This window comes from Chroicocephalus ridibundus, chromosome 1 (genome assembly GCF_963924245.1).
Source record: "Chroicocephalus ridibundus chromosome 1, bChrRid1.1, whole genome shotgun sequence".
NCBI classification, from domain to species: Eukaryota; Metazoa; Chordata; class Aves; order Charadriiformes; family Laridae; genus Chroicocephalus; species Chroicocephalus ridibundus.
The window spans coordinates 208,289,294-208,361,382 of NC_086284.1; the positions used below are offsets into that span (position 1 = coordinate 208,289,294).

At 38.5% G+C, this 72,089-nt stretch overlaps 1 protein-coding gene across 1 annotated transcript; it reads left to right on the forward strand.

Annotated features, from left to right (window-relative positions):
• Nucleotides 1–8,778: 8,778 nt before the first annotated feature.
• GNAI1 (G protein subunit alpha i1) lies at nt 8,779–47,025 on the forward strand. The gene is made up of 9 exons (XM_063323533.1): nt 8,779–9,356; nt 28,905–28,947; nt 29,028–29,169; nt 33,828–33,985; nt 35,758–35,886; nt 42,212–42,341; nt 43,627–43,780; nt 44,697–44,912; nt 45,014–47,025. Exons 1-8 carry the CDS (start codon nt 9,239–9,241, stop codon nt 44,885–44,887), a joined length of 1,065 nt encoding a protein of 354 aa, XP_063179603.1. The 5' UTR covers nt 8,779–9,238; the 3' UTR covers nt 44,888–44,912; nt 45,014–47,025.
• Nucleotides 47,026–72,089: the final 25,064 nt, after the last annotated feature.

A 72,089-nucleotide genomic window follows, 5' to 3' on the forward strand; every position in this document is an offset into this window, starting at 1 on the left:
CCCCAGCAAGTGGAAACTTGTGAACTGCAGCTATTCATTGACATAATAATTCTTATCCATCAGCAAAGGAGCTGCTAAGAATTGTAATGGTTTCTCTGCTGACAAGTTTCAGTGAGCCCTGCAAGCCTCTGCGTCTTACAGTGGTAAGCAGCACTGCAAGCCCACCAGCCCCAGTCCATAGTCTACTTGCCCCACCACACCCCAGGGAAGGGCAGCTCCTGAGCCACACCATAAAGCACAACCATCATGATGGCATTTAAAACATTGCCACATCTTCCTTTTTTTTTTCCCAAGGCTTTCTATCCTGCAGATAACAACCCATTCTGTGTGCCAGCACCTGCTTGTACCTTCATTAGCGATCAGCTCCTGATCACTCTATTTGAATGTATTACTCTACTCCAGCTGGAGCTCACTGCTCATCTGGACATCACAGCTTGCCTCTGACTTCTCTGCCCCTAGATGAAATACCTTGCTTTCTTTAGAGTGCCCTACATCTTTTTCTGATCACAATTCTTGGTCCTACTAATTTAAGGGATAGTTTGACTTCCTTGTCTCTAATTCCGTTTGCAGCTTTTTTAACCAGCAAAGTACCTCGTGGACCACTTTACGTGGCTGACTTGGATTGCGTGACCTTGTAGTGAGTTTCTGTTAAAGCTCTAATCGTTAGGGCAATGGTCATTCCGCACACAGCATTAGCATTCTGCAGTAACAAACAGTACTCAGTCTTTCCTGTTTAAATTCCTGATAGCTCTTTCTCATCTAAAAACATTTCCTGTTTTTGTTCCTTTAGACAGTTTTATCAATACATAGTTTTCTTAATCTGGGTTCCTCAAATTCTTGCAGAAAAAGGCTCACAACTCAGTTTTATAGTTCTGCTTCAGTTAGGGAAATATCTGGATCTTCCAAACGCCTCTCAGGAGAGACGCTGAAAACAGCTTGGGAATAAAGCCTAGATACAGTAGTCAAAACTCAACATAATGGTACAAACCGCATAGAATAGTTTGCCAGATTATTCAATCAGGTGATTTTGTGACAGATGAGGAAGAATTATTTTTGCATGCTGGAGAGAAGAAGAGATTATTTTGTTAAGCAAGGTTTTTATTTCTAGATTCTTTCACCACTTTCTTCAACACTGTGTAATACAAGTTACAACCAAGTCTTATGGATATTGATGACAGCGTTCTTCTTTCCTTACAGTGGATTTGGGATTTAGTATTAGTAATGTTGACAGTAGTTACCTAATATATATTATCTCTATTGCTAACCATAACATTTTTAAAACAAAATATTACTGAAAATATTTTCTTGGTATTTCACAGATAGATTTTATGCCTGTTTCAACAGTGCAATTTTATAAAAAACATTGTTTGTGTTAATTGATTTTATTCTGTTAACACAATTGATTCTGCAAACTTTATTAATGAACAAATCTTCTGTCAGAATCCTCTTCTGGTCTGTATGATATTTTTTTTTTGGTGAGATTTAAATGGATCAACAGAATGTTCCAAGGCAAAACTTCTTAGTTTTCAAAGGGAAGATTATATTCAAAATGTAATTTATCATACCAGGCACCATTAGACTTAATGTACTATTCAGCTAAACACCATAATGATATTCAATTCACAATGAAAATTAAAAATTAATAACTTTGCAACCATTGATTTTCTCTATTCTACACAGATCTTGAGAAAAGTGAACTAGTCTGTTTAAAAAAAGTAGCAGCCCATTATTACTACAAGCTTTAAGGACACTGAACATGTAAGCAAACAATAGAATGAATAACATTACCCAGGCAACTTGGACTAATTTGATTTTATATAAAAGTGAAGCAAATGCCAAGGCAAACGAAGGAGCACAGAAATACAACAAACTATGGGCTGGGTTTACTGGTTCCTGTTTGGAAGATTAAGGAAGAAGCATTAGAAACTGCTATTTCCTCTAATGAGGCTAATATCTATTTTGCTGTGAGTAATTATTTATTTCATCTAAATCAACAAAATACTACCTACCTTGCCACCACATTAGAGAATATCCTGCATATTCATCCATAGCTCTGTGATGACAGGAAGCATTCTGCTTTTTTTAGGCAATTTAAGGAGAAACTTAAATGAGAAAATTACTCAGTCCACAGAAACACAAAATTTTGAATGGAGACGGAAATGAACTTAGATGTTACTATTTCAAGGCCTAAACTATAAGTTTATCTTTCCTCCCAAATTGTTTAGGATACGGTTTTAAACAAAAAGTTATAATGACTTTCTTCATTTACCCAGTAAAAACAATGGTTTTGCAACACACTAAGTGTCAGCATAACTTATGTAGTTATGTCTAACTACATAAGAATTTTGAAAGATCCCGAGCACCCTGGCTGTAGATCAGGAATACACTTAAACACACGTATAATAAAGCGCTTGAGCAGTTCCAAAAGAGAAATTCTGGCTGTACTGAGGAACAGTAATGGTAAAGTGACAGTAACGGTAACATTTTCATTGACTTCAGCATGCCCAGGATTTGAACTATGAACTTTGTTCTTCCTAGTAAACTACTTAAAACTAAGGTTTGCTGGTTTATTTACATCAACTGGTGTAGCTAAGGAAAAAACCTCACAGTTATTTCAACATTCTGAAGTGGAAAGACCACTGACATAACTCACACATAAACATCGGCAAAAATAAAAAGGACCACTTATTAAAAAATTATTTTTCATTTACATGTAAATATTATGTACCTTTCATTTGCAAGAAAACAAATAATATTTATTGGAAAACATAGTCACGATCTACTCAATTCAATCAATAGACTTTATCTGAAATTTATTTTAAATTTGCAATTATTGAAAAAGTCTCTGAATCTCTGTAAGTAATCAGTTGATATGCTTTGTCACCAAAATGGTTGCTGGATTTGTAGTATGTTTAGGAATTAAAACCTTGTATTAATACATTATAGAATCTGTTTATCACAATAACTAATGTTCATACGGTATTTTTAAATGCAGTAAAACATGCTCATAAGAGCTGCCCTTCAGAGTACACATGAAGACACTACATATGACAGTCAAAAAGTTGTTATATTTTCTGATAGCTACACTGTGCTTATGTGAGAGAAAAACGGAACATTCCTGCACTAATTTTCCTGAATGTCTTGTTTAGTGTAACATCTTACATAGTTGTTTCACTCACTATACTTTTACAGATCTTGAATAAAGATATTTGTCTTAAACTAATATGAAAAGAGACCAACTTATGATGACCCACTAGACTGATGGATATTTTTGCATAAACACTGATGTTTACTTCCTAAAATTCAAAATCGAAACAGTCACTGGAAAAAAGATACACCAAGGCTTTAGTAGTCATTCTGTAATTTTTGCTGATGTGAGAATTGCACGTGAATATATATATTCATGTATATAACTTTCACTCACATGTAATAACATGTACAAACACAACAGTCAGTGGTTCACAGTGCTGTTTCACACTTACTGTGAAAGAATTTCAATTTATCCATACCTACAAAGGAACAAAGAATAATAAAACTGCCCAGACCACATTACAGAGAGGCATATATTTCTTAATATTACATGTTTACTTGATTTTTTGTGGTTTATTTTACATATAATTCATTTCTGCTATGAGCATAGTAAAGGCTTTATGTTCTGAAGTTCTACAGGATTTTGTGCTGGCCACTTAGCACTATGGAAACAGATCTGTATCTGCGTGTGTGTCTCTCTCTCTTACAAATTAATATAATCTTTATTAATAACATGCTCAATTTTTCAATGAGTTGTTCTTTTGTTTATTTATACTATGAAGTCCATATCGTGATTAGTTCATTTGCAGCTCGGGGTTCGAATGCATAGTAGATTATATAGCTTCTTTTGCCATAACTATTCAGAATTAAGTCTAACAAGATAATCTTTCAGAAACATGCAGACAGCACAAGAACAAATCTGCCGTGCTGAACATTTGCTCCTGGCTGTATCATATTCCAGTAGAGGACTTATCTACAGTATTTTGAACACTGAAATCATCAACTTACAGACTTGCACAACTTGTTGGAAACCTGATCTTTTGGAAAGGTTAACATAATATGAATGAAATGTTAAATGCCCCTCTGCCCGATTGCTGAGCCTTCCCCTAGCAAACTACAGGTAGTCCACTTTCAAGGACCTCTAGATTACACTGTATGCATACACAAAGCTGATTCTCCTCCCACATCAGTGTGATTAGCATTGCTTTCATTAAAATTAACAGAATCCTCACTGTATATTTCAGGGCAGCAGTGAGTACTAGGTTGTACATGGCACGCACTGACTTACATGGCATACGTCTCCTCTCCCTCCCAACAGCACCATCCTCACACAATATACACCTTGGAATTTCCTTGGAATCTCCCAAGGCACTGACAATAATTACTTGCATCCATATTAACAAGCACTGTTGGCGTTAATATGCTACCAAGTTACAGCTTAATCAATTCAGTATTATTCAGCTACAGTGTCAGGAAATTTTAAAACTGAACTTGTTTTGTGGTTCAAAAAAAAATTTGTTTTGAACTGAACATACAAAATCTCTTAGTCAGAAAGGCCCTTCACAGAGGTATTGCATGTGACATCTGAGGTCTGCCCTGTCATTAGTGACATTGCTGAACAAGGACATTATCATCGTTAATTAACATCAAAAGTACCCACTATCTATTAATTAATCACACTAATGGGAGGGAGAATCAGCTTTGTGTATGCATTTAGTGTAATCCAGAGGTCCAAAGGCCCTTGAAGACTCAGTAAGGAGGCAGAGGGGCATTTGACATTTAATTCATAGCATGGATTTGTATTTGCCTTGATGTCTATTTTACTGGGTTTTCATCTATTTAAATTTCAAATAGTGTAATATAGCTTCTTGCCCTTAGTAATGATTTAGATACAGTGCCACATGGGACCACAGCATGGCATGGGAGGCCCCTAGTTAATCAGGAAAAAAAGGGGGTTACTAGAACTGTAAAACAGTCAAGAAGCTGGCTAAAGGTAAAACTGCAATATACACACTTTAAAAGTGAAGCACTAGTATGGAACGAGATACCATGCACTGAATCTTGGGAACATTTTGTTTTCTTAGCACAAAAAGAAATTAAATGAATTAGATACAATGTTATTTAGTTTAGGCATTGCATTATAATTATGCATATAGTTACACACTTTATTCAGAAAGTATTTTACCTTGGTCTAGTCACTTTTCCAAAGACAGAAATTCAAATTCTTGCCCACTTTCCTCTATTTCTTTCACAACAATTGTATTCAATTGCTCATATACAACTTTGTGTGCTGTGTCGTTAAAGATGAGAGCAAGTAAGGTGGCTGAATTGGATAATTTAAATTAAAATCTGAAAAACAGAAAAACAGAAGGCAGAAGGCTGATCATTATCTCCAAAACACACTGTATATTCAATACCAAACACAAGAAAGTCTATCTATTAAGCCCATGCAGTAGCTGCTAAAGATAATCTTACAGAAAAATAAGCCCGAGAGCAGGTGATGGGGACTCAAAAGGAGGTCATACCAAACAGCTATTTGTTGTTAAAACAAGCAAAACAATAAAATCTCTTGAAATAATCCTCTCTCAGGAACAAGGCTGCAAAACACACACACAGCTTCTGAGCAATCTCCCAACTTGTCAGATGAAGGGAAAAGCTGCACAATTCTGACTCCAGGAATCAAACAGGCTACCTTGTATAACCACACTGCTGTGAAGCAACTCTGATCAATGCATTAGAGCAAACACATATCTGACATTTTGGAATAAAACTGACAGATGGTGTACTGCCCAAATACAGACTATATTTAACTATTTAACTATAGTTTCTTTTATCATGCAGTAGAATATTTTAGATTATAAGAAAATACTTTAAAACATCATGTACAGATCTATACTAGCTCCAGATATAGATTAAGGCCTCCCCAGCTCTACAACTTAACATCACGTAAGACATTATTTGTTGTAAAGCACTGCTCTGGCAAACTTTGTTCTGAATATTGGGAATTTCCTGGCCACAACAGAGTTAGCACAATCATTCTTCAGCCTTCTTGGGCACTATAAAAAGAGTACACGTTATTCCATGATCCTGAGAGCTTCTATTGATGTGAACTAACTCTAGAATATAGTAATTTATCACCTGGGCCATTACTCCAGTAGAACTAAACAACTGATATTGGTGAACACGTTTGAAAAGATCTTTTATTATTTCAAAGGAGACTGCATAAGGAAATAATATTGGTGAATCTCATGTAACCTGCAATGAGTATTTCTCTTATTCCTGTAAAATTAAAAATCAGTAAGAATTGGATGCAAATTTCAACACAAGTAACATGCACGTCAGAGAAAACATATACAAGCAGATGTTCAGGAGAAGCCCTGGTTTTGGTGATGTTATCCATGTACAAAATGATACACCTTATGCACAGGTTTGCAATAGGAAAAAGGTAGTAGAAAAGTCCCTAATTATGAAATAAAGTGTTTTTAAGATAAATAGGACTAAAAAGATAATCTGTTTATATTCGAGACCAGCTAAATGTGTAAAAAAGCAGATACTATACAGTTCTGTTTTCCTGCTACAGGATAATAAAAAGAAAAGGAACTCAGGCCTATTTCACCCTTTATACCCATGGGCATAGTGACATCATTAAAAGGGCAAGAAGGGAAGAGACAGAACCATGGCAGACATTCTTAATCAAAAGCATAAAAATGGGTGTGCTAGACACATGAGTAAATGAAACAAAATCCATGCAAAGTTGGAATGTCCTACTTGTAGTATCTCCATCCTTATAACATCTCCCTCTCTCATTATCACATATTTCCATTGACCATAATCTCTGTTTACTTCTTATTCCTTAATCTGCATGCTTTCACTTGCCAATATCCAAACCATGAGTTGTTTCTCTCAGAAATTATTTTTCATCCTTTATTTCTAAACCAGAAAACTATCCCTAAGCTTATTAATTTTCCTCTCCCCTCACTCCGTTCTTTCCTGAGCAGCAGTCTACATCAGTACCTCTGCCACTTTGTCACAGAAGATGCCAGGAACCCTGAAACAAGACGAGGTTCCCACATGTGAGATGAATTGTTTTGTAAAAACTCTTATCCCATGGCACCAGCGTGGAAGTCTGCACAAAAGGACACGAAACGAACTGCGTACAAGAGCAATTCAGGCGGGCGAATGGCTGGTGGCAGAGAAGTGAGTCACACCTCTCAGCTGCCCAGCCGTTCTCCATGGTGGGATCACAATGAAGATGGACAGAAAAATGTCTCAGAGGTCTTATGAAGCATCAAGAGTTAATGTTGTTCTGGGTTTATTTAAGAAAGGATTTTCTACCATACTTTTCTAGGGTTGAGTGCATGCTTACCAAGCAGAAAACGTTAAATTATTTTAAGTCGCAGTTTAACTGAGCGTTATCATCTACTTCATTTTACATCATTACTTATGGCTTATTCAGCATCAGCATTTAAGGACCCCTGTAAAGAATAAAATCCAACACATCCAACAAAATTGAACATTTGATACACTTTTCCATCAAGTATTACAGAAAAAACCCTTTTAATTTACCAAGTAGAGCAATAGTTGAGCCTGACTTAAAGTCTTTGTACTCTAATGCTAAAATACCTCCTGCACTGTAAAATTCTGCTCTTTTCAAGCTCATTCTGTGGACAGAAATTCTTGAGATCTTGTAGAAACAAAAAAATCCTAAGGACTCAATGGGGAAGATGAACCCAAATTTAAAAGATTTGCCTCATAGACTCTGGTGTCTTATGAGATGTTTTGACTGAAACTTGTCCTGAGATTCACGAAGTTTTATTTCACATGCAGGCTCTTTTATTTAAGAAACTCTGGGAAATTGTCTGTGTTTCGAGCTGGCTGTGCTCACAAGATGGGGGGGGATACAAAGTCACACCGAAACTCAGCTGATCCAGCTGATCCTCCAGCTTTGAGGTCGGACCAGCTGATCTCCCGAGGTCCCTTTGAACCCGATTTCTTTCTGTGATCCTATTACGAGGTAATCGGATCTTTCTTTTGCAATCTAAACGGCTCGAGTTGGAGACATCACGCATGGTTTTCTTCGGGGTTTTGTATTAAAGAACAAACCAACCCATGGACAGGATGTGGATACGCAGACAGTCCTACGCTTAAGCCAGGCACATGCAGAGAAAGCTGGCTGAGCGGTTTTGAGCCGTGGGCTGAGATCGCCTGCAGCTGGCACTCTTTTTGTGGGGGCGAAACGCTGCTGAGGTGCGAGCCTCAAGAGCAGAGGGCCCCGCTGCTGCCCCACGCCGCCATCCCGGCCTCCCCCTCCTGAGGGGACGCCTGCCCTGCAGCCCACAAGCACCCACCGCCGGTGGGGGCCGGGCCCTGAGGCCCTTTGGACGCAGCTCGGCCGGGAAGCAAGCACAAGGCAGGCGGGGCGGTGGCTGAGGAGCGCAGCCTCCTCCACCCAGCTGCCGTTCTCCGCCGCGCCCCGCCCCGCCCGAGGAATGGAACCGCCCGCACAGGACCGTTTAAATTCGAGCTCGCAACGGTTTCCCCCGCGCAAGATGGCGTCACGCGGGGGAGGCGCGAGCCGGCGGATGCCGTGTTCTTCCTTTCCCCCCCACGCCCGTTTTTAAACCTTGCTTACGTTTAACCGTTTTAACCCTTTTAACGTTTTGGTTCCGTCGCGTGTCCTGTCCCCCCCACTCCTCCCCCCCATCAACGGCCCAGCGATGCCGCGCGCACGCGCAGTCGCCCCGCCCTCTTCCCCGCCGCCGCCGTGTGGGTGGTGCGCGCGGCTCCGGAGGGGCAGGGGCGGCGCCGCGGGAGCGCGCGGGCGGCGGCAGCGGCAGCCCTTGGGCCGGCGGTGGCCCCTGGTGCGCGGTCTCCCTCCATCCCGCCCTCCTTCAGCAGCCTGCCGCCTTACCCCGGGGACGGTGTCAGGCGAGCGTTTCCCCCGCCGCTCGCCTGTCCGCCCGCCCCCCCGCCTCTTCCCCGTTTTTTTGCTCGCCGCTTGCTTGCGTGTGAGGTAAACCCGGCGTGTGGCGCCTACGCCGCCGTTGCGTTTCAGGTGAGGGAGGGGGGGAAGGAGAAGGAGAGCGGGGAGGCACTCGCTTCCCCCCTCCCTCCTCAGCGCCTCCTCGGCGGCCCCCGGCGCGAAACTCCGCCGCTCCGTCGCTTCTCTTCTCCCGGCGAAGGCAAACGACACCCGCCCCCCGCCAAAATGGGCTGCACGCTGAGCGCCGAGGACAAGGCGGCGGTGGAGAGGAGCAAGATGATCGACAGGAACCTGCGGGAGGATGGCGAGAAGGCGGCCAGGGAGGTCAAGCTGCTCCTCTTAGGTAAGGGCTGCCGTGAGGTGAGGGTCCGCCTGAGGTAATCCCCCCCCTGAGCCCTGAGGGGAAGCGCTGCCCTGGGGCAAGATGTCGCCTCGCCCCCCGTCCCTGAGGTAAAGGCCCCCGTGTGGGCGAGGGCGGGCAGGTGCTCGTCGAGCCACCTCGCAGCTTGTGTGGCGCCCGGGGGTGGCTGAGGAGAGGGCCCGGCTGCTCGGGATGGAGGGCGGTGGTATGCCATCCTCGGATAAGGTGGCGGAGGGGACGCCGCTCTGCTGTAGTGGGGTATGTGCTCTTGGCCCCTCAGGTTTTCGGGGCGAGGGGACGCACAGCAGCCTGTGAGGGCAGGTGGGCGCCTCGGCGCCTTTCGGGCTTCAAGGCAGGGCTCCGGGGAAAGGGCATGGCGCAGTTTGTGCCGGGGCCCTGGCTTAGAGCGGCCCCGAACTTCCATGTGAAGGGGACATCATCTCAAACTTTGGACCTGCATTCTGTGGACCTCTGCTCAGAGGAAGGAAACTTTAGATTGGGGAATGCCTGCTCTTAATGTTTCTTGTAGACCCGAATGTCTCATAAACTGTTGCTGTAAGATTAAAGTGCAGAAAGCATCAAAGGAACAGAAGGCAAAACACCATTTAACTTTTTGCTTTGTTTTATTTTTGTGGAAGTTGCTCACGTTGCTGAAATCTTACAACGGGAAGTACAACCTTGATGGGGGTTCTAAATGTATAATATAGTGACTCACATAATATGTTATCATGTGTTCTTGAGTCTTCTTCACAAGCACTTGAAAGCTAGCTTTTTTTGTGTATTTTAAGTGAAATGCTTGTGAGTAAATATAAGTGAAATAACATTATTTTTTAAAATTACTATACCAGAAAAAAGGAAGCAGGGATTTTAATCAGAAATACATTTGTGCAGGAATAAAACTACCGTACAACTGGTGGACAGCTGAATGCTGCAAGATTTGCATTGTATTAATGTTTTAGGGAGTTTTGCAGTATATGCTGTATTGCTAAACCAGAGCGGATCCTTCTAATCCGGAGTTAAAAAGCTGTCGATCTGCAGTTTTCCTTGTGCTGCCCTTCCCCTCCCAGAGCTACAGTTTCAGACAAACTTTAATCGACTGCCCAATTTCTCACCCTCCTCGAAACTGATTTTGCTAGATTGTGAACAGAGCACTGTAGATGAGCAAACATTGTAGTAGACCTCTTAAATAACTTGTTTCTGTTGTTAAATTCTAAAATAGCTCCAGAAAGGTATAGGAAACTGAAGCACTTTCATATGTAGATACAGAGATGAAACAAAACTAGTATGGGAAAAGCAAATGTCCTAAAATGTGTTTAAAGATTTAAAATTTTGCTTGTGAAACAGTTAAAGCTTTTCTTTTTGGTCTGTTTTCCAGAACGTATTAGGTTTCTGGTTGATACTGTCTCTAGTCCTGTACATCTTTGGAATCCTCAGATTGTTGCATGGAAAGGTTATCCTGTATGTGATCAATAGCAATATGGCAGAAGACATTACTGTCTCTTTCCAAGGCAGCAAAGTAATGCTTTATGTGTCTTCTGGCAAGGCATTTAAAATGACTTTTCAGTATTTTCCTGTTCTGTATGGAACTTTAGTACATGTAGTTTGGTAGTCGTCATATCTTTCATCATATTTTGTGGGTATGGATAAAGTCCACATCTATAGAAGGATGCTTTAAACTTGAGAATGAATTTTGTCACTATTTTCAGTTGTTTACTGCTCTTATGTATAAAGTCCTATGCTATGAGTTTTTATTTTTAAATTCTATAAATTTTGTGGGTTTAATACAGAAGAGCTTTTGAGGAAAGTATGTTTTTTTGTGGAAATCTTATGAAATCTTAGAATATGAAACAAATGCTCAAATACATGTGTTTATGATTGTCATAGTGTTCTTCGTAGTAGCTCAGTTGGTTTGATATTTTCCCCCTCCCCTGTTAAAGAGGTGTGAAAACTAGCTGGCTAGCTTCTCTTAGGAACAGTGTTTGAATTATTATTTAAACAGAAATTACCTAAATGTTTACTGAACTCAGAATAAGGTTTTGTATATACATCCATGGGTGCCTTTGTGTATTTCATGTGTCTTGGAATTAACGTTTTTATGTAACTTTTCCTTGCAACTGTGTTAGATGTCTTAAATGTTATGTGAATGCTTTTCTGATGGCAAAACTATTTAAAGTTACTTCCACTAGAGTCACTTTCTGCTCACCGCTTACTTTCCCAATTGCTTGTTCAGCCCATATGTCATAGTTTATCATCTACTTGGTTGTACTCCTACATCTATTTATGGGCTTGTTCAGTTAAAAAGATACTGAAATAAAAGGAAAAGTACAAATTGTGGTCTGCTGCCAGGAAAATGCAATGTGTGAGAAGCATCTAAAGTACCTTGCTTATGTAGAAGAAGAGCGTGTAGCTGTATGCTTACTGACCCAATAAGACAGATTTATTCCAGCCATCTATAAAAAACTGTATTTTTGTGTGGTGAGGGAATCCTACTGAAGCTTGAGCAAGAATGCTCAACTGAGGAAAGATGTGTTTATAATAAAATCAGTCATCAGTCTATTTCTAGCCTTTAATTTATACCGTTATGTGCTTTCCTGAAGTGTTTTTTCTAGAACAGGAAATTGGAGTGATTTAATTAAAAGAGATAGATGTGACATTGCTGTACTTCAACCATGACTTTGTGAACAATATCAGTGATCCATGTTAGATTTATATTTTGTTGTCTTGTCTCTGGGAAGAAGCAGACATATTTAAGCTGTGCAAAATACTACCTGGATAATCTAACTTCTTTCTGCATATCTGTGAATTGGTGCATAATTTTGTACAAATCTGATCGCAGGTCATGCATCAGGTCTTGGAATAAAAATATTGGATTCTAAATGTTATCCATGTATAACAATATTTTAACCTTGTAATTCTATGCACTTCAATGTGCTATTCCAACAGCAGGAGAACCTTCTCTGGAAAATTTCAGAGTACCATCCTCATTATTAGAAGTAACCTGAATTTGAGCATGTAGTTGGTAAGCCAAATGGAAAATGCTTGTTTATACATGAAATTTGGTGATTTTATCTTTTAAAATAATTAAATGAATGGACTTATTTAATTTAAAATTATATTCAATCAATGTGTTACAAAGAAATACTTACATTTCATGGGAACTCGATAAAAAATATAAGTGCAGTCTAGTATATTGTCCAACACAAAAAAATTAATGTAGGAAAGTACTTTTCCTTAAGCACTTTAATATTTGTGTCAAGTTGACAGTTCCTAAACTTCTGTTTCCTAATTGTTTGAAGTAATATTTTGTTTTATTGTATATTTTGTTGTTGTTGTTCCTTAGAGATAAGGTCATATACTTAGTGTGAGCAAGATTTTTGAAAAGCAATGTATGTTTTGTCTGGCTTCCAAGTAGAGAAAGCAGTAGACTAAAGTTGTTTTTCGCTTTCATGGTTCCTCATCTTAAATTTTCGTGTTCAACAAATAAAAACTGCAGTGATGTTTGCAGAATGAATGTAATTTTACTCATGTTGGGAAATAGTGGTTCTGTGTGACCAGTCTGTGTGCTGCATTAATATACATGTGATCCAGATCAGGTGTGGATTTGCAAGTACATTTCTCTTGAATTAGCTAAAGCACATAAGACTGAATTTGTGCCAATTGCAGGAGAACAGGCAGTACCTCATTTAGTAGAAAGCCTTCTGGTATGAGGTTAACTCATCAGGTTTTATGAATACATTCAAACTGGCAGCATGAGTTTATAGGATTAGCGTTTTGTCTTGTGGATTATCACATTCTTCACCTAATATAGCAAATTCAGTGTTCAGGTTCTTAGTATCTTGAATGAAAAAGGCAATGGGTACATCTTAAACATTCTTTAGTAGTGAATCCTGGGATCCAGGAGGTCACAGACCATGTATTTGACAACTGTAGCTGTCTGTCTTCTTTCTGGATAATCATGTCTGTGGATTTCAGTTCAGTGGGTACCTTTATACTCATGATCAACAGAGCCGCTTTTCCATTCCTGAATAGGTCCTTGTGATTCATACTGGAACACTGGCATGTTGCATTCTTAAAGATACCTGTTTTTTAACTTAAAACAGAGTACTGCTCTTAATCTTTTTCATTGCAGTTCTTCCTGTTCCTTAAGGCAGTAACTAGAACAATTCTTTTCAGTTGTTCTTCTAAATCTTCACATCTCTGGCATCTCTTTCTGTCTGCTTTTCTTTTGTTACAGACCTGCATCTAACTGTCTGGTCAGTGAACTGACTCCCATTGCATACTCATCTTTTCAACAGTGTGATCCTCACAGTCCTTGGCAATACTTGCCTTCCTCCAGACCTGACTGCACATTGTATTTGTACTGTTACTTCTCTTGCCTTTCCTCCAGAATATTCTCTTTCTCCACAATTGCAGACAAAAAAGACTTTCTAAGTCTGAATTTATGGGAGCTCTCAAAAAATCCTTTTTCTCACAAACAAGCATTGCACATTTCAGGGATGTTGACGTCATCTTTATAAGTTATGCCAGCCTGGTCTGTAACATTTATGACAAAATATTTCCTTTCTCAACTTCAGTTATAACTAACTATAGATATTTACAAAGTTCACTTCTTATTTAAAAGCTCTTTTGTCATACCTAAAAGAAGTGTTTAATGTTTGGTGTTGTAAGGGTTTTTTTTGTGGGGTTTTTTTTTTTTTTTTTGCTTGTTGGTCTTGTCTGTCTGCCCCGCCATCTCCCCTCACACCCCCTGGCTTTCTGCCTGCTTGCTTAGATTTAGCAGGAGTTCTGAACTAGGAGCTCTCTTGCATTTCAATATGGTACAGTTGGACTCTGGCAATCAGAATGTTATTTATGTGGACTTTTATATCTGACTTTGTAGTTAAGGCAATGAAATCCTCAAGCCTTTGTACTAAATACAACAATAAACAGTAGAACAGTGTCAAAATTACTGGATTCCAATAGTGTAATAATCCCCCTTGCTTTTGTGAAAGGAGGCTCATGGATGTATAGAAAATACAGCCATTTGACCATAGTTTTGTTTGTATAATTGCAGTTTGGGTTCTTTTATGCTTGTCTTTTTCTGTTTGAATGTTGGTGTGATAATTTACAACATCATAATACTGATCTTTAATGTGTGTATAGAGTTCTTTGCTACAATACAAATTATATTCAGTGATTTCAGGTCATCTTTCGCATTATTATTTTAAATCTGCATTTTGGAAGTTTCTTTATAAAATCACCATTTATGATTGTATCATGATTTTAATTCTTTAACATTCTTAAGAAAAAAATTACTTCAGCAATTGTTTTAGAAGGGGCTAAAGAGAAACTGTACATTTTGTCATGATACCAGTAATGGCGACTTTGCTTTTTTGTCTCATGATTAAAAAATGTGGTTATGGATATATAAAAATAACTTTAACTTATCTTTTCCATCAGGCATTATTTTTTTTATTTTTTTTATTTAAAGAGTTAGCAAACATTTTAAGCTTAAAAGATGATTTTCCTTCAAGTTATCTTTTAAAAACAATATAATGCTCCCCCAAATTAGAGACCAAAAAGCTCTCACATTCACTCCCAGCATCAGTGGTGGCTCAAGACTACACATAAATTCTGTAATACACTGGCTAATTAGTTTCTTCCTACTTTTTTTGGCAGCACAGTTTATGGTGTCATCATTGTGCTCATATGACAGTTTACTTCAGTCCTATAGGTTATATTACTGAAGTGTATTTAAGCTAACCTCCTTTGTGAAGTTATTTTTAACTCACTTCAGAACTAAAGTTTACAGTATAGCTCCTTACATAGCTGTGTGTTGGCACAACTTGAACTTGGGCTTTGTGCTATAAAGAGTTAGGCTGTGCTGGTTTATATAACCATATTGCCAAAGTGGATTGTTGTTTTGCTGCCACGTTTTACCCGTTAGTTGTTTTGGTCCTCTGAGAAGGAAGACTGGAGTAGTTGGCACATCCTAAAGTTTGGTTAAATATTCTGAAACCAAGTCATGGGTCTGGCTTCAGAGGGCGTGAAATTCTGAAGTCAGTTTTGCTGCTAAGCTTGGTGGATGTCTGCAGTGTTTCCTGTAATATGCAAATCTAGCAAACATCAAGGTAGAAAACTGGAAGTAGAAAAAAGATACTCAAGATGTTAAGTGTGACATTTTTTTGCCATGGAAATGTTGAAATAAAGATATGAATTAACTTGATAATTACCCATTAAAAGTTTTTTTCCAATAAGTGTGTAGGAGAACCTGTACTGATGAAAATTTGCTGTTCTGAGGTTGAATCTTAGTCATTGTCTGGTTTTACTGAGGTCAGCGGTTCTATTTATTGCCCTTGTTTGCTCAGTGTCCTACTGTTACCTCAGGCTTTGTGTAAATTACTGTTTTATTATTATGCAAATGAAGCTTAGTTGGCTTCACCTGAGAGATTCTGTATCCAAAAAGTATTTAAATTGGTAAGGTATATAGAGAGCAGTTGGAAAAATCAGTACTGTGAACCTGTGAGAGCAAGAAGTTTTGAGCGCACTATTCAAACAAATGCAGTTTTTGAAATGGCTCAACTTAGTGACGTTTCTGAGTGGAAGGATAATTAAGACACTGAAATTTATTAGACAGTTAAGGCAAAGATAAACTCTTTGCTTAGATGCTTTTGTGTACTAGAAATGTATGCTTTTGCAATAGAAGATTTGAACTCTTCTCAATGCTAAACATATTTTGTTCTCCTTGTCTCCTGTTAGGAGCAGACAAGACAACAATTAGATTTCTTAATGAGAATCAAGGTGGGAAACAAAGGAATATTATGATGTCATAGACTAATTATCCATATTTGCAACTGCTTGTAACACTTTCACAGTGTAGCTGTAAGACGTATTAGAGTTGGGGATTTGGAAGACGTTTCCCATTATCGTGGCCTTACCCTTGGTATTTGCATAGCTGTGGAGCCAGCTTCAAAATCTCTAGAATTACCTAGAGCTTAAATATGTAACAGGAGGGAGAGTTTATGCTGTCCCAGCAAAATGGCCTAAAAATCACCTACTGTCACAGATACCCATATACATTATTCTTGGATTTGAAAGTATGTTATCTGTTCAGATCAAGTTTTGACTTTGTTTCATTTTTGTCTAATTGATGACTGTCCCCTTCCTTGAAAACCACACTTCTGTGTCATTTTTAAATAATTCTGTTGAGATTATTCTTTCAGGATCTCAACTGATGGGGATAATTAACATAGAGCATTTAAGAACCAATTCTTTAAAGAAGAGATTTGTTGTTACGCATATGATAGGTATATAAATCGCTTTCTTTTCCTGTCTTTGGTAATTGAAAGGTCATTGAAGCTCTGAACAACACAATTTCTTGTCTGTTTAGGTATCAACTTAATAAATCAAGTAGCAGTGTTGACATCTGTGTATTTATATTTAGAGATGCATGTGAACTGCAATATTATATGTACCTATATAAATTGATACTGAAATTAGAAAATACTTTTCATAAAGCTACTTATTTAAAGGAATCAAGACCATTTGAATATACAGTGCTTCAATTTATGAAATAAACTGTACCTCATTGCTTTTTCATATATGCTTTTTAGAAATGTAGTATTGCATTTGAAGTGCATAATGTACTTAGCAAAGGTACCTGATTAAATCTTTAGTGAAATACAACAGTATCTAGGCAACCAGAATGGACAGGAAGTCTTCATAATCTTTGCTCTAAACAGATTGCTTTTAAAGGAAAAAAATCAATGTACTGTAATGAAAATTCCTGTTGAAGCTGTGAGGCAGGTTTATAATTCTCAATATCCTGTAGAATTTAATATGGTCTGTTTCTTGAAATGAAAATACTGTTAGAATCAAATGGCTACCTGTATCCCATCTTCCCTTTGCTAAGTTGATGATATAATTTCTTGCATACAACTATTTGTTGTTTTTCACAAGGTTGAAGCTGTTGTAGTTGTTTGGCTCAGAATATGAGTTGTTACCCATCACGATCATAAGGGTGTTCTGAATCTCTGTGTCCTTTTTTAGTAGTTTCCAGTAAAACTCAAGAGGTTCTTGCCTACTTTGTAAATCCACATTGGAATGCTGCAAATAAGCAATGCATGCTGTCTGATACTGTAGTGACATAAGCAGTTGAGCCGTTCTAGAAGCTCTGTGTTGCTAAAAAGAAGGATGCTGTTGCAGCATCTGGCTGAATGGTTTTGCCCCCTCTGTCGCACTTTTAAATGCTTAATTCAGTTTTGTGCTGGTTTAATCGTCAAGTTGGCTGTCCTGTTTGGACTTAGTTTGCCTCTAGAGTGGTCAGTTTTACTGGAATTTCATAATGGTCTGGTGAGGACCTGAATAAAAGCATGATGAGGAGCAGAGATATATGCCCTATGCAAATGGAGTACTGGAGATGCATAGCAGGAGGTGGAGGGGAACACGGGGTGCAGAAAAGGATTCTTTCTGCGTTTCTGTGTCACAGTTTGCTTTAGATTCGTCTTAGGAAAAATGTGAAATTATGTTCACCTGTGAGATCCGGTGACATGTCAAACTGTATTCAAAACCCACTTATTTTGAAACCTCATTGCTGGAATAGGAGATAGTACCAGTCTTTCTCAAGGAGTGTGTTGATTATGGCACTTGATCGAAAATCAAGGTAGGAGTTTGTTTTCATTCCAAGTCCAAGGAGTCTCAAACCTATGTTTCCTTATTCTTCTGAATGCTCTTCTAACTTACAGGTCGTAGGCTTGACTAGGAAGAATCTTATTCTACCTAGCGCTTTGTGAACAATGGAAGATGGTAGTGGACAAGAAGCGTAACTGCCAACTCAAGTGTCCAAACAGTAGAAAGGAGAGTGGAGACAGTCTCCAGTTAAAACAGTGAAGTTGTACTAATATTATAAACAGAATACAGTGTTAATGTAGTATTGGAATGCAATTTTAGAACCTGCTATGACTGGAGATGAATGTCTTGCCATAGCAAAATTTGGAGTGAACATGACAATTGCCTTGAGTATTTATAGATTTTATTTCATTAAATGTTATTTTGAATGCTCATTGATTTCAGAATCTGCCAGTAATGTACTGTACAAGGGTGGACTAAAAATAAGCTGCTAAGTCTCATTTAAGTGTCGTCTGTATCTTTATGCATTAAATATTTCTTGAAGCGTTTTGAAAGTGGATTTCTCAACTGCATGCAGGTTCAATTACTGATCCTTAGTAAATCCAGTAAACTCTTAACAAAACCATTATATGCTTTCTAATGCACTTAAAGACATTGACAGGGATTCCTTCTAATACGCTTTAGTGCCTCAGTGTTTGCTAGCAAAGGCTGTCATTTAATTCCTAGGTGAGAGACAACTTAGGTTGTTTTCTCTGTCTACTGTTCTGGAACACAGGGCCTTGTGGGGTTAGATTAGATCAGGCTTTGACAACATACTTGTTTGAGGCCTAACAAGCTGCTATTTCTGTAGGTATCTTATTCCTTGCTTCTGGGCTTGTTAGGTGCAACTGCCTGTTGGAATGGGTTGAAACTTTTATATACTTCAAACCTTACTCAGTTTAATTTGAGACTAGTTAAATAGAAAGTCTGTTTAAACAACAACAACAAAAAAGCCAAATCTTTGTTTTAATACTGTTAATCACAAATAATGTTCTCCTTGTAGGTAGCTTTGCGTGGGAAAATGCATGTGCATGTAACCAGAATATGGTTGAGTATACACATGAATTTTCTTTCCTGGTTCAAATACAAATAAGACTTCTGAAAATGTTTGTTTTTGAAAAAGGTCATTCTGGATAGCTAGGTCCTTTTCATTTAACATTTCAATTCATGTCACTTTGTAAGTCATTATAATTTTTGGTGGAGTTGGAGACCTTTTTGTAGTAAACTGTCAATGTGCTTATTTTTCTTATTTCTGTGGATCTTACTTCTCAAGCTACAAGATGAAAAACACTCTTAAGTTAGGCATGGATGAAGACTGAGAATTTATGTGAACTAAAGTTTATTGCACTACCTTTACAATAATGGGCTGACTTTTAGTATAACTACATTTACCCTGGTATAAACTTTGACAGTACCCACGTATCTCATTTGGAAATAATGCCTTGTTACATGACAAGTAGAGCTTTGAATAAAATCAGTTGAGATTAACATAAGAGATCTTTTTCCTGTTTTGATATGAATGCATGTACCTTGCTGTCTGGTTTTGCTGACTCTTTGTACGGTTACATAGTAATATGCGGTAGCAGGGTCGGTTGGATCTGTCACAGTTGTAGATAATACAACATCAGTGCTGGTCTGAATTGCAAGTGGAGGCGAAAATATGTTGTGAATTCCAAGTTCTTTTGTTGTATCTCTCCACCAGAATAACCTGCATACAGTATGCCTCTGTTGCAGTGGGTAATTTTTTGTAAGGTATCTTTGATTGTGATTAATCATATTCTGCTTAGTAGAAGTTCTCTCTGGTATCTCAGTCACTGAACCTACCATTTTTGCACACTGTGTTTATAGCTCAGTGAACAGTAAAAGGACATCTCAGCCAACCACACTGTCAAGAAAAATGTCAGGGTACTCTGGATTTCTAGAGGTTTATTTATATATTTGGAGGTCTGGATGAGGCGTGCTGTCCTCTGTTGGCAGAAGTTGACAGTAGCTGTCTTGGTAAGCATTGTAACATCAAAGGAGGTGGTTCTTTTTGTTGGAGCACTCAGCATTTATCTCGTGTAGTGTGGTCATATACAATATCTACTCAAACTCATGTTCTAGGAGGTCTTTAATCAGGTTGTTTCATACCTTGGTTTCAAATTATGTTGCGGTTGTTCCTGAGATTACTACTATATGTGGAAGAAGATAACCACTTTGACTTCAATTTTTTTTTTAAGTAGCAAATTTAAATCTTATTTTAAATTTGAAGAGAAGATCAGTTATTTGCTATTAGTGAAGATCCATTAGAAACACTAACAAGTTTCTGGACTTTGAATTTTGAGGAGATTCCCAAATATTTCATAGGATAGTAGTGTGGAGGCTGGCCTTTGATACCTTTAAGTAGTCAACTGATAATCTTATCAAGCTACTGTCAGCATTGACATTTTAGATAAACCTGGAGCCACAAATGTTTTAACCAGTGGTGGTGTGGCATTTAGTTGTCAGGTAGCAAGCATGGTTACTATGTGGTGTGCATCCATTCCCTTATTTAATTTCAGGCATAAGTAAGAGGTTTATTTCTAAACCTTTGAGTCTCAGCTTGTCATGGTCCTGCTGGGTTTGGCACGTCACAGAAGGGAAGCTACGCCTGTGTCTTAATTGAAGAAAATGATTCAGATTTTGAAGTGCAATGGCACTGTCCCTCTGTAAGGCATTGATACCGTTTTTTAAGAGATCTCTTGTATCTTTTCAACAGATACATCTTTTAAAAGTAGATTCAATTTCAAGGTACCATATTTGCTTTTGAATGTTTCACAGAGTTTTCGTAAATCTGACACTTAGGATTGTACTGGTGCCTTCCGCTATAGTGGGACTCCCAGTCCACAATATGGTTATGGTATAAGTGATGCACATAATGATAAAAGGGTTCCTACTATGTAACAGTAGCTGTACAGCCAGTAATTTAAAACAGTTGAGGACTATAAACATAAGAACAGTTTTGAAGAGCTAGATATAATTTGTATTCAAAAGCTGCATGCATTCAAGTGTATTGTACATAACAAGTTTCTGCTGAGGTGTCTGCTTATAACATGCGTCAAATTCTACGCAAAAACATGCTTTCATAAATTCTTTGTCATAAAAAGATATTAAGCGCTAATGGAAAATTTGAAATAGCTGGAAACTCAATTCATACTTCTAAAGATAAAGATGTGAATAGAAGTGACCTTAAGTTTTGCAAAATGGAGTATGTGCTCATTTCACCATAAGCTTTATTTTTTTAGAATTTATTGTGTTCCAGAGGTTGTATTGCATATAAACTCATACTTTTTCTTTGTTCAATACTAAACTAATTAATACAGTCTTTATCTCTTGCTTATGTGTTTACTATAGTAATAGCCTAGGTATCTAAGAAACTTAAAGCACTTTATTGGCGGTCTAGACCTGAATAAACACACAGGATGCTAATGTGACTTAATATGCGATTGCTTCTTGAGGTAGCGTTTTATAACAACAATGGTTTTCTTAAATGATGTTTTATATATAATTGACTGTTTGGTTGTGTACTGTTGATTTCAAACATCTCCTAAGAGCAATACTAAAGACCTAGGAAAGAAAGAATTAGTTGTAATTAATTCTTGATTTGTTAGGGAATTTACAAAAGTGACAGTGTCATATAGGTTTAAATAGTGCTGCTTCTGTAGAACTAAGCCAGCATGCAACTACTGAAACCTTGAGAATTATCTCAGATCTTTTATCTGAGTCAGTGTCACAATTTTAGAATCTGTCACTCCTGTGGTTTCAACCAGTGGTGTAATCTGGGTTTCACGCTCTATTACTACATGGCTAATTTACTGAAATATTTTCTGCCAGATATTATTCACACAGCTTCTTACTTAACTCACTCAAGGTTTCCTGGCATGTTCAAATTCCAGTAGCTATGGAAATTCCAAGACTAATGCCACCCTATAAGTAATGAGTACTGTCAACCTTTGGTTGGGAAAGGAAAAAGGAACATAAACTGTCAGTGGCAGCAGCAGCCCCAAAATTAGAAGAATACAAGATGGTGGTGGATAAGAAGTGTAGCTGCTAGGTGACCTTAGAAAGAGGGAGTGGAGATGCAAGACAGAAAGTAAATTTTGCAGATGTAGCAGTGTGGGTGCTGGTGTCAGAGAATGTTTCATTTAGTGGTCAGCCTGTCTAGTGGATTTGTGGCAACAAGTTTCCACTGTTTGTGGGTTTCTTGTACTAGCATTGATGTATTTTGAATATAGTAACAATGATTAATATCTTGAATTCTAATTTTAAGTCTCATGTCTGGTAATGTGTCATGAGGAGATAAATTTAAGAGATTATATTTCCAAGCTGTCTGCTTGCCACGTACTTCTCTAAAAGATTACTGGTCCCATACAGAAACAGTAGTAATCACTGGGCATTTAGCTTGTGCAATGACCAGTGGCATCTGAGGAACAAGCACCATTCATCTCGTGCCTTCCACTGTGAAACACTAATATCTGACAGAAGACTGGAGAGTTGTGGGGAGAGGACTTTTTTAATTTTAAATTTCATGGTGCAAGTCTCCTGTTTTACAGTCTGAAAAGCTGACAAGCATCCATTGGAAGTTCTATATTTATTACTCTTGTCTGTACTTGAACTCTTCTCTGGCAATATGCAAGACTATTCTACTTGTTTGCGGGTTCTGTTCCTTTGTCTGACTGACTTCGTGATTCAAAGCCAGCTCTGTTCTACTCTTCAGTTTTTATCTAACTCTTCATCTAGAGTTTTTTTCCCAAAATTTAGTCTACAATTTTTTCTGTGTTATTATTGCAAGGAATATATTTCTGCTATTAGGAATTACTGTACTTGTCAGTTGGTTTCCTCCAAAGAGGGATACTATCAACTTTGCAAGTTTGCATTGCTTTTTATTTTTGTATTTGATTAGTTTCTTCATTAAGCAATTAGCAAATGCTTCACAAGTTAGAAATGTTACTATTAAGATCTCAGTACTTAAAAACAGTAGTTTCTGTACTTGGGTGCATAAAACGTTTGTTCCAGAAATTTGTAGTTCTGGAATGCTTGCTATGTGGCAGTGTGTGGGATAATAAATCATGAGACACTATGACTAGTTTACAGTAACATTTTTGCTGACCTGTTATTTCTAATTAGATTATAAAATACTGATTTAAATTTGTTTTAAGCAGAGACCTACTCCATTTGGAAAGTAAAATAATATTGAATCTATCTAAAGTGATGTTTGCTACAATTTCATAGTAGTGAGTCATAGAACATAGAACCGTTTAGGTTGGAAAAGACCCTTAAGATCGTTGAGTCCAACTGAGTCTATCTTTTTAATGTTTTGTTAGTAAGCTCTTATGTAACTGTCCACATTACAGCTTGGAGAATCAAATACTGCTTTAGCTGTTTCTTAAATCTGTTTGAGCTTTGCTAGCCCTACTCAGTTCCTTCAGAGTGCTATATGTGAGGTTGATCTGTTAAATGTTTTTTTGTTGTTGGGTTTTTTGTTTTTTAATTTTTAAGACACTTGAACATGAAGATGCTTTGATTTTTCCCTCTATTTACAAAGTTGAAAGTTGGCTTTGAAAGAAAAATTATAATACAAATTTAGTCCCTCTTATTTAGCCGAGCTTCAGATTAACTGTGCCATGGGTGGGGCAGCAGGGTTATTCGTAGGCCTTGGTTTAGGTGCTAGGTATGAATTCACTGAGTGCTGTCATAACTCATGCTGGATCCAGGTAAACAACAGCTTTGGATAGCACCAATGCTATCTGTGGCAGTATTGACAGGTGAAGGTAGAGCCTTGTTACTGAAATTTGAGGCAGAAGACCCTTCAGATTATAGTCACATGGTGTTTCCTGTGTTAAATTGTGCTGATTAAGTTGGACATGCTTGCCTCCACGCTTTGTCAGTTTGCATAATGAAGCATTCTGGCAAGCAGGTGTAATAAGAGTATTAGACTTAGTTGAAGTTACATTCCTACTGAACCATGTGAATAAAAGTTTTAAAATTCTGTGCTTTAAATGGAATTTTCATGGGATGCGTTGCCCTTTTTTTTCTTTTCTTTTTTGTGAGGAGCACACAAAGGACACACAGTGTGCAAGAGAGATGAAAATACTCATGAGTTATTAAAACTTTATTTTGTCAAAGTGATGACCTAACAGTTAGCGTAGACTTTCATTTAAAACTAAGTAAACAAAAAGTCCCCACCATTCTTTCAGATTTGGAACTGATACACTGCTGTTTTTCTAGTCTGAGCAGAACTGTTGTGTCTTTTTATTAATATTTTATATGTTATACATAAATAGTAACTGAGCCAGTAAGACTTTCTGTGCAAATTATTGGCAGTAGTGAAGCTAAAATCAAGTATCACGCTTAAGTAGTAGGTAATAAATAGCATCTTCTACTAGACAATTGAGGAATATGCAATCAAGTCTGTCTAAATTTGGGTAGGGTTTGGTTGTAACAGTACAGCTAGCTCTGACATTTTATATGCAGCTGTCACATGAAATATTTAATACTGCTTGCTCCTGTCTAAAACTTTCTCAAACAGAGGTAGTTCTTATTTTGCTGTGTGGACGCCTTAGTCACACTGAGGTAAAGGAGGAAATTTTACAAATGCATCCATCAAAAAACCTAGCTGAGCTCTGGTTCAGGAGCGCAAAAGTAATGAATCTCCTTTTCAGTATGGGACAGTGAGTAAGGTGTCATTTTCTTACATACTTCACAGAGATTATTAGGCAAGCTGCAGGCATTTTAGCATGCAGTTTAAAAAAAAAAAAATCACAAAGCAAACACAACTGTTTCTATTTTCCGTTAAATAAAACAGGGAAATATATCTTCCAGGAACTCACTGTCGATGTTAGGTACTCTGTAGTAACTGACTTTTGTTTTAATATGTATTATGAGTGCTCGTCGTTATGTTACTGAGAAGACTTTTCTGAGAATTTTAGGTATTTGGTACACGTGAATTCTAACACCACAAAGAAACATGCATATCTGACTTGGGGAAAAAATGAGTAGAAACTGTACTACAAAATAATTAAACTTTAATACTGTGACTACCCCTGATGCGGACCTGCTTGGTTAGTCAAATGTGGCAATTTTTTAACAGAAAGAGCACTTGACAAGGTAATGTAAACTAAATGCTCTACTAATATTTCTTATTATCGCCAAAATTGCTGTTGAATGCAGGGACTTTCTTCAAATTTTTTGAATAAAAGTATTAACCCAAACTAAATTATATTAATTTCAGTAATGAAGCCAATCTTTAAACTTTTGTCACCTATTCATGCTTAAATGCATAATTAGGTATTTACAGATTAAGTGTTAATTTTGTTTATAAATGCTTCAGGTGTCACAATAATAAATGACTTTTATAGTGGTGTGTCTGTTTTCTGTTTATATTAATATACTAGTATTGAACTTCCATGGCAGCTCAGAGTCTGAGAACTATTGCTCATCTAGAAAGAAACTTGCAGTTTTATAAAAAATAAGTCTTTTACTTGGACATCAGCTAAAGATGGCATTAAGCAACCTTAGATTGATGTTGACCGGCCTACTCTATTCCTTAGCTACTTCATTCTGCAGCACACTAGCTCCTGTCAGTGCTAATGCTCATTCTACTGTGTGTTGGAGGGAGGGAGGTCTAGACACATCAGTAGCAGTGCTGGGAGGAGGTGGCACAGCTTTCGGCAACTGGTCTTAAATTGGCTTGAGCTTGTCACGAAGCTACATATTTGGTTTGATGAAAGAACACCCCAAAGGCATCACTACTATACGGTAGTCAAAGTGTAAAAATATTGTTATACTGACATCAAATAATATTTTAAGTTTGAAGAAGCCTCTAGAGGTCATCTAGCTCAACCCTTGTCTGAAAGCCAGGCTAACATCAAATTGGTAAGGTTGCTCAGGGCCTCGTCCAGTTGAATCTTGAAGATCTCCAAAGCTGAGTTTTTGCTTCCTTTATGTGCAGTTGGTTCCAGTGCTTAACCTCTTCCATGGGGATAGGTTCCCTGCTCCGCTTTATACCTCTGTGAACCTGCCTGTGCTGCAGCTTCTTGATTGCCTCACATCTTTTTGTTGTGTATCTCTGAGAAGTTTGCTACTGTCTTCAGTGCTCTTAAGTGGATTTTATGGAGAGGACAACAATTAGACACACACTCCACCTCCCCTCCTCACCTTCCCCCCCTCCCCATAGTCTTTCCAGGATTATAAAGCTGAGTTCTATGTAGCTTTCTGTCATGAGCACCAGCCCCCTAATCAACTAATTGACCTTCTCCTGTTTTTTGTCTAGTTTATCAGTATCTCATTTACTGGGCGCTGAGGAGGTGAACAGTACATAGCACTCAGATACAGCATCATGATTGCTGACTGCTGGGGAATAACAGCTTCTTTTGACTTGTTGGCTGCAGTTTTGCCAGTGCAGCAGTGGTAGCTGTTACCTGGGGTCAACCCAAACACCCACACAGCTTCTTGATCGCTGTCCTCTCCCTTGAGATAAGGAGAAAATAGAAGGAAGGTGAGAAGACTTGTGGATCAAGATAATGACATTTTAATAGGGAAAGCGAAAGCTTGCACACACAGGCAAAGCAAAAAGAAGAATTAATTCCCTACTTCCCATTAGGAGGCAGATGTTTGGCCACTTCCTGGAAAGCGAGGTCTCAGCACGCATTGTTTGGGAAGACAAACACCATAACCTCAAATGTCCACCCTTCCTCCTCCTTTCCGTGACCTTTTAGTGAGCCCAGTATCATGTGGTATGGAATATCCCTTTGGTCAACTTGGGTTAGTTGTCCTGGCTATGTCCCTTCTCAACCTGTCGTCTGCCCCCAGCCTACTCACTAGGGGTGGTGACAGAGTGGAAAAGAGAAAAAGCCTTGATGCTGTGCATGCACTTTTCAGCAATAGCAAAAAGACTAATGTGTTATCAATACTGGTTTAGACACAAATCCAGAGCGCAGCACTGTGTGGGATGCTGTGAAGAATTATAGAATCATAGAATGGTTTGGGTTGGAACGGACCTTAAAGATCATCTAGTTCCAACCCCCCTGCCGTGGGCAGGGACACCTCCCACTAGACCAGGCTGCTCAAAGCCCCATTCAGCCTGGCCTTGAACAGTTCCAGGGAAGGGGCAGCCACAACTCCGTCCCAGCCAGACCCACTGCAGCAGCCTGGTATGTGGTTGACCTTCATTGCCATAAGGGCCCACTACTGACTCTTTAGGTTGTTGATTCCCACAGTTGTTTTCTGCAAGGCCTAACCTGTTAGTCCCAAGTCTGTATTATTGCATGGGTTATTCTGTGCTACTTGCAGGACTTCACATTTGTCTCTCTTCACTGTTGTGAGATTCCTGTGAGGTCAGTCCTCCAGCTTGTTGAGGACCCTCTGAATAGCACCTCTGTTCTGCAGTGTTGTGACCGCTTCCTGGCCTCCCAGGCTGATGTCACCTGCAAATTTGATGTGGTTGCGTTCCATCCTGGCTTTCAGGTCATTGCTGAAGATGTTAAGCTGTATTAGCCCAGTATCATCATCTGAAGATTGCCTCTTCTGGCTGGCTTCCAAATAGATTTTAAACCCCTGACCACAAGCCTTTAAGTCTGGCTGTCTGGGCAGATTTCCAGGCACCTTGAAGTTCATATTTATCCAATTTGGTACAAGGATGCTATGGGAGGTGGCATCAGAAGCCTTATTAGAGTCAAAGTAAACAACATCTATTGGTGTCCTTCATTCACAAAACCATCTGTTTCCTCATGAAAAGTTATCAAGTTAGGCACAGTTTGTACTTTGTAAATCCATGCTGGCAATTCCTAGACACCTTTTCATTCGTGTGCCTGGAAATGACTTCCAGGAGTATTTGCTGTGGAGTTAGTGTGAGGATCGGGGTGAGGGTGACTGTCTGGTAATGCGTCACATTCCCCTTCTTGTCCTTTTTTTGAAGGTGAACACAGCCTTTATCAGTGGCTTCCCATGGTCACAGTGACATCTAAAGAAGAGAGGGCTTTTTTTGTTGTATTGGAATTGGACAACTGGTGATCTCTTTGCATTAGAAACACCTGTAGACCATGTGCAGATTATACTTCCTTCTGCAAAACCATATTGAGGAAGAGGAAATGTGAGAGAGAGAATTCAGCACAAGTCACAGACAAAGCGGGAGTGTGCTGTCTAAAGGGATTAGATCACAGCTCTAAGACTTCCATAAATTTTTCAGAGAAAGAAGCAGACTAAAGAAAGTGGAGATAAAGTAAGCTAAAGTTGAGATAGAAAAAACTGCATCCCCCCCTCCCCTGTCTGCTGACAGACATGCTAATTGGTTTTGTAAGCTTTGTATTTTAACTTAGCTTTTTTTTTTTTCTTCTTAAATTTGTTTAGCATTAAAAATGGTATCAGCATGTCTGGCAAACCTCATGCAGTCTTTTCCAACAAAAAGTAGTCTGACTGGATTGGTTTATTCTTGCAAGGTCCAAAAGTTGGTTACGAGGACTAGAACCCTGAAGAGGTTCATTTGCAACACTGAAGACCATTAATACAGTGTGAGGAACTCGTAAAGGAGGTTTTTGGTTAGGTGTTGAGTAAAAAGGCAGATGCCTTTGAACAACTGATTATCTGTTTGCATTAGAAACCCCAGCAGACTGTGTAAAGATTATGCTTGCTTCTGTAAAAAGAAAAGCAAAGACTTCTTAGAACTGAGTGATTTGTTCTTAAAATATCTTGATTTTGAAAATTTCAGCTGGAGACACATTTTGGTATTAAAAATTAATTTGTAACAACTGTACTTTCAAATATTGAAGGTTTTTATATTGGTTAGGTACTTGAAGGGTAGAAGTTAAATGTATTTTCAAAGATCAATAAAAGTCTACTCTAATAAATTTTCACACATTTATTTTTCAGGAGCTGGTGAATCAGGGAAAAGCACAATTGTCAAACAAATGAAGTAAGTATGGTGAAATACTATGATAGAGAAATATTTTTTTTTTTATTTGAATAGAGAATTTATTTTTTTTCCTTCCGTAGGATTATCCATGAAGCTGGTTATTCAGAAGAAGAATGTAAACAGTACAAAGCTGTTGTCTACAGTAACACCATTCAGTCCATTATTGCTATCATTAGAGCAATGGGGAGGTTGAAGATAGACTTTGGTGACCCAACCAGGGCTGTGAGTATTGAAGTACACACATAGTTATACAGCTGAAATATCCATTCATTTTCAATTTTTGCCTGTTACTATTTCCTGAAAAAATCTCTTGATATCCCAGAATATTCTTTATCGGATACAAAGTTTGATTGAAAACTGAATGTCATTAGTCCTTACATGGCAAAGTGACCTACAGAGCAATCAGCAGTGTGTTGATTCCCAACAACTATTTGGTTTAGATACAATTCTCCAAATTCCATCTGAATTTGGAGAACTAAACATCTGAGTCTTGGGAGTTGTTGAAAAACATTAAACTGTGCAGTCATGTGTCTTTATTTGTAGAGACTTGTGGGCTTTTATATTCTATAAGTCATTTAAGTTAGACATCTTCATGTTCCTTAAAAAACATAGCTTAAATAGGTAGACATCTAGCTACTGTCTGCACTTCTCAATTAGACCATAGGTACAGCAGTGCCTAAAACATATCCGGCCCCTGAGCTTGATCCTGTTTCATACTGGCTTCCAACGTGGAGGACTTTATTTTACTCAAGGGAGAGGCGTGGGCATCCCCCTGCTGCTGGTGTCTAATTTTTTCATGATACCATATGGATTAAGGATTTTTCCCAAGAAATAGGAGACCTTTTCCTAAGTTTTTCTGCACCTTTTCTTTCTTATTTTGTTTAATGTCCTGCATACAAACCTCCGATGAGTCTATTTGTCATTCCACGTGTTGAAGCTGGTCTGCAGAATTGATTCTTTTGGCTTATTGTATTTCCAGTCCTAACCCTATACTCTTACCTGTGGTGACCCTGATTAAGTACATGTGCTCAGGAGCTTAGAGGCTCTGAATCTCTGTAAAATGCTTAGCTTAAGTGTTCTTGCTTGTCCTCTGGTTACAGGAATCTGCTCAATGCTGAAGCTGATCACCAAAGTTGTTAGTCTGAATAGCACTGCATCTTAGCTCAGAATGTGTGCCTTTACTTTCTTTCCATAGAAATCAATGTCAGAATACGGAAAGCTCAATAGTATGTTTTGTGAAGCAGGACCTAGCCACATTATCACTGTCTTGCAGGGAAGATGGAGGAAGGTTTTTTTGCTGTTCTTGTATTGAAATAAGTATGTAAGGTAGTCAGAGGGATATTTTGTCATAGTTATTTCCGTGATGTTAAGATTGAATTGTGGTTTGGGTGGAGAGGAGCATCTTGAAAAATAAGAAATGATATGTAAAGTCTTCATTCATGACAAAGTCTTGTGTTCAAGATCTTGTTGATTGCTTAAAAAGCAATTTATAAATATTAGAGAATATACCTTCAGTGACCTTGTGAAATGCATTATGTATGGTTGTCATAAGGAATACAAATGTTCATAAGATTCCATAAAGTGGGTCATAAAATTGTATCTGAAATCCAAATCTGATTGGCAGTCATGTGAATTATTGGTTAATTTTCATTTTGCTCTTTGATAGTCATTATTTTATGTACATATGTTAATTCTAGCTGAAACCTCTTCAAACATAAACATAACTAGTAAAAGCTTCATTGTCATTGTTTTTTCCTCTCCACATTTATTCTCTTGTTTGCTGTTGTCTTCCCTTAAGACCAAAGTTTTCCAGGGCAGCAACACTATCTCATTGCAGTATTTGTGCAATGGAGTCCTCTCTGGAGTCTGGCAGTTAATGTTGGAAAGAGGCAGATGGTAGACTCATGTTACTAAATACATAGTAAGAGAAAACGGAGGAGGAGTAAATTTAGGTGTTAGCAGCTAAAATGACTAACAAGATTTTGAGGGCTATTTTATATATGATATCAGTGTGAAGTCATCTGAGTTGGTCGACTTCAGAGAGCTGTATAAATGATGAGGCAAACTTTTGTCAGGGATAATCTTAAAATAGCTGTCCATCCCTTTGCACTTACGCAGGTTTGGTGGTCCAAGCTCTTTTTTCAGAGCAACACTGCTATTGGAACATCGGTACTAGATTTTTACCAATTGTAAAGTTAGAAATGGAAAAAGCAATTCAGAGCTTGTGTTATACATCTGTCTCACTTCTTAAAAAAATGTATAGTTACTCCGCAGTTACTATAGTACAGCCTTTTAAATTTTATTCTATTTTGTTGGAACGTTTTTTGGGTTTTGGAAAAAAAAAAAAAGCTCAAAATTTTAATTCCTGAGAAAAACTGTTACATTCAGACTCTTTCTTCAATTTCTGAGGGGAATTTTTGAGGGTTTTATGCTAAATGGAATATGTTTGTTTGGAAAATCATATACTCTTATTTCTGTCATAAGACTAATGGTAACAGCAGTGAGCTGAACTTTCTCTTTTTTAAAGCTTTTGAATCAGGGGAGCACAGATTATACCAGCAGCTTCAGTGATGGTCAGTCTCAAGACTGGTGTATCTTCCTTTGTCCTACAGGATGTTTCAGTACTAAAGTAGAAAGTAAAGTATCTTTTGAGAGACATCTAGTGAATGTGCTTTAAAGGACCATAGAATGTTTTCTGAATATAAGATTTGCTATAATTAGTTAGAGAGATGCTTAAATTAGTTTTTTTTACATTCTCATTTATGAAATCTGGTATAAAAATAGTGACACCTAGAGAGGAAGCTGCCCCACCCCAGTATAATTAAAGCAAAGTATCTAGCATTGGTTAATAATGAAAATAGGACTTGATTGTTGCATGCTACCTCACTTACGGTATCCGTAGTACTTGCCATCCTTAGAAAAGGGAGTATGGGGGTAACAGAGACCACTTTTTATTTTAATGTTTGGGCTTTTTAAAAAGCTGAAATGGATCTTTCCCATCCCTGCCATTTTAGACCATGTAGAGATTAGAGCTATTTGAAATGGAGTAAATCTCGTATGTTTAAAAGTCAGACCATGTTAGGTGTAAAATGACATAATCATTCATGACAAAATTGACTGTCAGTTTCTAAGCTGTTTCTATCATGTGTCTTAATATATTGGCTTTTCTTTAAGATCCGATGCTTTTATGAGATGTAGGTCCTTGGCATTTGCATCTACGAACAATATTCAGCATCAGAAATGTCATTCGAGTTTCTTTTATGCAGGAATGTTGCTCAGACTACAGTCAGTGAGATCGAAGTGTCCAACCCTTGGATCTTTACTACTCTGTTTTTTTAAAATGTAATTATTAGTGCAATCGACCGAATTTTTATTAATTTTCCACAATTTGTCCTGTGCTTGTACAGTAATTGTTATTCTGTTAATTTCTTTGACAAATGTTCATTTTAGATTTGTAGCTATTCTAGCTTTCAAAAGACTTTTTGAACTATATATCAGTTACCTGTTCATATGTATAAATACATATGTTTACATATAGATATACATAAATCTCTTCAAGTTTGTTTTGAGTTGACTGAACTGCAAGCTTTTTGTTTTCAAGCTGTGAATATCGATATTACTCCATCCGTTTGCAAACAATTTTCCTGTTAGCTGTCATAATCTTTCTGTGCTTATCCTGAAAATGTGGATTTTTTTCACAGCTTATTGTTTGAGTAGCAAAGGTGACAGAACCAGATTTTCCTACAAATTCATGTCTGTATCTACACTCACTGTTTTGTGAGACTAACCTTATATGTTGCTTGTGTTAATCCTCTTCTTTCTTGAAATACTTTCTGTTCCAGCTGATGTGCCTAAGTCTCTATTTTCTCCTTCTTCCTTTCCAGTATCATCTGTTCTCTTTTAATTATTGGACAAACAGTGCATGCTGTGGGTAGTAGCTACAAGCCACAAGTATGCTGATTTTTCTGGCTGACATACCTTTGCATTAGATCACATACAGCTAATAACCAAGGTCAGGCAGCTACCCACAGGAGAGTACTAATGTGGATCTCTTTCCTCTGCCCAGCTACTATCCTCTTTTTCCAATGCCTTACAGGGCTAACATTTTTAAGTTTCTTTCCTCAGTCAAAATTGGATGAAGGTAGCCAACTGGTCAAATTCTGTTACAGGATACTGGGAGATCGATATCCTGTGCTCCATTAGCCTCACTTTCAAAGGCAGTCATTATACATAGTCTTAAAATCCAGCATTTGCTGTCTTAAAAATCTTGATGTTTGCTTGATACAGCATTACCAAGAAAACTTGGTCTCTAGAAAAATTAAGGTAATGGATGTTTGTAAGTGATTTATCTGGAAAGGCTTTAAGAAATATTTTTCTATTTCTGGATGCATGATTTGTGAAGAAATGAATATTTGTCACTTTCAAAGAAAGTTGGTTTTTGAAGCTTAAGTGTTTAATATGTTTTCTTCAGTCAATCAACATACATCTGCATTTCTTAAGGTTCTAGTATGCATTGTAACTATTCCATTCAGTTTGTGGTATTTGATAAACAAGTAAGGTTAACTTGAGACTTGAGCACAAAATATGTTACTACTTTGCTTTACAGAAGCTTAGTTCAAATTATAAATAGATCAGAAGAAGCTTTTATCAGCTGATGAGGAATTTGGTTAACTGCTCTTTCTGTTGTTGAAAAATGTGGGAATTAATATCCTATGCAGAAAACTAAGCCCAGTTGTTTTCCTTCACGTTTGTTGGTTTAGTTACATTCATGTTTACCAGGTTAGAAAAGTAGCTCATTTGCTGAATATAGTCCTTAGGTGATAGTACTTCCGTTGTATTTCTCAATGTTTGTCTCTCCACTTTCTGTTTACATCCTAAAGGATGATGCTCGGCAACTCTTTGTGTTAGCTGGAGCAGCAGAAGAAGGATTTATGACTGCAGAGCTTGCTGGAGTTATCAAGAGACTGTGGAAAGACACTGGAGTTCAAGCTTGTTTCAACAGATCTAGAGAATACCAGCTTAATGACTCTGCTGCCTAGTAAGTACTATGTGACAAACAGGACCCTCTTTGTCTTGTACCTAGTACCTAAAGCAATAGAAGTCTCATCTTTTGAAAAATCCTGCTCCCATGTAGGTGGAAAATATAGAAGTATCTGGACAAAGATACTGTCTGTCTACTTGGGTCAAAATGCTGCAACTAACCTTCAGAGTTGGAGAGGAAGAGGTGTGGTATAATTATGAATTTGAGTCATGTTCTGACCTGTTGTTTCGTCCTTTTGAGGAAGACAAAGATTGTTTTAAGATGCTTTAATGCGTTACATAGCAATTTTTTTTTACAAAAACATAACTCAATACCTGTTAGTATCTGAACATGTCCAGGAAACTTGATTACGTGATGTGAATCTGTGTTACCAAGGATACCACTTTCACATTCATAATAGAGTTTCTTCTGTCATTCAACATTGCTGCATTTTCTTTGTTAATTAGTGGTCTCTGTTAGAAATGGGTTGAGCAAAGGGAACAGTCAGGATGTGTTTTCTGTGCTAGGGTGCTTATTAAAGAACTAAAACAGTAAGGATTCAAGGGTGTGAGAAATATGTGATGGCAGCAAGTAGCAATGATTCAGCAAGGAAGAGTCCATTGAGGGAGAGGTAAGATGGTAAAGAATGACATAGTAGTGATACTGGCCTTATAGGGCAAATTTTTAAAGCTGAATTGATTTGTAGTGTTTGAAGTTGGTTTTCACTTTCCTTAAAATAAGGCACTTCTGTTCTTTAGAATAACTACATAAATAAACAACATGCAGGTAAGGTTACTGAGAAGACTATAGCTGGAGTAATGGCATGCTGAATGAATAGAATGTGATCAAATTGTATTGAAATAACATTGATACTCCCAGCATGGTTGTTACTTGTTTACTGAAGTTCTCCTAGGGGTACAGAAGGTGGATGGCAACAAGCTGAGCTCACGATGACAGATCTCTTGACTTAAGAAATAGCACTTGCATAAACTTTCTTCAATACGGAGCACTTCATTTGGAGGATGGTTACTTTCCTCTAATAACCTTCTCTGTTCTATGTTGTTTTAGATACCTCTACCACCAGTTTCATAACAAAAATGTTGTTCTAGCACTACAATCGTATCTTTAAAGTCGCTAATTTCTGGTTAGACTGAAAGAAGAACTTAATGCCTTCCCTATTTACTGTGGGAAAAGCACAAATGAGATTTGTATGGTTTTTAGAAACACTGGGCTTCTTGGCCTGCATTGCAAGAATTTTGGCAATGAAAGTTTACTATTGTAAAAAATATGTACTATTAGAAATTCTCAATAGAAAGTTAATTGTTATTTATTAATCATTTTCTTAAACAAATTAATTCTGGCCAAAACACTGCGTTGTTCTTTTTGTCCGTATTATCAGATCCAGGGTAATTTGGTGCTTTGGTTATAGTTTAACTTGGAGTTCAGTAGGTTACAAAGATGAAGGAGTTCTAGTGCAAATAACGTTGGTATATGTGGAACCATGTTTGAATTTTGCGATTTCAAAAGAAGAATTCTTTGTACTGGAGTTAATTGCATAAGTTTTCTTTCTTCCAGGATGAAATATCTTTGTGTCTCTAAACCTTATTTCAAAAAAACCTCAGAAAATTGAGGGAAATAATGTGTCTTGTCTTTTGTCTCATCTCAGAGAAAGCTATTCTATGAAAGTCAAGCACAATATAATTAATGGACCTAGAACTTCTGTAAGTCTTTGTACTTATCTTGTTACTGTTTTATGAATAACTGAAAGCAGTGTTTATTTTTACCTTCAGTTACTTGAATGACTTGGACAGGATAGCACAAACCAGCTACATTCCAACCCAACAGGACGTTCTCAGGACTAGAGTGAAAACTACAGGAATAGTGGAAACTCACTTTACTTTCAAAGATCTTCATTTTAAGTATGTAAATCATGCTGCATGTTCCTCTGTCTGTTATGGTTTCTGTAAAGTTATAGGAGATGGGCTTTCAATGATGTAATGTAACAAATTTGTCTAATCACAACTTTGATATCTCCCTCCCCTTTTTCTCTGAAAAAAAACCTCACGCTCGGCTCAGTTTTCTGAAGGGATGTGGGAGTTGTTGGAACTCCTCCTATAACTCAGAATAAATATGCAGATATTAAGTAATAAAGGCTTTGGTTTTATTGGAAGCTTTTTGTAAAGATATTTTTTATGTAAATTAAATCTCATTTTCTGCTATATTAAATAACTGCTGTTCTATCAGATTCTTCCCTTTAAATTCCGTTGGAGAGCTGGAGGTTTGTAAATGTTTGCTGTTGTTGTATGAAAGAGTAAATCCATTTTCCTGAAGAACTGAATTCAAATATGTATTGTACTTTAAGGTAGTACTTTATTTAGTCATGAAAGAGTGTGACTTATGTTTCCTGTAATGTGTGTCCAAAGACATTAATGATGAAAGCATAGGATAGTACAAATGTAATAATATTCTACCTCTGACTGATCAGGAAGAATGAGAAGAAAACTCAGTAAAGCTCACATTGCATCTGCATTTAGATTGTTCAGAGATTGTTGTCAGCATGTCTGTCCAATGTATTTGTTTAGTATCTTCATGGAAAATACTTTTTTTGTGTAAATGCATAGCAGGTGTTGTAATATGGATGCTTCAGGGCCATCAGTACTGTGGAAATACGTTTTGTTTCCTTGTTTTAGGGTTTAAGTATACAAAATACCGGTAAATGGGAATGAATCTCTTGCAAACCTAAGAATAGTAGTCCTTAGCCAAGCCTCAGGAGAGATCTTCAGTGTTCTGAGGAGCTATCCATTTTCTCAATCACTTCCTAATGTTTCTTGTTCAGTTACCTGTTGTAATGTGTTTAAATTTTTCTACATTCTCAATGAATACGTAGACAGGTAGCTCTACATCCAGCCTGTACTGATTATTAGGACTGTTATAAGTGCCATATGATTACAGTCCTACAAAGTCCATTATAAGGACCATATGATTATACTTGTATAAAATGTGCAACTTTAAGACAGGCCTTTGGAAGTATTTAGCTGTAATGTTGTACATTTGAACACCTGTACCGCAGGTGTTTAAATTTTAGGTGCCTTAGGCTTAATGAGTTATTGAAAGCGCTTGAAGAAGTATACTCTTACATAACATTGAAAAGAACTTTTGAGATGAACTAAAAGCATAAAAGGTTTGATTATACCAGGGTGAGGGTACATAAACATGACTAACTGCAATATTGTATACTTCAGGGATTTTTTTTTCATTATCTTTTCTTTCCTGTGTGTGTTTAGATTCTTTGAGGTTGAGCCTCATTTCAGCCTTCTCCCTAAAGTGCTTAGCATAGCTTTGATTATTGATTCAATCTAAAATGCAAATAGCAAGTCATCTTCATCCTGTTTCTATAGACTAGTTTGGAAGTTGAGTCTGATTACTTACTACTTTTGTCTTCAAAGAACACCTTATTTTGTTGAAATGTTCTTCTGATAATTTAACAAAATCTTATGGAAATTCAGGTCTTAGTACAAAATTATAAAATGTTAGCATTAGAATTGACAGAAGTATGAAATATCCTATGGGTGCAGCCATCGCTAATTATTTGAGAACTAAGTAGAAGTTGATGGCTGACTTGAATTTATATAGGGTGATCTTGAGAGACTTACCCTGAAAGGTATCTCTGAAGGTAAGGAACAATCCTAAGGAATGCTTTTTTCACTTTAAAATTCTAACACGAGTAATCTTTAAAATGTTTTTAAGATGGCATTATTCCATTGTAGAACATTAAATAGGCAATGAGCATTGTCACTTGCATACCCAAGTAGAAGACCTCGTTAGAGGTTATAATGTTTCTGACAGTTTTTGATCAGAAAGCCAAGGGTCTTTATTTTTCTTCTAATTTGTTTTCTTCTTTATTTCTTTTTACTGTGTTTTTTTTTTTTAAATAAAAATCTAGCAACTCAAACACTTGAAGATTTCTAAGAATATCAGTTCTAATTGAATCTCTTCTAGTGCAATTTACCTAGTCATGTAGCACACTAACATTAAATCGGTAGGGTTTTTTTTGTCTACCTGCCCCCCCTGCCATTTTACAGCCCAGGGAAAACAGGAAAGAGGGGTAATAAAAAAAAATACAGGTTGGTTTTAATAACTCTGTAATATGTGAGACTTTCCAGATGTGTATCTGTCCTAGTCTGAGGAAAACAGAACCATTTTCTTTTCAGTAATTTTACTTTTCAGTTAAGCCTCTTCTAACTCTCTGAAATTAACGGCATATCTTTCAGACAGTGTCCGCTCCTAGCAGATAAGGTCTAATGTTTATAGCGAGTACCAAGGAATGGTATGCAGAGAGGCTCCTGCTTTCTTACACTTATCGTTATAAGGTCAGCTAACTGTGTTATGTACCAAGTTAGAGGGTCACAAGTGGAAGAGTGTAAACGGGTTGCACCTGTGGGGAGGAGTGGACAGGACAGCTGACCCAAAACTGACCAGTGGGGTATTCCATCCTGTCTGTATCATGCTCAGTATAAAAGCTAAGTGATCAAAGGGGTCAGCCTCTTTCTTCAATGGCTGGTGTCCAAGGAGGACGGACTGTCTGTCTCCCTTTGATTCTGATCTCTGGATTCCTGAATCCAGTTCCTGAGTTCAGCTCCCGTCCAGCTCCGTTGGTCAGTCCAGTCTGGGACTTTCCGAGCACCTGCTGCTGACTTGATTGTCATCCTGGGAGCTCCATACTAGTTTTGTATATATTTCTATTATTATTATTATTTATTATTATTTTAAAGTAGTTTAGTTTCTTTTCAACTCATAAGTCTCTCGCTCTTATTTTCTTTCCTCTCCTCTGAAGTGAGATGCTGTCCCTACTCTGAAGGCTAGAGAGGTAAAAGAGAGCACCTGTTTTTCATTTCAGTGGCCAGGACAGTATCATATTTTTGTAAACACCCTGCCTCAAAAAAACATTTGCCAAATTCAGTCTTTTGCAAGGCTGGGGACTGGAGTAAACAACTTGTATAACCTTAAAAAAGAAGTGAAAGCAATCATAATAAATATCTGGTGTCCTTTTATCCCACATCACATTTTCTATGGTACTGGAATCATGTTCTTTGCTGAAATAGTCTGAAAGAAGCATAACGTAGCAAATCTGGCAACACTAGCTTTCAGAAACATTGTGCTAATGAAAGGACCTTGCGTAAGTCCTTACATTTGCACAATTGCAGATAAACCATTCAGAAAGCTATCTGTTTATTATACCTAAGTAACATAGCTTAGGGGAGTGATGACTAGAGAAGTGTCTTTAATGTTTTACATTTACTTCAGTCAAGTAATTTGTCTTAATGTGGCATAGTCGCCTTGTAATCTCATCGGAGAAGTCTACCTTCTTTAAATAATGGAAAGTCATTAAAAAGCATTTGTCTAGATCTTCATTCTTTGTATAAGGGGGATAGATTCAGCTGTTACAAACTTCATTACTTTCAGCACTGCCTTGTATTTCTTTTTAGTTCATTGTAGGCTCTGACTTACCTTGCGTAAGCAAAATATGGTTCTTTTGAGTAGTCGAATCGTGGACGGTACTATGAATTTTAGCACCTGAGGCAAGTGCTTAAAAGATGGGCTTGCACATAAGGCTGTGTGCATGCCCTCACATATTGGAAAGTGGAATCTGTAAATGATTCTTTAAAAACTTTTAAAAATTTGTCTGCAGATTAGAGCAGCTTCTGTGAGTGTTTCAGTCTTTTGGGACTGTGACCTAATAGGCCTCAGTATGACTTGTAAGAGGGCAGATGGAAAGCTTACGTACTTGAAGACCACTCTGTTCAGAATAGCTAATTTTTCTGAAAGATACTTGCAGCCTTACTTTTTTTATTAATTTTGTGTGCCAAATAGGGTTTTTTTTCTGTATGTCTGCACTCATATCATATGGAGAAGAAGCTTCATTACAGAAAACAATCCATTGGGTTCTTATTTCTCGTTGTTTCTTGCGTGTTCACTGTGAAACTGTGGTGCCAAGGCTTCATTCAGCACTAGATTTTAGTATACAAAAAATTCAAAAATGAGTGCATAAATATGGAAATTAAATTTCTCTTATGTTCTAGAAGTTGTCTGTCTTCTGCGTTTTTCCTCCCTTCTCAGGGTATATGCTGGCAACATAGTCTGAATAAGCCAAAATCATACAATGCCTCTTGTGCAGACCTATTTTCTTTACAGATTTCAGCTGTTCTTTGAAAGATTACTTACTACAACAGTTCTTTATTAATACGGAAGTTGTGCCTTGTTTTCTTATGCCTATCAGTTACCATGTTAGTAGTAATACTTTTGCATGGAGCACTGCCATGAGATATTATTGAACTAGGTGAGACCCATGCAGATTCACATTACAGGACTGCCATCAGTATAAAGCATTTAATTTCTCATGTTCCTTAGAAGCTGATGTCCACAAAAAATAAAAGGAGCATTTTTCTTGTTCAGTTTCTCAGTTAATTTTTCTATTTTGTATTCTCTTCTGTCCTATAAAGAATGAGATTTAGTATTGTTCAACCCTACATGCCGCACTTTCTGACAAAACCCCCTCAACATGATAGCCTTATTACTAATATAATTCTGAATGATTTTTAGGCCATGCTGGAATATCTTTACAAGAATTGTAACTATGCATCTTAACAACTGTTATTCTGGTCTGGATTTCTCTTCCTGTTTGTATGACACTTTTGCCTAACTGAGGTTTTCATGATAGAGCTGGCCGTTCTGCTACTTACAACAAAGAGGACGGAGATGTAGGAACTGGTCTGTCCTCTGTTGTTCTTTCTTCTCTCTCTTCCTCCTCCCATTTGAACATTTTTATACATACTGACTTCTAAGCTCTTTTTTGTGACAATATAGAAAAAAGTTAAAATTACTTGTGAAAAGCTCTGAAGACAGAAGTCAGGCCATTTTTAAAAGGTATAATTGCATTTTCGTGTAAGTAGGAGGAAAAAATATGTTTACGTGATAGAACATTGACTGACATAGCGAGGGAAGTAATACGTGACATATTTGCATTGTTTTGAAGCTGTAACTCATTGCAGCAATTTGAGGCAACCAAACCTTTTCTGTGATAAGAAAGGAATAGGTGGGAAAATTCTGTTTTCTCTCTTTTTTTTTTATTTTTTTTATTGGTGTTGGATGTCCATCCCACCCCTCTGCCCCCATGATTCACGGTTCAGATGCTATTTATCTGGCTTGCAAAATACTTGAAGTTCCTAATGATGTCTAATGAAAGCTCTGTCTTTCAGAGTGGCTGTAGCCCATAATAGTAAATGGCCATTTAAAGCGTTGAGATAGCAGAGAAAAGCAAATCCATTCATATCGTGCTAATTTGCTGATCCAGTGCTGTTAAGTTCTGGAATGTGGTCTTTTCCTATTGCTCTATTTCTGCTAAGCTAAGAATTCAAAAGAAACAAAATTCACCTTTATAGCTCAGTTCTCCCACTTACCTGCATTTCAAAAAAAACCCAAACACTTTTATTAGAGGGAAAATGATTATTCTTGTTAGGTAAATGCTTAATTTGTCTTTTAAGAGAACTTTGAAAATAATTTTGTCTCTTAAATATTCTATTTAAACATGGACAGTTGAAAAATAGATCAAGTTGCAGTTTGGTTTAGGAGAGTGAGGATCTAAAACGCACCAGGATTTGGAGATTCCAGATTAAAATTGAAAAAGTGAAAATTAAATTTTATATATTTATATTCAGAATACTAAACAATCATCAAGTCATTTTTACTTGTATCCATCTTCCTTCATATTGCATTATTTCAAAGTATTAAAACAGACACCACTCTGCTCTTAAAGAATCTTAACACTCTTGATCAATACCTTTTATTTTTCTAAACTTTTTATTCATTTGGGCTAAAGGTTGAGTAACAGTTTCATCTCGTTTACAATTAGTAGTTAGCTGTGTATTTTTATTTTTTTATAGATTGCAATTAACTGTTAATGAAATATAGTACAAATTATTTGTAAATAATCAGTTGTGTTTAGCTTTCATCTCACACTTTCTCACGTTTTGTAAAATGTTGTGTAAGAAGACTTTTAAGGCTTTGTGAAAACAGTTTTTTTTAATATCAAGACATTAAATAGTAATAAATGTTGCAGATTTGTATGCCTTCTAAAAAATTTTGTGATCTGGCTTACACAGCTGATGCTTTCAGCTTTTATTGGTTAATATTCAGAAAGCTAAAACTTCCAAAGTTCATTCCCTGCTTTGTACTTCTGTTTTGCAGAATGTTTGATGTTGGAGGCCAAAGATCAGAGCGGAAGAAGTGGATTCATTGTTTTGAGGGTGTTACAGCAATTATTTTTTGTGTGGCGTTAAGTGATTATGACTTGGTCTTGGCTGAAGATGAGGAAATGGCAAGTACCTTAATGTTGAAAACAGGAATAGTTGTTGGGTAGAAACTAAATAACTTTGAAAGCAAAGATATAAATACATCTTTTAGAGTATTACTGCTTTATAAGATGTATGGGTTTTGTGTAAAAGGTCTCAGAGATACGGTGATAGAATTCGTGCTTTCAGGTTTCACAGTATTTCCTCATGTTCTCAGAAGGAATGCTATGAGACAAGTATTCTCTTCAGCTACATTCTTTTATGTAGTAAAGGATGCATAAATTAATGAGGATAGATGGTCAGTAATACACATTTTAGGCTCTTTATGTATGCTAGAAGTATATAATAAGATTGCTTGGCTTACCTGTTCGTACTTTACTGCATGTTTTGTTTTCCCCAGTCTTCAGTTTTTCTTTCTAAATGTGAAATTTTTCTGCAAATGTGTAAAAAAAAAAAAAAAAAAAAAAAAAAAAAAAGGGGGGGGGGGGGCAGAATTTTTTCTCTTCTTCCTCCCTTCCAATCCCTTCCACTCTTTTCTCCTTTTTCAAGGTGTGATTCCTCCCATGTCAGTATGCAGTGCGTGCAGTCTTTTTACTATCTGAGTGCTCTAAAGTGATGCTTATCTATCGTATGTGAATCATTAATTCTGTGCTCTTCCTCATGTTCTGCAACTTCTTATAGTTTGGGGAGGAGAGAGACGTAAAAAAACCCTTTCAAGTCAAATGTAGCCAAAGAAGGTCATAGCTAGCACCCTGCTACTTAAATGAGTGGAGCTTGGCCAAAGTACTTACACACTGGATGGTTTTTCTACAGAGTTGAAAATTAGGGTAAAAGGAAAAAAATCTGCTCATTTGATTCTCTAGTTCTATAGAAATTTTTATTTTTTTTTCTTATGCTGGAATCTCAGCTAGGTGCACAATTTCAGTTTCAGTTTCCAGAAGATCTAATCAATATAAGAAAAATTCAGGTAACTCAGCAGCTCTTATAGAATGTCTGTACTGCAAAATGTTAAAACACACCAAAAATTTTTAAAAAATTAAACAGCCTAAGCTTGCAAATGAGAAAAAAAAGAAAAAAAGAAAAAAAACAACCCAAACACAGTAGTTGCTTATACCCTACTCGTGAAAGTGTTCTTGGTAGTGGTCTTGGCCTCTCTGTGTTTTATTTTCCTGTGGTAAAATGTGATTCTGTATGCTAGAAACTTAGTTTTTCTAACTTATCTGGTTCATTTGTAACTAATCAAAAACATGTATCCTGATTTTACCACTGCAGGCTGATAAAATATAACAAGGTGTTTCTTTCCAATTACAGAATCGGATGCATGAAAGCATGAAATTGTTTGACAGTATCTGCAACAATAAATGGTTTACAGACACGTCTATTATTCTCTTCCTGAACAAGAAAGATCTTTTTGAAGAAAAAATAAAAAGGAGTCCTCTCACTATTTGCTACCCTGAATATGCAGGTATTGGAGGGGGGTGCAGGTGTCAAGTAATTTTTAGTTAAATTCTGTCATTTTTGATGCGCAAATCTGGAGGAGTTTAATAACTCTCAGTATCTAAAGTGTTTAAATGAAATATAGTTTAAGATGGGGGTTTGTTTTTATGGATCACGAATGAAATAGTGCTAAGTCGGATTCGTCTTTTTAATCAGGGAAATAATTCTGGTCCACTGATAGCATTTAAATGTTACTGCTGCAGCAGCTCTTTTCAGCCTAATTTATTTAGCCCATTCTTTTTTTCTGACGTCCTCTTATTTTTGTATTTAGATATAATTTTTTCAGTAGCAGGAATCCCTGAGGATACGTGAGAGTTTACTTGAACAGGGAATGTACATACATGTTAAAGTAGGTGGCTTATTCAGGAAATACATAGAAAAAGAGGATGATTTAATTTAACAAGTCTTAGACTTTTTATGTATCATATTCGTTGTAACTTCAGGCTATTATATTATACAGAAAATAGCACATTGGGAGGTAAAAGCTTAGGAGAAATGTGTATGTCTTTAATTGAGTTTGGGAAAAACCCAAACCCTTTAAAAACATAAAAATGGAAAGTGAATAACTTGAATGAAGGAAACAAAATATCCTAATCGAGGAAACCATGATGGGTCATTAATGACTTTTTCTGTCTGCCACTGAAGGAAATGGAAAGATTTCTTCCTGCAGCTGAAATTTGAGTCCTTAGTTTTTATTCTTAAAAATGTGTCCAAAAAGTTTCCTTCAGGATTTATCTATGGTATCTTAAAGCAGTGGTTGTGGAATTACTCCTCTTCAGGTTTAGGTTAACTATTTCTAAAGAACCACTTCCTTCAAAGATATAGCATGCATCTTAGGCTTTCTCAATTTGAAACCTGCTTACTGAGCAATTTTCTCCTTCTAGGATCAAACACTTACGAAGAAGCAGCTGCTTACATTCAGTGTCAGTTCGAAGATCTGAACAAGAGAAAGGACACAAAGGAAATCTACACTCACTTCACATGTGCCACAGACACAAAAAATGTGCAGTTTGTTTTTGATGCTGTAACTGATGTCATTATTAAAAATAACCTTAAAGACTGTGGCCTCTTCTGAGAAACAGACAAACAGTTGCTAAATGGTAAATTACATGCCTGAAAACAGGACTTAGGCATTTGGAATATGCCAATGCTGTGTAAAACCTACATGGATATACTTAATTCTCTTTTATTTTATTTCTAGGTTTGGAGAATGACTTCGCACAATTCTTATCTGATTCTTTTCAAGGTGAAAGAAATACAAATACATTGTGCTGAATGATAGATCAGTACTGTACTTGCCTGTTTTAACAGCTTTATTTATGTTTGTCTTGTAAATTTAAGTAATTAGTTAACACTGAGATGTCAGTTGATTGTATGTAAACTTATAATTGTAGTAATGTATTTGTATAAACGTTGAACGGAATATTTTAGTAACTTGATGTCGTCTAAAATTTCCATGTTTTATGAAGATACTCTTGGAGGAGACAGACACTTTTTGCCTTTGGATTATTTAAACATCTTGTAAAATTAAATTTTCTTTTCATGTTAAGGGTGCATGCTGCCTATTCTTTACTTTTGTTGGTAATACTGTATATGGCGTTAGCTTTTTTGATATTTAAACAGCCTCGTACACCTGCTCAGACTTCAAGAAACATAACCAATAAAACTTGTTTTTTGCCTTAAGTTTTGAAAAAATGTTTTTATAAATTTAAGATAAATGCAAAGATTATTTTTTAAATTTAAATGAAATCCACAGTTTATGAAATCTGGGATAGCAGTCTTTGCAGTGCAAATGTGGCAACACTGAGAAACTGAATTTTAAGGTTCAACTATCATTGAAGTTGATGGAAATGCAAAAAGGAAGTTGTTTAAACCATTCACATCAATAAAAAAAAGTCTGAAACTGTGGTCTTTACTAGTGGAGTGAATGGCAAAATTATCTTCGGGGGTTTTTTATAGACCATTAAAAAAGGCTGGACTTCAGAGTAATATTTTTTCTGCTTACTTAAGAAGTAAAATCATGTTCTCCTTAAGCTTTTTGCTATTTTCTGGTAATAAAGCAAGGTTGATAATTTAATAACCGTAGAACTATCAGGTTCTCCCAGAAGACATGGCACAGTGGCTTCACAGGTTAAAGCAATTTCCTGTTGCATATAAAAAGAATCTTCAGTATTTTGGATAGGGTATTTTAGTGACTTGTTGATTCTTTAATTTCCTCTTTAATTATAATTAAGGTCTCACTGTTTCTTTAAATAATAAGTTAAAGAATATGATTTTCTTCTGGTTATGCTTTCATTATGTGTTTTGCTATCTTATCCATTGCCTTATGAGTAGTGCCAAAACTGATTTTTTTATACAGATTTTAAAATGAACAAGCTTGTATTTGTAAATAAGTTCGTGGATGGTTGTCTTAAATGTATGTCATCTAGAAAATATGAACGTATCAAACTTGGAAATATGATTTTCTATAATTGTTAAAATTTTTCTGGCAGCTACAGTACACCATAGGTTCTTTGAGAAGTAAATCAGTCTTTGAACCTGTTGCTATTTTTCTGTTATCTTAGCATTTATGTTCTTAGAAATGTTCAACCAAAATATTTAAGTCATTGTTCGTTATTTAATTTTTAATTGTGTATGTATTTCGGTTAGGCTTCAGATAGCTTGAGTAAACCTTGTCTGCACTACTCATTCTTTAATGCTTCCTTTGTTAGGTACAGAATTGCTAAATGCTTTTTAAATGAGAGATTAGAAAGGAGATAACTTACTACTGGAGGTTGTTAAGTATATTCATACATTATGAGCTCTTTCAGCAGTTATGGTAAGCAATCTGTATATCCTGGGCTGCTTTTAATTGTGCTTTACAGTTCTGGACACATAACTGATTTTGAATCTCATTGACCTACTTTGTGGAAATTGTATTTACACCTACGTTCAAGTTGGTTTTTGTACTTAATGTAAAACAAAAATTGGGATTAATCAAATTACGTAAATAAATTTAAATTTTGTGCCTTGCTTGAAAGAAATGTTTTTCATTAAATGTGCTGATGGAAATCTTTTTGCATCCATTCTGTGGACATAACTAGGTAGTAAAAATGAGAAGATACAAAGTCAAGAGTAAATTAAAAAACTTTATGCAAGAAATAGTAACATGAAAATGGGCATAAAGTGATTATTGATTAATTCCTAAATATTTTTCCTTTGCTATTGTTCATAACAACTTCAGTTGGAGAATTTTTGGAATTTTATAACTAGTGTTTTCTGTAGTATTTACATCTTACCACGGAATAAAATTGTGAAATACTTTTGCTTCCTAGTCCTGGCAGGTGAGTGTGTCTATTCTGACTTGGTGAGTGGACAGCAGGTATGTTTCCCTATAGATGCTCTGTACTGGTTGATCAATCTTTGTCCTGAGATTAAAGTTGTCAGCCTAGGCAACGCTCTAGGAAAAGCTACAAGAGGATTTATTTGCAATAGTGGGAACCGCACACTTAGTTTTCACTGCAGTTGTAAAAAGGCTCCACTCTATCTCTGTTCTGTCAGGAGGCTGCTTCTCAGTTGGAGTACTACAGAAAATGGAGGAAATCCTGTAGGTCTGCCACTGTCTAAGAGGGACAGTCTTGTCCGTGAGCAGTCTGAGCGTCTGTTCTCTTCCAGTTCTCCATTCTTCTCACTTCTTCATGCAAAGTATCCGGGCAAATTGGTTTTTCTAGCCTTACACAAGGAATCTCCCTCTATTACCTTAGATAGTCTTTCAGATTATTTTAAATATTCTAAGTTTACTATATGCATAATTTAGTATATGTAGGGGATTACAACCTTACGGAGGCTTTTCCAGCCCGTGTGGTCTTGTGAGCATATTGTCTGTGGTTGAATTTCAGTAAAATGCAGCCATTGTTAAATGTGTAGTTATTTTTAAGGGGCTTAACTGTGAGGAAGTGTAGTTGGAAAATTTGGTGTTAGACTTCATGATGCTGCCTGTTGAATTTGGAGGAAATTTGATGTTACATGTAGTAACTTCTCGGTAACTAAGACAGGATCCAGGATCATAGGATGGGAACAGCGTAGCATTTGCTGGATTGCAGTTTCTGTTCCCATGTACGCAATTAGCAGCTTCATGATTTAAATTCTTCATAAAACCGTAGCAAGCAAAAGAGTTCAATCTGCCGCATGCTGAACAGCATGATGGCTGGTATGCATTTGGAATTGGGGAAAATGGAAAGATAAGTTTCTGTTCCAAATCAAGCAAAAAGGAAACTACCAAGATACTGGCCATCCTTCTGTGTGGATGTCTCTTGAAGTTACTGTACTTCATATTAATAACTAATAGTCTGTGGGTCAGAGAGTAATACTGGGGTTGTAAACTTAAAAATCCCTGACTGTTTCATTTTGAAAAAAGTGTAGAAGGTGAAACAAGAGGCTGAAAGCAGCTCAACCTCGAATAATTCACAGCCTGTGAGAGTGCACTCACAGGCTATGAGTGAGACTGGTGAGAGAGTCTTGAACTGGAAATCTAAGGGGCACTTTTTGTTGAGTAATTAACTACCAGTAATTGGCTATATCAGTGCCTGTAACTTTTTACAAAAATTTAGGGGTTTTGGATTCTGAAGAATGGGTATATTAAAATTTCAGTTGCATGGGTGCAAGAAAACCATTTCCAGGTCTGTCTCTGGAGTTGTTTTAAAGAAGCTACCTTGACATAGAGGAAGCTAGGAGCAGAATTTCAGTTATGTTTCCACGTCATGAAAGTACGCTGTGTCTAAAAAATGGCTGAGTTAAAATGCATTTATCAAGCTTTTTATCCATAGCATGTTTAGGAGCAGTGTTTTTCAGAGTTGGTCCTGGTTCCATATCAGGTGTTTCTGGTTGGTTTGCTCTGCATGCGGTTTCTTTTTTTGTGGTAGAGGAAAGGCTTTATGCTGTTACTTGACACAGCAGAGATCAGGGTTATTGATCAGTTTTATTTTTTAAAAGGCAGTCAATGGGTTGAGATCCATATGGGATAGTGTAATGCTATATACCATTTTTGGTCATGTTCCTGGATTTTAGGAAGGTCAAGAGTTGAGCCCACAGTGTAGAAATATAGTTCTATAGTAGAACTATATTTCTCTAGTGCAATGCCTCAATTCTGAAAGGAATTTCAGAGCAGCTGTTAAGTGAAGATAGATGTATGTATGCAAGGATGTACTGATCAGAATGTCCTATCTGAAATTTGACTCTGTTTTTAATTGCAGTGGAACAAAAGATGTTTAAAACCAAATGTGTTGTCAGCAGAAGTCACTGCAGCTTCACAGAACTAGCTGTTCTCAGCTAACTTCTTTATTCTCCCTCCGTTTCTGTCCTTCCACTAATAGAAAAGTTTGGTAAGAGATGTTGTCACTGCTTTCTCACTCACAAGTTGTACTATTGTGTAGCCATCTAAGGAATGAATCCTGCAGAATATGCTAATCTTTTAATTTGCAGATAAAGAACATACAGGTGTCTGTATGTAATATAAGATTATTGTTATTATTATAGTGTAAGAATATGCAGGCTGATTAGACAATAAGTGTACTTACGAAAAGCGTGAAGAAAAGTCTAGGAAACCAGAAAGTTGAGCAGGTGGAGCTTTTCAGTTCTGTAGCTTATAGTTCCAGAGGGATACACAGAAGCCCTTACAGTATCACACAGAGCACATCTGAAATGTCTCTTGCAAATAAGTGTCTTCATTTTTACAAAATCAGAATGCACTTTGAAACTGTACAGTACAAATGGCTGAGAGGGAGACACATTTCAAAGATACCAAGATACTTCCAGAAGGGTTTGGCCATTTGTCAAAATAAAGCAGCAGTTATCTAATCTAAAACAAACGAATATACTGTGAGTTTTGCACATAAGCTCAAAGGTGTAGCAGTTTACCCCAGGGACCGTTAACGTCTTACTCTGAAAAAAAATGAACTGAGGTGTAGTCACAAATTCTCACTCTTCATCTGTTTTAGTGTAGTGATTCTCTTACAATGTGATAAAACCCCCACAAAATCTATGAATCCTATGAAATTAAATCATCCTGAGAGTGTTGCATGGTTTTGATTGGAACAGGCTAATACTTGTTCTGTATGCCGTGATTTTTTTGGTAGATTAAAACAAAGATGCAGCTATTCCTCTTTTGATTCCATGAATCAGAATGGTTTGGGTTGGAAGTGACCTTAAAGATCATCTAGTTCCAACCCCCCTGCCATGGGCAGGGACACCTCCCACTATACCAGGCTTCTCAAAGCCCCGTCCAATCTTGTCTTGAACACCTCCAGGGATGGGGCATCCACAGCTTCTCTGGGCAACCTGTTCCAGTGTCTCACCACCCTCACAGTAAAAAAATTCTTCCTAGTATCTAATCTAAATCTACCCTCTTTCAGTTTAAAACCATTACCCCTTGTCCTATCACTGTGGTCCCCAATAAAGAGTCCCTCCCCATCTTTCCTGTAGGCCCCTTTTAGGTATTGGAAGGCAGCTATAAGGTCTCCCCAGAGCCTTCTTTTCTCCAGGCTGGAAAACCCCAATTCTCTCAGCCTGTCTTCAAAGGAGAGGTGCTCCATTCCTCTGATCATGTTCGTGGCCCTTTTCTGAACTCGCTCCAACAGGTCCATGTCCTTCTTGTTGCGGGCTCCAAAGCTGGATGCAGTACTCCAGGTGAGGTCTCACTGCAGGGTGGAGTAGAGGGGCAGAATCACCTCCACCGCCTTGCTAGCCACGCTGCTTTTGATGCAGCCCAGGGTGTGGCTTTCTGGGCTTCAAGCGCACATTGTCATCTCATGTTGAGCTTCTCATCAACCAACACCCCCAAGTCCTTCTCCTCAGGGCTGCACTCAATCCATTCATCGCCAACCTGTATTTGTGCTTGGGATTGCCCCAACCCACATGCAGGACCTTGCACTTGGCCTGGTTGAACTTCATGAGGTTCGCAGGGGCCCACCTCTCAAGCCTGTCCAGGTCCTTCTGGATGGCATCCCTTCCCTCCAGCATATTGACCTTACCACACAGCTTGGTGTCATTGGCAAACTTGCTGAGGGTGCACTGAGTCCCACTGTCCATGTCACCGACAAAGGTGTTAAACAGCACCTGTCCCAGTACCGACTCCTGAGGAATGCCACTCGTTGCTGGTCACCACTTGGACATAGAGCTATTGACCACAAACTTAAAATACTGTGTCTAACTTTCTGTGAGAGCTTTATTTTTAAAACAGAGATAATTTTCCAATGAGAACAGTATTAACTTTCAATCGGTGTAAATTGACAAAACTTACATGTTTTTAATAGAATTATTGGTGGATTTATTAAAATAAAAATCAGAAGTTATCAACTGCATTATTTAGAATATAAAACTGAACAACAATGACGAGAAAAAGCACATCCAAATTTAGTGATTTTGTTGTAGCAAACATTTGAACATGTGTTCAAGATGTGATTTTGGTCCCGTGTGTTATGTCTTAGGACGCCTGTAGGTCAGCAAGGATAGTTCGTTACATCCAGTTTGTAATGATGATCTTCCTACTATGTTTAATCTTTAACAAAGATACAGTTTTAATCCCTCATACTTATAGAAATGTTATTGTAAAAAAAGTAATTTGTGAGATACTGCACATGGAGATTTGAGCACATTTGATCAAATTCTGAAGTCGTTGCTTATAGATTTTGCCAGTATCTTTCATAGCCAAGTTATGTTGGTTTGGCTTAAACGTTTGCCTTGTTTTTCTACTTATAACTTAATTCTTTATAAAATTCTCAGTCTTTGGCCTTCTGACTATTCAAGGGATGGAAGAAAGTCATAAACTATATCATCTACTGAGACAAAACCAACATTCTCAAGGTGTTTGTAGTCAGTCAGGCATATGAGACTGATGTTCTGGGAAAGCTTTAAAGAAGATACTCCATGATGAACCTCACATTTGAGGAAAGCAACTTTAGGAGAGTAATGTGGCATAAAGTTGTTTTTTCTGGTATGTTCTTGTATGTTTTTGTTACCTGGAGCTCTAATTGTGGAGGAGATACAGTGAGGTATGTGCGGTTGCTCAGCTGTTTCCCTTTCCCAGGTGAGGCTGTTCGATGTCTGCGTATGAAAGGCCCAGGCAGCCTGATCTTAGAAATATTGAGGAAAAGCTCAATATTTCTACTCAGCAAAAAGAAATAGGCAAGAGGCACCCTGATTCTCCCAGGGAGAAGAGAAGGGAGCACTCCCCAGAGGACCTGAATAGAGATGGAGGGAAGCGACTGCTCTTCTGATGTCTATTAAGTTTGTATTTGGATGCTCTCGGGGTTTAATACAATTTTTAAAAATTAATGGTATTGGTGTAATACAATTTTGAATTGATGTCAGTTCAATTTTACACGAAGAGATGATGTATTTGGGTGCTGCTACGAGAAAGTTGTTGGTATATTATACACTTAATCTTGAAACATCTTGTCCTATGCAGATTCTAAGCCCTTGAAGATCTGTCTTCCTCTAGTTAAAAGCCATGCCAGACAGAATAAAATGCTAATATAGCTGCAGAGTAATAGTTTGCTGGTCTTCAATGAGCTTTTTTTTTTTTTTAAATACAGAATTTTTAGTGTTGCAGAGTCTCAAAAATGATCTAAAAGATAAATCCTGAGGCTGTTAAATGAGTTTTATAGTGTTTAAAATATGAAAGTGCAGAGATAGAGACAAGCTATTTCACTTCACTTCATTTTTTCCCCAGTAAAAGTGAAAGGAAGATTAATGGAGCGCTCAGTGCTCTGTGTTGAGCCTTCCTGAGCCCAGTGCTGAAATACAACGCTTCCACAGGCTGTAAGAGACGCAGAATGAAGTATTTGTATCTTCCGTGGAATTGCAGCAAAGAACTGATGGTGCTTCCTGATAGCTCTAGTGTTTTAATGCAGTACATTGACAGTTGACATCCTTGACGAAGGGGAAAGGAATATTAAAACAGTATTGACGATATAGGACCCTAAACTACCAGAGCACAAGCGTTAACGTCCTCTGAGGCCAAACTGATGACTGCTGTAGAAGGGTTGTTTACAGAAACTGACTTTCAGTGCAAGCTTTAAAAAGAGTTAGCTGTTTCATCACTTTCAAAAGGACTTCAGAAAGCCATGAGCGGTTCTGTCAGAAATGGGATAATTTCCCTCACTTTAGTGTTCAGCATCTCAAGTGAGTTAAAACAGTTTGCCAAGCGATTGCCTATCAGCTGGCATGTGGTAATGAGCATGTTTTCTTAGCCTTTGACAAATGAAATGTAGTTCAGTTTATTTAAAACACAGTGAAACTTGTGCATCTAAGAAGTAAGGAAGACACTTCACTGAGGAAATAATTTGCAAAATTAAAAACGTGCAGATTAGGTAACCAAGGCTCGTATTCTTCCAATAACACACACACATGATCACGTTCTGTCAGCATTTCAGAAACGTGTTTATGAAGCAGATCTCTGCCAGGTTTTAGTAGACAGCACTTCTCATTGTTGTACTACGTACAGAACTGAGGGGATGATGGCACTGGTAGTATTTTCTGTAATCGAGTTCCAAGGCTATTCAGCTGGCATCTGGGACGCTAAGGTTCAAACTCAGTCTGATTTTTTAAATACATTTGGCCTGCTGGATTCTGAGAAAAGTGCCCTGACAAATGGGCTAGTAAATACCCTGAAATGTTTGATTTTTATCTTGTCCTATTAAATTTATTTAACTTCTCATAATACTGACTTCTCATTTCTGCAAGGGCTAAAATCTTTATGTATCAGTTACCCATCCTAATCATTCATTCTTTTCCAGCAAACCAAAAGCGTGTCTTGTACGGAGTAAAATAAGTTCAATAGAAGATCTCAGAGTTAGACCTTTACTCAGATCCTTGCTCTGAACCCAGGCAGATGCTGAGCTGATTTGCCTGTATCCTGAAGGAGTACCCTAGCCAGCTGGATTATGTTGTGTACGACTACAGCCATGTCCCTCCCCTTCACCTTCAAATGGTAACAAAATCATCCTTCCAGACCTTTTTTTCCAGATACCATCTTATTCACAATAATTTACAATGTCTAATTCAACTTGAAATTAATTTATCAATTATTTTTTGAACTACCAGCAAACAGGAAAAACTCACAGAGCTCACTGAAGACTGATCTAGTCATCCTGTAGCTGTTTCTGAGCTGGATGGATTCAGCCCGATGAAACTTTCTGCACAATGCGGTTTTTTAGTCCTTCATTCGTTCTTGCAATTCTTTCCTGCATCAGTTTCCGTTTCTCCTTGGGTGTCTTGAATTGCAAAGCTATTTATAAGTAAAAAGGGTTTAAAAGTGGAAAGATTTTTTTTTTTTAAAATTTTCCTTTTTGTAGAATGGATGGGGAAAGAATAGAAAATGAGTGTTTTACCAAGAAATATCAGTTTGAATCATCTCAACAGGCTTCAGAATTTTCCATTCCCAAATCTTAAATATTACTTGAGAGGTTTGTAGATTACTATAAAATTTAATACACTTTTTTTTTTTTAATGCAGGTTGAAAGAAAGAAAAATACATTATCCTAGACTGAAATACCAAAATCACTTTCTGCCTCCATGCTGTTTCTGGTCAGATTGGAATAATTAATGGCTGACTTCCATTAAGATGATGTTATTAGACCAGGGAAAGATAAATAAGTATCAGAATACTGCGTTCATTCTGGAAGAATTCAGGTAGAATGTTGAGGAAAGGCCATCAAGAAAACAGGGCTGCAGGAGTTTTAACTGGACAAGAAATTTCTGAATGAAGCCTCCTTGCAGGGTATTAGTCCCAGGCCTGATTTGATTTTGACCAAAGGCTACTGCTAAAGCATTTCGTTGCCTCATTGCCAAGCAGAATTCTGCTCTAGAGCCATTAGTCTTTGACTACTGCGTTCAGAAGGAGATTCCGTAGGAAGTCAGTTTTCTTCTTTGCATTAGCTCTCTTAACTTCGTAGGGGACTTTTATGTTCTTAGGTGGGCAATGGCCCAGGAGGTATACACTGGACTTTCAAGGCAGGTCTTTCTTCAGAGCTGTATTCTGGAAGGTAAAATAGTGGAGTTAAAGTATCTATGCGGGCTTCTGTGCTTTAAGCACAGCAAATTGATGTTTATAGCTTTTCATTATACCAAAATAAGGTACTTTGTTAGCCGTTGTATCAGCACAACTCCACTTGGATTCTGTGTAGGTGCCCAGTGGTGCTGCATTCTGCCTCTGTGCTGAATTCTTTGAAAGAGACGTGATATGAGAAGTACGGTGAGAAGCTACCATCATTTACCTCCCTGTATGTATTAATCATTAAATCTGATTTATGTTTTTATTGCTGTCAAACAACACGGAGGGCATGCCGTGGAGCGCGACAATCATGAAGCAGCATAATCAAAATGCCTTTTGAGTCACAAAGATGAATTCGCTTCTGATGCCAAAGGCTGTAGATAATGGAGGAGTAAGAGCCAAATGACAGAACTCAATACTTCTGTGGGGTATTTGAATAGTTTTGCTCAATAGATCTTTGCGTTAGATCTCAGCTGGCTGCTGCTCATTGGAGGCTCTTCAGCTGGAGAGGCAGGTGGTTAGTTTTGTGGCCTTGGTAGTTTGTAATGCTTTGAAAAAAAATATCATACTGTCTTTGTTGCAAAGCGTTCCATCATAACTGTGCCTCTCCTCCAGAGCCGTGACCTTATGCAATATATGGAAAATGCCTCAAATAACCATCCTCCTACAGCTCTATTCTCATTGCCTTATTATGGGTTTAAATATTTCATGTGGGTTTTTTTTTCCTTCTGTGTTTTCTTTATTCTTCTCTGCTGTTGCTCTCTTTTCTGTGTTCTGTAGCACGACAGCTGTGCTAAAGATACTGAGGAAAAAAGCCACAGGTACTTACAGTCTTGGTGATACAATGATTATTGTGGACCACAATGATTAAATGTTTCCTCCACAGTTTAGAAACATCATGCATGTTTTCTTTTTCTGTTTTGGGACTCCACTTGAAGGTTTGAGTGCTTTTTCAAATTGCTTTTTAGTGTAGCCTGCCCGAAATCTCTCTGAAGCCTAACTTGGGCCATCAGCTCATGACTTTGGTAAAAGATGAGTAGTTTAATGAATCTGTGAGCCAGTGTACCTTTCTACTTACTTACGGGTTTTTTTCGCCTCTAGTTATTTACCGATGGCTGCACTTGCCAAGAAATGCGTTGATTTAGGGGGCTCTTTATTATCAGAGGGAGGTAACAGGAAAGGCAGTGAGTGGATCTTGGGGAAGAGGAAGCAGCTGGGGATGCCAGTGGCTGTGGGATTTGTTATAGCTGAAAAATAAGACTTTAACGTCTCTGTTGTGAATGCTATTTTTAGTGTTCTGGAGAGGAAGCAGATGGAAAGAGACTGTCAGATCTGCAGAACATGGGAAGATAAAGAATAAGCCCTTTTAAAGCAATATATAAAGCTTACGGGTATATCTCTCTTCTGTAACAGTCTCCATATGATGATCATATGGACATATATGCAGCCTCCAGCTGTCTTCCATGCAACTCCCAAACTCCATGCCGTACACATGATCAAAGGAGGTTTTGGCATGTGTTTCTGAGCACTTGCTGTGTTGAGTTTTTAAGTGCTTTGTGCACGGCTATCAACTATATCATGTGCGGCTTTATTGGGGTTGGTACTTCGAAAAGTGCAGTTCTTGGTCACTGTTACGCTGCTAATGGAAAAAGAGAGCTCCTGGCTGGCTGCTCTTCTAATGGTGGTAGTCACAGCCGGTCAGTCTGGTCCAAGGCAGTGGAGTGCTAGGTATGAAACCATGCTGCATTAGGGATGAAGCGGTGATGGTCCAAGAGGATTAGAGGACTGCCAGAAGTGGACTTTCTAAATCTTTCCTATTTGAAGAGAACAAACTCATCCTGAACTGGAAGTTGCCTCGTTTCCTACACAAATTACCCACTGTAACCAAGAATGCAAAATCCTGTTGGTGTTGTTTCCATAGATGATCATTTGAGGTGAACTATCTGGAATAGCATTTCATGGAAATAAGACATGGGTAAGATTCAATTCCCTCATTTAATCAGGATGCATAAGAAGTCATTCCACAAAGTGAATCGCAGCTGAAGGAGCCTGCAGCACGTGCAGATGACATCATGATTTACCGGTCAGATACAATTTTACTGCAGTAAATCAGCTTGAGAGATTAGCCTGGTCTTAAGAGGGATATGAACCCTCTTTAGAAAAAAACCCCACAAACATCAGAACACTTACTACACTTCGTCCCTCAAAAAACAGCATCAGAGATAGGGAATTTCTCTCAAGACGCTAGCAAAGTTACAGGTATTAGAATACAACGGTAAAATGTACCTGACAGAGCTGCTCATTGCTTTGCTGCCAACGTAGACAGGAGTTTTGTGTTCCAACATTGTCCCACACAACTGAATTCTGCTTCCACTGAGGTTAGAGGGTGACCGGATAACGTAACGCTGACTTCCCTGTGATGACCACACAGCCCCAAGCAGGCTAGAAAATCAGGTGAACAATCGCCTTCTAACAGGGCAATACTTCTAACGGATGTTGTCTGATGCATAATGGTGTAGTAGCGGGACTTTTAAGCAAGACGTTTGGTATCCAGTGGGCATTTAATATGGTCTGTTTAGTCTGATGCAATTAGGTCCAAATGCTGTCATAAACAGTAGCATCACATAATAACTAGCAACAAGACTGCCTGTATTAATACTATGTTTTAATGAATCTAAATAGTTCTACTATATACTTTAAAATCCCCCTTTTGTTCTGAATTCAGTTGCTTTTTATTTATTGTGTATGAGTATATAAACAATACCCCGTAGAGTACAGGTGAGGATGGTTCTTGTACCTGTGAAACAGACCCTTTGCACGTGGTCTTATATTTAAGATATTTTCTGTAAGAACAAACTGGAAGTTCTTTTCCACTAATGGAAATGACATGTGGTGTTACTCTTTTACTGAAAGCGAAGGCCAAAACTGACTTCATCAGAATCTCTCAAAGACCATTTCCTGGCATACCTAATTCCTTACAATAAATTTCTTGCCTGAAGTTGCGTGTGGAGTCTGTGGCAGAACAAGTAACTATGAGATCACCGTATTCAGGCTTACTCTTCAGGATGTCTCCAAAACGGCACTATCATCCCTCGGCCATTTCTGAGATCTGGCTCTCTGGGCTGCAGTGATGCAATACAGAAAATTTATTTAGTATTTAATTATCCTTATGGCCTGGAAAGGTACTGAGCATTTCTTTAAAGGCATAGTTTAGAAAAGTAGTCTAAATTTTCCAAAGAGACAGGGTAAACCACTACTTTAGAAATTAGATATATAACCTTTTTCTTGGAAAATGTCCCTTTAGAAAGCATGTTTACCTGAACCTTATTTTAGTCTGTTTTATCATGTTTTCACTGCCATAAAAAATAGCTGATTTCAGAATGGGTTTAACTTCTCAGAAATATATTCCATAGTGTCCCTTCACATTTTGTGTGCTTCTTAAATCCAGCTGTAAGATTGTAAACGGTTTTAGTATATAACATTTACTATATGATCTGTCAGCAATCCTATTAAGGTAAAACTAAACCTATTCTCAAGGTTTCATAAAAACTGATACTAAAACCGGTTTGTAGCCGAGATCGAAATTGCCAGACTTGTTCCAGCCTGATGTGTTTTTCGTATCCCTGTGCTGGTTTGGGCTGGGATAGTTAATTTTCTTCACAGTAGGCAGTATGGGGCTATGTTTTGGATTTGTGCTGGAAACAGTGTGGACGATACAGGGATGGTTTGGTTATTGCTGAGCGGTGTTGACACAGAGTCCAGGCCTTTCCTGCTCTTCCCCCCACCCCGCCGGCGAGCAGGCTGGGGGTGCACAGGAAGTTGGGAGGGGACACAGCTGGGACAGCTGACCCCAACTCACCAGAGGGATATTCCATACCATATGACGTCATGCTCAGCAATAAAACGTAGGGGGGAGGCTGGTAGGGGGCCGCAGCTCAGGGACTGGCTGGGCATCAGTCTGCTGGTGGTGAGCAATTGTTATCATCACTTCTCTTTCTGGGGTTTTATTTCTCTCTCTGTTATTTTCCTTTCTGTTATTATTATTACTATTATTACTATTATTATTATATTTCAATTATTAAACTGTTTTTATCTCAACCTATGAGATTTCTCACTTTTACCCTTCAGATTGTCCTCCCCCGTCCCGCTGGAGGCGAGTGAGCGAGCGGCTGTGTGGTGCTTCGTTGCCGGCTGGGGTTAAACCACCGCAATCCATTAGAGAAAAAGAGAACACCACAAATGTACCCTGAGCATAGAAAGAAGCCGAGGAAGGTTGTGTCTATGGTAACTTCAACAGGCGTTACAGAGTGCATCTAAGTCCTTTTCCCAAGTGTTACAGGCTGGTTTATGACCATACTCTTCCATCTTGCTGCGCTCTACGGTGGCTTGCCTGAGCTGTACCACGGTTCAACCGCAGCACAAACTGTTGCTTCTTCTGGAACGTGTCTCCAGTATTCCCTCTGCTCATGGATTGCTTTTCTCACACGCACCTTGGCTGTACCTGTTATCAGGCAGTCTAGACCAAGAGAAGCAGATTTGTTGAAGTGCCTGTTGCCGAGGATGCAATGCTAAGCTCTCTGCCTTTCAAGGGATTTTGCTCTGGACCAGCTGTAATCTGCTCTTTTGGACCAAGTGCCCCTTAGCAGCTGGAACATGGTAGGTGGACTCCTGGTTCAGATGTTGAAGGACTTGTCCACAGTGGAAACCAGTGAGGATGACTGGCAAATTTGCTTCGGAAGCACATTCCTGATCAAAACTAAATCTAATGTAGATACACGTTATGCTATTCACTCTATGTAAGAGCCTATGCGCAGATGCTCAGCCACTGTGTATCTCTGGGATAGAAGCAGGCAGCAACCTGTCTACAGTTACCATGCTCAGTGCTCTTATTTCTGCTGAAGGGGCATACAGTCTCCTGGGAACTCCTTCCTCTGGAAGAGAGCCTTGCCACTGCCCACTGGATCTTGGAAATCCTTCACTTGCAATGGTCAGTGAGGAATCAGTTCAAAGTAAGGCAACCATCTGCTGTGGCCTAAGCTTGTGATGCTGTATTTCACTTTCAGCGTAGTTTGGTCCATAATGGTTGCGTACCTGAGGTTAATCAGCACTGGTGGTGGTATCAGGGATCTCCCAACTGAAAACTGAAAAGCTGTATGCAGCTTTCATAATACAATTATTATTGTATTAACTAATAATTGTCATTCTATCATTTTACAGGCCCTGTGAACCATTATGGAAGATCAGTGGTTTCTGTGAGTCTCTGCAGCAACAGCTTACATCACAAATTGGCTTTTATACCGCAGCCTTTTTCCACTGAAGATGCATTTCTTCTCCTTAAAGAAAACCTCATCCTCCAGGGTACCAGTACATGAATCCACGCTCTTTGTTACAATTCAGCTCTACCAGGAAACCGAGAGGCTCATCCACTTGTGTTGAGAGGGTCCCAACTCCTCAGTGTTGACATGCAGTGTTTTCTGTCATCTCACCATGGAGAAAGATGCTGTAGGATGTCCTTTCTGCCAGCACTGCAAAATGCTTGGAATCTCTGTGCAGGGAAGAGCAAGCTGTGAGCTATGGTGTACCCCGGTGAATTGTTCGGCGGGCCAGGGCTCAGCAGGCTCAGCCTTGTTGATGCTGCCTTTCTCCAAACATCCCTGCCTCCCTTCTAGCACAACTAGACGTTGCCCTCAACTGTATTGCTTCTGGTCTCCACGCCTAAAGCACTGATCTTTTCTCCATAGCGAAAGCCGCTATAGGCACAAAGTATCCTATAGTGTATACAGGTACTTACAAGGACACTCGTACAATACAAGGCATAAGCAGTATGTTGCTTTTTATTCAGACCATTTAATCCTCATAAAGGTCATCCCTGTTCTACAGGGCTAGGAAAATTTTAGTGAAAAACTCTCAGGCAGTATGCTGGAAGGCTGCTCTTTAGCCACCACCAAACCTCCACAGGCTTCTGGGCATTCCTCCTTACTGCTGCCAGCTCTTATCTATGGAGATTAAAAGCGTTCCTCCATGATATCTCTCCTGTCTAGCAGCCTGGATTTCTATATCAGCCCTTCTGTGTGGGCTGCCTTCTTGGCAAAAAGTTTGCTGTTTGGGAGAGGAGTAGGGGCAGAAAAAGCTCCCAACAAAACATCAAAACAAACAATTTTTTAAGATTTATTATTTTATAATTTTGGGAGGGATGCAGCCAGCCTGTGTGTGTGGAGGAGACTGGGAAGAGATTGTCAACAGTCTTGGTGGCAGCCTACTTGGCCTCTCCCAGGGCAGCTGATTCCTGGACACCTGCTATTCCTCTGGCACCAGAGAAGTCTCCTGCCATGGGGTCTTCTGGGGTTGGAGGCTCAGATTAGAAAACACGACCAAAGAACCTGCTCTCTTCTTGGTGTCCATAACTTTCCTTCAAATGCAGCCCATGAGACAAACTGTTTTTCTGTTGTTCCTTCTTGCAACATTTTGACAATCAACCTGCTGCTGGATGACCCACACTGAATTGTTTGTGCCAGCCTGGGAACAGGCGAGGCTGAATTCTCAGGTGTTTTCATGGTGAGGAACTGTTTTAGGCTGAGGACACGCACTGCGGCCCAGATCCGTACTTAGCTTAGCGGGACCTCAAAAACAGAGTTTTCAGTGAGAATCTTCAGCTTGATGATCGTACCAAAAAAAAAAAAGACTTCTTGGCGAAGGGCCTTTATCGAGATGTCTTACTGACTACTGCTGAACATCCCTCAGCGCGGAGAGGGACTGGATGGCAGTGCCCTTGGTTCAGTCCGGACGATCTCTGTTTTGGTAGTAACCTAGAGATGAGAACCTGGAATGAGTTTTCCTGTAACTGTGGGAAACAGCAGTTGAGATGGGAAATACCGCATGGGGAATTTTATGGCAGATAACATGGCAGAACAGATGCTGTTGGCACAGCAAGAAAAGGAAAAGGGCAGGTTTGCTGCTGGAGGATTCTGAAGTCAAATCTTCTGATGCCGGTCTGTATCTCTACCACAGGACTCAATTGCATGGTCTGAATTTTGTAACACTTTCATAACTGTAGATATGAATCATTCTGTTTGGAAAAATAAACTGTGACCTCGATTTTTTTTTTTTTTTACATTTAAAAAAAAGGTAATAAAAAACGTAAGATGTTTATATAGTTCTTTCCAGTCTTTGGTCCGTGATTGCATTATGTAAATGCACCATTGTAGTCTAATTAACTTTGTTCTTCAGTAACAAAAAAACCAGTTGGATCAATGAGATTTAACAATTGTACTGTTTGCTTATAGATCTGCTCACTGGTAGAAACGTTCAAGGATGTTGCTAAAAATAAGCATCCTTTTCCTGCAAGGCTGTGAATACAGGCTGTAAAATGCATCTTTGAGGGAGGTACGCAAAGTAACAGGAAATCAGCTCAGTCTTATTTCAGTTTCCTAGTGCTTGGTAATGATGTCACCTTTCTAAAGTAAGGGTTAGGCCCTGCGAAGAAGTCATTTTCTCTGTGCCACAATCCCCACAATTGCTTGAGTGCAATGATCTGTGGTTAGCTATCTGGCTGAGCCAAGATGTAGTAAAGAATATGAAGGCAGGGTTGTTCCCGGTCACCTGTTGTATATATATTCATATACGCTTTTTCCTTAAGTGATAAAGCCAGTGATAAAACCCATGTATTTAATGTTGTGTTCCTTATGCCAGTACAGCTAAAAAAATGGCTGTTTTGCAGGTCCTTATTCCCTTTACTTCTCCAGTTAATGAAATCGCCTGATAATGTGAGTGACTCAAGTTAGCATTTCATTTGGGCTGTCAAGAGTTCTTATTTGTTCCTTAAAAATAGCAAAAACAAACTAAATCCAAACAACAACAACAAGAAAAATTACTCTATTGTCCCAATAGAGGAAGTGCAGGGTCTGTTCAGTTACAAGTACTCTCCTATTTTCTAGACAACAATAATAATAGTTTTAGCAGATGAAAACTTTTTCTTTAGAAAAGCCTTGTCTCAAGCTGATGGTAGTTGTTTCAGGTGAAACTTGTAACCCGTGAGCCTGTTTAAAGTCATTACTTTAACAGCCAATGGCATTTTTATGTTAGGAGAAAGATTCGAAATTATAACCTGTATTCCAAATTTCAGTGAGTTTTCTTACTTTTGATGGTTTGGTTTTTTGAGTCCCCTCCCTCCCCGTTTGTTTTTTTTTTTTGCGAGGAAGGGTGTTTAGGTTTGTTTAAATGTGTTAATGGCTGCACGTAACTCCTAACAGAAGTCTAATACAGAAGTGATTAAATTTCAGTGCTGATGAATCCCATGTTTTTTCTTGCTTACTTTTCTCAAGGGATAGAAATTTTTGTTAGTGTTTGAAGAGTTTGATATTCATGTGCACTTTGACAATAAGAGACGTGATTGTCCTCATTGCACTAATAATTTTCAGCCGCCTTTTACATTGTACTTTTTAACATTTTGTGAACTGTTTTACCTTAGTGGAAACATTTCATCAAGATTCATATGAATGGCATCCTTAAATTCTTTATAAATAAATACGTGCTACAGCTCTTATGTTACAGAAATTATTCACAGTGCAGTGTTACAAATTTTATAAATGTGAATATATTAATATTAATTCAGAGTGCTTTATTAATAAGTTCTATGAGTAGGAAACCGAAGGAGAACAGAGTGAAAAGAGTCACTGGGCAACACATCAGCCTACCATTACGATCAGAAAGATCGTCCTGTGTTCAGAATTCTGTTTCAATTCATCCCATACCACCCACGTAGGTGGTATATGTACTTACCACGTAGGGTGAATCCAACGTCCACAGGCAAAAATAATAGGTTCCAATATTAAGGACTGTCACTCTCCTACTCAGAAGACAAAAATCCTGTAGATTATGGCAAGTTTGCAGAGTAAAAAGCCAAAACCTGAAGTTCCCATATGTGTGTAGCTCCATCTTTAAGGAGAGCTTATGCGTGTATTTCATATTTCGGATACTTGTGCAGTTCATTAAATTATCTGCGTCCTGTCATGTTGAATAGGTCTCATTATATGTAAAATTATTTCCCTTCTGGCCTCAAAAGAAGTAGACAGTGAAGTTCTGACTTTGTTCTTTCTAACACCAGGGCTAAGAGTTTCTGGACGTCTGACACCAGCTCTATTCATTTTATTTAACAAGCTACAACGGCTCTAAGTGTCAAAAGCAAATGAAAGTTTACTCTTTTAGAAACTGCAAGAATGAAAAAGATGAAGAATTTCCCAGGGTTTCAGTGTTGAAGTCTTAAACAATGGAATAATGAGTATCCAGCGAAGGCCACTTTGTGCTGATAGATCTGAGTCGTACCTGCCGTTAACATAGGGGGCTTTCAGTTACTGAGACTGGTTCAACTTTTGGTATTTGGGATCTAATAATCCCAAAGCAAAGAATATTCAAGGTGTGTTGGAAACTTTCTACACTCTTTGCAACCTAATATTTCAGCTACAATCAGAAGTGATGTAAATACATGTGCTCTTCACCGCCAGGCATCTACTTTCAGGTGGGTTTGCTTATAATTCTATGCTCAAAATATCATACTGCTCTTCTCAGATGAGTCCAAGGCGGGGATATCGCATGACTAAATCGTGTGACTAAACAGACGTCACAGCCAAAGTCTAGCAAGAAGGGCTCCCAACAGCATATTTCTTTTGCTGGAACAATGCAATCATCTGGTGATCTTCCGACTGTTTCTTTCCTAAAGACAACACCGTCTTGAAGGCAATATGAAACCACTTATCCATTAGGAGAACAATATTATTTTTTTTGTGTGTGTCTCAAGAGTCATCAAAAACCCTCAAAATCTTTTAAAATGTTGCAAGACTTTCAGTAAAAGGGGGACTCTAGCTAAACAGCCTCACAATTGCATTGCTAATTATGGCTGAGATCGATGAGGGGTTATATTTTTTTAAAAAAAGATGAGTATATCAAAACTCAGGCAGATTTTTGAGAACTCTTCATCTTATATTTCCTGAAAAAATAGACGTGATCTATTAAATATTATCTAATAGATGATATCTATAGATAGAGAGGGAAAGGCAACCAGTAGACAGTTCTTGTACCTACCGATGCTTTTTGATCTGGCTGAGCAAGTACCCAGGCAGTTCCATTAGCGACTCGGGCAAAGTGCTAAGAGCCCTAAAGAAAACAGCTGAATAACATACAGATTTTGTGTCTACTACTTAGGTTCGTTGTATATTTACTTGACTGTCTCTTTGGGCTGCAAAGTGTAACAGTAAGGGAGGTGAGGATAAAATGAGGAAAGACCTGTTTGGTATGTGTCTGGCGTCGAAAGTACAACAAATAACGTTCAGATCATTAAATTATTCGTAATGATCAAGTTTAATGGCTTTCAATCTAAAAAACCAGACACAGAGGGATACCTTTGTTCTACAAAAAACAACTTTAAGGCCTGATGTTAAGCTTACTAATGTTATTCAGAAGACTTGAATCGACTTTTCTATGCTTTGGATGTAGCGCTTTACTAACAGTAAATCAGAGGTGATGAATCCCTCTCCTTTTAGGAAAATAAATACAGAAGTCACTTATGAAACATTCACATATGTGACCAGGGACTTAAAAGTGCCTCATGATTTGATTTCCTTCAGGAAGCAGAGAGAAATAGACACGGAACAGACAAAGCCATTAAAAGAATCGTTCCCCTGGTGTTTAAGCTCAATCATCAACAGATTTGGAAATGTGATATAAGTGACCTTTGAAAAACATGAACTACTATCAGAATATGCAATTTTTAAGACATATCTCAATGTTATAGGAAAGATGGAAATTACGTCCGTAGCCAAGAGACACATTTTCCATTTAAAGTTTACCATTTTAGGAAGGCAAATTGTCTATTACCAGTGGAGACAGATTTTTATATCTACACTGACTTGTACATTCTTGCTGTTTTATTTCATGCTGTCCATACAAAGCAAGCGTAATCATTTTTTTTTTCAGCAGAGTTTATGGCTGCTTTTCATCTTTGGGGTAGCATAAAGCAGGTAGGGTATGTTAATGAATCTGGACTGATACTTTAACAAAGTAAAAGTAAATACTCTAGGCAAATATTTACCATGCCTGGCAATGAGCAATAAGAGACATAAACCAACTTCTCAAGTTAACATCTTTTTCTTTGTGCAACTGATCACTCGTTTTTTTCAAACCTAGATTTGCAGCTGCTTATGTGTGTCGGGGGAAGCAAAGATCAAATGTTCTTTGAAGTATTCTAGATCAGGTGTTCCCTACAATTGACATACTTACCAATTTCGACATTTCAGGCTTTTGTGAATGCCTTCTTTCTACTTTCTCCAATCAATATTCTGTTGCATGACAACAACAAACCTGCGGCAGAAGCAAAACAGCACAACTGCACCAATGAATGCAGCAAAGGAAAACTGAGCTCCTTTTTTTTTTTATTATCTGCTGTAATTCTTCATGACAGATTTCCTTTCTGCTTTGAGTACTCCACACACCTGTAGAACAACGTCTATTTTAAAAATTCTTCAAAGCAACAGTGTGGAATATGGAGCAGCTTGCTTTGCTGGAGGTTAGAGAAATGGCCCTGAAGATGAGTGGGAGAGTTACAAGCAACAAAGGCTGTCCTGGAGATCTAACCGTACTGTTCCTCTCTGCTCCTGGGACAACACTGGCTCTTGTGATAAGCCAAGCCATCTCCATAATGTGGGATGGATGACACAGAGGAAATATTTTCTGCCCCCATCTTCTGTTCTGTGGAAGGGAGAGTCTGGTGGACTAGGGGGTGGAATCCAACCCTCTCTGCCTTACTGGGCTTTTTGTTATCACGGAATCACAGAATAGTTTGGATTGGAAGGAACCTTTAAATGTCATCTAGTCCAACTCCCCTTGCAATGAGCAGGGACGTCTTCAACTAGATCAGGTTGCTCAGAGCCCTGCCCAACCGGACCTTGAATGTTTCCAGGGCTTGCACACCTACCGCCTCTCTGGGCAACCTGCTCCAGTGTTTCACCACCCCCATTATAAAAAATTTCTTCCTCATATCTAGTCTAAATCTTCCCTCTTTTAGGTTAAAGCCATTACCCCTTGTCCTATCGCAACAGGCCCTGCTAAAAGGGTCTGCAACAAATGGAGGTGCTGTAAGAGGAGCGCAGGCTGCCTTTGGCCCTGCTGGGTGGCCCCACTTGGGCACATCAGAGCTTTGGAAAGCTGAGGGAGGATGTTGCCTGGAGCGTGGTAGGCTGCTTTGAAAGGGCCCCAGGGCCGTGGGTCTGCACTTCCCCCACCTTTTGGGCTCCTCCAAGCTGGATTTAACAGAATGGAGGGTCTTTTCTCCTGCCGCTCTGTCAGCAGTTCTCACAGATGATTATCCACAGACAATCCCATTACTGTTACGGTTTATTATGAATTACAGAAGCCTAGCGTGGCTGCTCTGGCTGAATAACAGCATGGGCAGCAGTAGAGTTACCAGAAACAAACAGTGAGAAGTCTCTTGGCGCCACGCGTTTGCTTGGCATTGTCATGCCAGTTACAGGCTGCGCGTAGAAAGTTCGGAGTGGGAAGTTTGGACTTTCTCACCTAGGAAAGCTGAAGGGAAAAAGTCATCCTGCGATGCTAACGCACACGTGGCAGGGAGTGAAAGCTTGCGAGTTGTTGTATTTTCCTTTGGCTTTAACCAATTTGATCTCAGAAACACTGCTTAAATGTGGTCATGATGCTGACAGCTTGCTTCCAGGGGAGGTATATACCACTGTGCAGAATTACTCATGTATATTGTAGCAAGGGATTAAAATTACAAATTTAAACTTTATGCTCATCATTGTGGGTGTTTTACAAACATGGAGAGACAAGTTCCTCAGCCAGGTAATTTGGTCTGGTTATATTAAAGTAATTACATATTTACTGTGTCCCATAAGCTGAAAATTTGGCTGAAAATCGATTATCACACTGAGTCTTGCAGTACAATATTGTCTGTGTGTTGTCATTTAAAATAACATGCAGTGAAAGAAAGACAGTGGAGAGGGTATTGTCACTGAGTCATGAATAAATGGCTGAAAATAATACAATCTATAGTGGGCTTAATGGCTCTTTTTTCTTGCCTGCCAGAAATCATAGAATCATAGAATCATAGAATCATTTAGGTTGGAAAAGACCCTTGGGATCATCGAGTCCAACCATCAACCCCACTCTACAAGGTTCTCCCTTACACCATATCCCTTAACACCACATCTAAACAAGTCTTAAACACATCCAGGGATGGTGGCTCCATCACCTCCCTGGGCAGCCTATTCCAGTGTCTGACCACTCTTTCTGTGAAGAATTTTCTCCTAATGTCCAGCCTAAACCTACCCTGCTGCAGCTTGAACCCATTCCCTCTTGTTCTATCGCTAATTACCTGTGAGAAGAGACCAGCACCAACCTCTCTACAATGTCCTTTCAAGTAGTTGTAGAGAGTGATGATGTCTCCCCTCAGCCTCTTCTTCCTCAAACTAAACAGTCCCAGCTCCTTCAATCGCTCCTCATAAGATTTATTCTGCAGGCCCTTCACCAGCTTCGTTGCCCTCCTCTGGACTCGCTCCAGCACCTCGATATCTCTCTCATATTGAGGTGCCCAGAACTGGACAAAATACTCAAGGGGTGGCCTCACCAGTGCTGAGCACAGGGGGACAATCACCTCCCTCCTTCTGCTGGTCACACTATTTCTAATACAAGCCAGGATGCCATTGGCCCTCTTGGCCACCTGGGCACACTGCTGGCTCATGTTCAGCTGCTTGTCAATTAGAACCCCCAGGTCCTTTTCTGCCAGGCAGCTCTCCGGCCACACTTCCCCAGGCCTGTAGCGATGCATGGGGTTGTTGTGGCCCAAGTGCAGGACCTGGCACTTGCCCTTGTTGAAGCACATTCCATTAGCACTGGCCCATCGGTCCAATCTATCCAAGTCTCTCTGTAGAGCCTCCCTATCCTCATGTAGATCAACACTCCCGCTTAGCTTCGGAGAAATCTTTCTTGGCAGATATTTTCTTGGTTTTGCAGTATCTATCTGGCTCTGGAGCAGTTTAAACATAGTGCACTGAAGTGTGGTTTACAAGATCATTTGTGGTGCTGCCTTACTGCCTTGCTTCGGGAGGAGGAACACTAGACCTTTTCCTGGCCTGGTGAAATGATGCTGCAAAATACGTGTGACTGTTGATAGCTAAAATGTACTTCTGGATTTCAGTCTTCGTTTCAGGTGAAAAATGCAGCCTGCTTTGAAGGCATGGAGGAACGAACGTGTTAAAGCACATAGAGAGACTATGATTTTGTGGATTAGTCAGAAACCGAAGTACTGGGTATTTTTGCAAAATAACAATGAGTCAAGAAGTTGGCTGAGACAGAATAGAAACTGGCCTTTCACACATCCCCGTGTAGTCAGTGGAGCAGCTCAGATAACGTGAGCTACCGCTGTCAGCGGAGCTACGGGGTTGACCGCGGGCGCTCCCAGCCAAGGGTAAGTGCAAAGTCAACTTTCAAGGTGTTTTCAGTTAATATGCTTTCATTTACAGTGGCATCGGAGTAGCACAGAGTCATCTTACCTGCCTCTGCAGACAAGCAGCGACACAGTAACGTCCCGTTGTTATAGTGTTTGCTCTGGTAGCACGTGTTGCAAGTTCCTTAAAAACCTAAAATTTCCCACTTTTATCTGAAAATGCATAAATATAAGACATGAACTGGATATGCAAACATCACTCAGGGATCTCTATGTATTAGGAACGCATATTTTAAAATGTCTTCAATGTTTTTCCTCCTTTTTCTCCAAATTTCTAAATGTTAATGTACAAAAAGTTTCAGTTAGCTTTAAATGTCTTTGGGGAGTCCTCTCTCTCCTCGGGTTTTTATGATTCAGCATGCAATTTTATACAAAAGTGTTCTTGAAGCATTTTGAAAGCTTCCCTGTGAATTATTTCTGGCCTTCTGGTATTTTATGAAGCATCATATTTTGCAATTGAAATATTTTTAGCATGATTTTAGCACGTCTGATTTTCCAAAATCATAGAGAGCCTCTCTTGAAACAGATGGAAAAAGTGACAAACAGCTGAAGGGGAGGCTAGAAATAAAATGGACAAGTTACAAGTGATATTGTGTGTCGGACCCCCTTCTATTAACTTCATCTCCTTTGCACTCAGACTATTTCTGTGCAGAAAACTTGAAGCCTTTTTATTTTTTCCCCTGCTTTTTTTTTGGGAGGGGTGGGGACTGAAGGGGGGGAGGGAACTTCCTTTGGGACTTATGTTTCAGGAATTCATCTTCAGCAGTGGAAGACAAAAAGAAAAATCTCTTCTGACTTGGTTATTTCATAATTTGGCATTATTATAAGTTTGTTCCAACTGCCTCTAAAATATTAATTGCTTTTGCTGTAGTCCTGGCAGCGTGATTCTGTGTGTGACTATCTGTTTTTTCCCCTACTTACAGCCGCTTTCAGATGTATTTAATGACAGTAATTTACTGAAATAGACTCACCGACTTTTTCCAGGAGACAAAAATAACATTCTAGACTTTTTTTCTGTGCCCCCAAAACACAAATCCTGAATCTGAGTCCTCAAAGAAACTGCCCAGCCTCTCTCCCCAACCAACCGTGAGCTCTTGCTTGTACACCAGGTTGTCGTCATGATATTTTATTACTTTTATTTTTCCCCGAAAGGAAGGATTTCTGCCTGCTGTACGCGTTTTCTTCCTCAACACCTGCATAGCGAGGACACAACGTGGACGTCTCAGCCGTGCCCGGGGTTCTGGGGAGCGGGGCCGTGAGCCGTCCTGGCACTCGAACACGCCGCAGTCTGATCCCTGGCAGAGTCCCGGAGCAAAGCCCTGGGGTACCAGGCTCTGCCCATCCAGCCGGCAACGCTGGAAAGGGGACTTTGTGCTTCAGTCTTCCAAAAAGACACGTTAAGATTAAAATTCCAGCCCCGTCATTTCTTTCTCATGGTGCTTTTCCTCCCACTGAAGTAAATGAAAACGGGATCGGTCCCGATGACAATAATTATTTCCCAATGATGGAAATGGGCACAGTGGGAAAGCGCTCTTGCAACAAAGATTGTAATGCCCGAAGAAGCCAGGATTTCGGGTTGCTGAGGGACCGCTTCAGTCCTTAGACCCCGCCAAGGGCCGGGACTACCCGTCACGCTGTCACTGCAGACAGCTGGCGCACAGCGGGCGCCGACTTTGTTGCTGTAGGCTTTTGTGCCGCTTTAAGATTTTTATAATTAAATATGAAGCGGCGGTTAAGCATAATACAAACTCGACAGGATGTTTTCTCAGTAAATCAGCACAGTTCCATCGGATTAATTTATAATAGTTAGCCCACTGGTGTGCTGGGATCCTTAACAGTCGTGCTGACCAATATTGTTTCACTGCTCTTTTACACCAGTGTGTGTGTAATCTCTTTACCCTTGCTTTGTGCTGAGGCTATAGAACTTCTTCAAGGTTATGGTGCGTCTTGTTGTATGTTTTCAAAGTACTATGGGTCCTGTTCTTCGTGGTGTTTCTTGGTGTTATGATAATCCAAATAATAACAACAACAACAATAATAATAATAATAATAAAAGTTCCAGGATAAATTTTAAGTTGGAGAGGCACGACGTAGTGACTGAAGCCTGGTGTTTGTCAGGCGTCCAGGAGGGGGGTGTGAGCTCTGCCAGGGAGCCGCGAGTTAGGGGGTCGCCTGCTGCGATCTCTCAGCCCTTCGGGGGGGGCAGTAGCTGGATTTGCTCCATACAGAGATAAAGATTGAGCCACATTTGCCTTAGATGCTCCTACCAGTTTGAGTAGGCTTGGCTGAAATTTGCCCTAAAAGTACCTTCTGTTTGTTCTCTGCTTCAGAAGTGGTTTCGTTTCAGTGAAGGTAGATAAATGTATACCCAGGTTATGAGACGAAGTGGTCTGATGTTTATTACAGTGGGTGGTCAATGATTCCTGCCAGCATAATCACAGAAGTTAGTGTCATAAATATATTTTAACCAAATGTAGGATAAAACGTGTCCTAAGGATTTGTAGATTTAGTTTACTTTGACTTTTTTTTTTTAAATATTTTTTTGGGGGGAAGGATTGTAGAGAGAAGCATTTGGTCTGTTTGATATTTCTTGCTTAGTTATGCTGGTTTTATAATTTATTATCGGAAAGTGTAAGACTGTTGTCTGCCTTTATACTTAGACCATAGTTGATCACCCGTGCTACGTATGCTTTACTGAGGCAAAGCCTACAGAGGTTTGAGCAATACGGTGAGTAT

Bases quoted from the DNA above. Each gene is read 5' to 3' on its own strand.
- GNAI1 (XM_063323533.1), top strand. From the start codon at position 9,239: ATGGGCTGCACGCTGAGCGCCGAGGACAAGGCGGCGGTGGAGAGGAGC. The intron at 29,170-33,827 runs GTGAGTATTGAA...TACATCCTAAAG, and splicing joins TTGGTGACCCAACCAGGGCT to GATGATGCTCGGCAACTCTT. The intron at 35,887-42,211 runs GTATGTAAATCA...TCTGTTTTGCAG, and splicing joins TTCAAAGATCTTCATTTTAA to AATGTTTGATGTTGGAGGCC.